This window comes from Strigops habroptila, chromosome W (assembly GCF_004027225.2).
Source record: "Strigops habroptila isolate Jane chromosome W, bStrHab1.2.pri, whole genome shotgun sequence".
In the NCBI taxonomy this organism is placed as follows: domain Eukaryota; kingdom Metazoa; phylum Chordata; class Aves; order Psittaciformes; family Psittacidae; genus Strigops; species Strigops habroptila.
Window position 1 is genome coordinate 4,404,958 of NC_044301.2, and position 72,089 is coordinate 4,477,046.

The following is a 72,089-nucleotide window of genomic DNA, read 5'->3' on the forward strand; positions in this document are numbered from 1 at the left end:
GATAAGGGAGCTAGAGCACCTCCCATACAAAGACAGGCAGAGAAAATTTGGGCTGTTCAGCCCAGAGAAGAGAAGGCTGCATGGAGACCTCATAGCAGCCTTCCATTATCTGTCCTGGGTTAGGCTGTAACAGTTATTTTTCTCCTTCTTAATACTTCATGCAGTGCTGTGTTTTCGACTTTAGTCTGAGAACAGTGATGACAACACAGTGACGTTCTAGTTGTTGCTAAGTAGTGCTTACCCAAGGACTTTTCAATCTCTCATGCTATGCCCGTGAGGAGGGGCACAAGAAGCTGGGAGGAAGTAGAGACAGGACATCTGACCCAAACTAGCCAAAGGGGTATTCCACACCACAGCACGTCACGCCCAGTATACAAACTGGGGGGAGTTACCCGGAAGGCCCAGATCGCTGCTCAGGTCGATCTGGGTATCAGTCGGCTGGTGGTGAGCACTTGTATTGTGCATCACTTGTGTTTATTGTTTTCTTTTCATTTTCCCCTTTTAGTTTTATATTCTCTCCCCTTGATATTTCCCTTATCATTATTGTTTTAGTGGTAATAGTAGTAGTTTTGTATGGTACCTTAGTTATTCGACTGTTCTTATCTCAAGCTGTGGGATTTAGATTCTTATGATTCTCCTCCCCATCCCTCTGGGAGCAGGGGGAGGGACGAAGGCTGGGACTGAGTGAGTGGCTGCATGGTTCTGAGTTACCAGCCAGGCTTAAACCATGAGAGTCCTTTGTGGCACCCAACATGGGGCATGAAGGGTTGAGATAACAACAGATGTGACCAGAGTGTGTCTAATCACGTTTGTGATAAGCATTCATTGTTTTGGATTAATAGTCACTCATCACAATGTTGATTTATTTGCTCTCAGAGTTGTTGCGCTTGGCCTCAGAGTTTCACCATGTCATATCTTACTTGCAGCCAGCATTTGCTGTTTTAGTGTTCATCGGCTTTGGGGCCTGGACTAAGGTTCTCTTTTCGCTGTACTTTATGGTAATGACTTGTAATACAATAGAATCATTGACCATGAAACTGATATGGCATGCGTTCTCAGAGTGGCCATCACCTCTATACTTTGGGAGGCATATAATGGGAATTTTTAGCAATTACACATATTTTTTTCCTTCCCTCAGAGGGTCAACCAATGAAGGAGACATCCTTCATAGGTAGAATGCACATCCCAAATTACAGTCTCATTGTAAGCCCTCTCTATTACGTGACCCGGAAGAAGAATGATTTCAAATGGGGCCCTGAGCAACAACAAGCCTTCGAACAAATTTTGAATAAATTAAGCGAGACATAGGACTTGGGCCAGTCCAGACAGGGCAAGATGTGAAAAATGTGCTCTACACTGCAGCCGGGGAGAATGGTCCTACCTGGAGCCTCTGGCACAAAGCTCCAGGGGAAACTCAAGGTTGACCCCTTGGCTTTTGGAGTCAGGGACACTGAGGATCTGAGGCCAGCTACACTCCCATTGAAAAAGAGATACTGGCAGCCTATGAAGGGGTACAAGCTGCTTCAGAAGTGATTCGAACTGAAGCGTAGCTCCTCCTGGCACCCTGCTTGCCCATGCTGGGCTGGGTGTTCAAAGGCAGGGTCTCCTCTACACATCATGCGACCGATGCTACACGGAGTAAGTGGGCTGTACTAATTACACAATGAGCTTGAAAAGGAAATCCCAGTCCTCCAGGAATTCTAGAAGTCATCATGGACTAGCCAGAGGGCAAAGATTTTGGGATGTCACCAGAAGAGGAGGTATATAATGAACTATCAGAGAGTGAAAAGCAATATGCCTTGTTTACTGATGGGTCCTGCTGTATTTGTGGGAAAGCATCGGAGATGGAAGGCAGCTGTGTGGAGTCCCCTATGACAAGTTGCAGAAACTGCTGAAGGAGGAGGCAAGTCGAGTCAGTTTGCAGAGGTGAAAGCCATCCAGCTGGCCTTGGACATTGCTGAACGAGAAAAATGGACAGTACTTTATCGCTATACTGACTCATGGATGGTGGCAAATGCCCTGTGGGGGTGGTTGCAGCAATGGAAGCAGAGCAACTGGCAACGCAGAAGTAAACCCATCTGGGCTGCTGCATTGTGGCAAGATATTGCTGCCCGGGTGCAGAACATGGTGGTGAAGGTACGCCACCTAGATGCTCATGTACCCAAGAGTCGGGCCACTGAGGAACACCAGAACAACCAACAGGTGGATAAAGCTGCTAAGACTGAAGTGGCTCAGATGGACTTAGATTGGCAACATAAGGGTGAACTATTTTTAGTCTGGTGGGCCCATGACACCTCAGGCCATCAAGGCAGAGATACAACATATAGATGGGCTCATGATCGAGGGGTGGACTTAACAATGGACGCTATTGCCCAGGTTATTCATGAATGTGAAAAGTGCCGGCAGACTGACTATATCACACTTTCACCAACCTGCGAAGACAAGCGCCATGTGCTTACCATGGTGAAAGCAACCACTAGATGGCTGGAAACATACACTGTGCCCCATGCCACTGCCTGGAACAGTATCCTGGGCCTTGAGAAACAAGTCTTGTGGCGACACGGCACCCCAGAGAGAATTGAGTCAGACAATGGGACTCATTTCCGGAACAACCTCATAGACACTTGGGCCAAAGAGCATGGCATTGAGTGGGTATATCACATCCCCTACCATGCACCAGCCTCTGGGAAAATCGAACGGTACAATGGGCTGTTAAAAACTACCCTGAGAGCAATGGGTGGTGGGACTTTCAAACACTGGGATACACATTTACCGAAAGCCACCTGGTTGGTCAACGCTAGGGGATCTGCCAACAGGGCTGGCCCAGCCCAATCAGAACTTCTATGTACTGTAGAGGGGGATAAAGTTCCTGTGGTGCACATAAAGACTTTGTTGGGGAAGACAGTCTGGGTTATTCCTGCTTCAGGTAAAGGCAAACGCACTCATGGGATTGTTTTCACTCAGGGATCTGGATGTACTTGGTGGGTAATGCAGGAAGATGGGGCAATCTGGTGTGTACCTGAAGGGGATTTGATTTTGGGGGAAAATAGCCAATGAACTCAATTATATACTGGTGACTGCTATGTAACACTTCTATAGCAGCTAGATGCCCATCTCTGCCCCTCTGGGCTTTGAAAAGAAAATATGTGCTGTCATGATCATTATCAGAGAATTAAGTTATGGGAAAAGCCAGCAGCAGTCTCCCAGAACTGTCCTCAGGTCACCATTGACTGACCTTAACTTCCCTCCACTCATCGCCCCAACAAAGAATGAACTTTGACGAAACCAGACAAGCTCAGCAGTGACCAGACGAGTTCAGTGGTGGTGGCAGCAGGCAACAACCCAACTCTGCAGACCATCTCTCTTGCCCTGAAAGACTGTTACAAAAGATGGAGCCTGATGTCATGAACTGAATGAACTCAGCGAACACCATAGGGATGCTCCCTAGACTAAGAAATGATATCTGTCTCTTGCAGGTGTCTATGTGTGTGCGTGTATATATATATATATATATATATATGAAGAGACAAAAAGCAATGGTCTATTGAAAAATGTGGGACCTGAGCATGACCTAAATAGTATGGAATAAGAGGTGGATACTGTCCTGGGTTTGGCTCTAACAGTCATTTTTCTCTTTCTTAGTAGCTGGTGCAGTGCTGTGTTTTCGACTTTAGCCTGAGAACAACACTGATAGCAACAACTAAAAACATCAGTGTGTTAAGTAATGTTTACCCCAATTAAGGACTTTTCAGTCTCTCACGTTCTGCTAGTGAGGAGGGGCAGAAGAAGCTGGGAGGAAGCAGAGTCAGGACACCTGACTCAAAGTAGCCAAAAGAGTATTCCATACCATACAGCACATCAGGCCCAGATCGCCGCTCAGGTTAGGCTGGTTATTGGTCAGTGGGTGGTGAGCAGTTTTATTATGCATCACTGTATTTTATGTTCTCTCCCCTTGTTATTTCCCTTATTGTTATTATTATTAATTGGTTTATATTGTACTTTAATTACTAAACTGTTCTCATCTCAACCCGCAGGGTTTATGTTCTTTAGATTCTCCTCCCCATCCCGCCTGGGGGGGGTGTGTGTGTGTGGGTGAGCAAGCGGCTGCATGGTACTGTAGCTGCCATCTGGGTTTAAAACATGATGGTCTTTTTTGGCACCCAATGTGGGGCAACACGTTGAGTTAACGGCAAATTTGACCAGGGTTATGTCAAAAGAGATTTGTTATAAGCATTCATTGTATTGGTTTAATAGTCGCTGGTCACAATGTTGATTTATTTGCTGTCATAGTTAATGCAACTCTGAGACCAAGCGCAACATGTAACAACTTGCAGGCCGCATTCACTGTTTTGGTATTTATCTGTGTTGTGGTTTAAGCCCAGCTGGTAACTCAGAACCATGTGGCCGCTCACTCACTCCCCCCCCTTCCACCCCCCCCCCCCCCATTCTGGGCAGGATGGGGAGGAGAATTAAAAGAATGTAAACCCCACAGGTTAAGAACAGTCCAATAACTAAAGTATAATACAAAACTACTACTACAGGAAGTACCAAGGGGAGAGAATATAAAATGCAGTGATGCATAATACAATTGCTCACCACCCACTGACCGATATCCAGCCCATCCCTGAGCAGCCATCTGGCCCTTCCGGCTAACTCCCCCCAGTTTATGTACCCGGGCATGATGTTTTGTGGTATGGAGTACCCCTTTGGTTAGTTTGGGTCAGCTGTCCTGTCTCTGCTGCCTCCCGGCTGCACATGCCCTTCCTCACTGAAGAGGCTAAGAAACTGAAAATTCCTTGATCAGTTTAAGTGCTACTTCGCAACAACTATAACATTGGTGTGTTATCAGCATTATTATCAGACTAAAGCCAAAACACAGCACTGTACCAAAACCAGGGCAACACCCCAACCAAGCCATCTGATGGTTCATCAAACCTAGAGCAACTGGTTGAGAACACCACAGGAAGCCTGTTGTTCTTCCTCCAAACTTCAGGTTGAAGTTTGTACAAAATCCTATGGAACCCACTACTGTGCAGCCATAATCCTAGCTAGGCATTTAAGAAGAATAATTCTTAGTTGCCTAGCTACTTTTATTTACTCATATGTTTTTATGTTCTTTCTTATGCCCCAACTAACAAGTCCCCATCATTTGATAAAGTCATCAGAGGCACAGCAAAATCTTTCCTTTAACAATATATTTATGTACTAGTTAAAAACATATCAGTTTAACAGCCAAATGTTAAATAAGGACTAGTATCATATTAAGTGATCACATAGCCTTCTTGGAAGATGGGTATATTGTTTGTAAGCATTCGTCACTTTAAATTTAAAGACCAAATGACCAAAATCCTGTGTTCTGCACCTATATTATTTCCCCCCCCCAAGGAAAATATACCACACCCTTTGCACCAAAATTTAAATATCCATTTATCACACTTTGTCAGTACTCACTAAACAGCCTTCCCCCTCTTTGAAAGTTTAACGAGCCTCAACAGAATTAGTTCTCCTGAATGATTATAGACCCTATATTAATTATTAACAGAATAAAACTTAGCTTTGAATACAGGCTTATATCCCACCTGTGGACAATTTACATATGCTACAGTTCATGACTTTATAGAACAATGAGGGATTTCTCATTCTATGCTTTTCTCCTCAGGTCTACTGAGATAAATTACTTAAGCCTTTGTCCAGAATAAAAAAAGCAAATGAATGCAAGAGACCATCAGAGTCATTAAGTACTGGTATCAGCATGGTTATCCTTCCTAAAATACTCTTGCCCTGACAGTATTACAAATCTGGACACATTCTCCTCAAATATCCAGTTCCAAGGTGCATTCGCAAAACAAAAAACACAAACTGAACAAGATTTTTATGATGCAGTTGATTTGATTTTACTTTAACAGAAAAAGGTGGAAACATGTTAATTTTGATGCTTTAAAACAGTTCCACAATTAAAAAAATAAATAAATTCATCCTGGCACATGAAGGCCCAGAACATGCCCTTATTCCCTTATCAGAAGCATATATGGTGGCAGCAGTAATAACCTATCCCTTGAGTGTTAGTACTAGCTGAATGATAGGATGCACATTATACATTTCTGATATAGACAATTTTTTATGCATTATTCAGCAGTGAAGTTCACTTCTTCTAAGCCAATTTGTGCTGTGTGCTCTGTACTTTTGTTTCTCCTTGGGAAGGGCAAGTCTGGCATGTGACATCCGTATTTGGATACAGACCCTGACAACCCTGCCCAGACCCACTGGCAAAAATTTGAACATAACAATGTAGTCAGTATACTGGCTGTATTAAAACAGATCCCCTGGAAATAACTTTTATAGAGAAAAGGGGAAAAAAAACCCACCACACAAAAAACCACCACCAAAACCAAACAAAACCCCACAACCACCCACCCCCAACAAACATTTAAAGTTCACTGCTATTATTTCCTTCATTCCCTTTAAGGACATTGTTTGCAGACATCTTTGGTCATTCCAGCTGTTCATGCTTCTCTGACATCAACAAGCTATCTTAAACAAGTCGGTACGTCAAAATAATAAAGTTAGACAAGTAGGTTTAAGAAAAAAAAAAAAAAAAAACCACACCACACACACCACCAAAAAAAAAACCCCCAACCCAAAAGGCCCCCAAAAATCCAACACCACAAACAAAAAATCCCCCAAACAAAACCACCAACCCCCCCCCCCAAACACGAACAAAAAAAACCCCCCCCACAAAACATCTATACAAACCTAGTACTAGCTTTGTACCCCAACCTCCACAGGGCCACTTTCAAGTTACAGCAATAACTAAAGCTAATGAAGTATCACAAAATGTATTTCCTTCTGTACATGATTTTTATTATTTACATAATAAAGCATAGATGCTGGATAACGTATGTGCAGTACCTCAGTATGTTTGCATATCTGATCAATAAATTGAAAGAACAAGATTAAAGCAAAAGCCTAATGCTTTTAATAGTGAACTAAAAAAAAAAAAAAGACTGAACATTGCAATAAAAGTCAGAAGTAGCATCTTGTGCACATACACAACTATTTAAAGATGAGAAGAGGCATTATTACAACACTAGTCTACACTATACTTGATTATATAAAAAAAAAAAAACCCACAAAGTTTCATACATCAAAAAAAAATCCCTTCCATTATAACAAAGAAGTGATATTACCAGACAAGCATCAGTGAACTATACTGCCCTTTCTAGTTATTATAGAAAGCTGTAGATAGTGGAGGAGCCCATGCAATACACACAAGAACACTACAGTCCTACACCCAAGTACAATTAAGAATTATAAAGCAGCCTCCCAGAATGGTTCTAACTCCCACTTAAGTCTACAGGAGTCATGTTGGGTATGGCTTTCCATACCAAACAATTGTTGCAAGTGCAATTATTTAAATTAAAGAAGTTTTACATGTAAAAAGCTCCTAGTATTCTTTTGACCCCAGAACACACTGAAGTAGTACATGAATAATAAACTGCCCAAATACTTCTGCAACTTACACAGCTGCATGTGTCACTTGATAGAGCTGCTGCGGTATGTCTAAAAAACCCACACATGTAGCTTTTGTCTGTAAGTCAATCTTAGCACAATATTATGCTACACAACATTTATAGCTATGCAAGGAAAAGCAGACAACCATTGCAGGCCAGTTCTTAAGTTTGTAACAGGACATTTCCTTTGGGAAACTCTTTTCATGATTCTAAAGTTAACGTAATCTGTTCCAAAATCATTTTCTTCTCATACATATCTGATTTTTTCCATTTTTCCCACTGCAATTGTTAAATTTTTTTTTTAAATTATATATAGCACCAACACTCATCTTACTGGAAGGTAGAGCCCTCTACAAGGCTTACATTCTGCTGTAAAACAATGGAATGTGGAAACTAAAAGTAGAACAAGATTTTAAATTATAGAAGTAGACCACCAAGCTTTTCTGACATATCCTTCTCCAGAAGACACATACTTTGGCTAGTGTTATACACCTTGAACATCTCAAAAGGCAGACCTGCTGCAAACATGCAGCTAGTATACATCTGTTTGGCATACGTGAATAGAGACTGTCTTCTGTGCATGCATACTCCTGTGCAGGTTCTGATCATCCAATCATATTCCAAGGAGAACACATACATTTTCAAGGACTGTATCTATCCAATTCTGCCTGTAACAAACACCAAAACATTCCAAAATATCATTAAGACAGACAAGGCTAAAATTAAAACTTTTGAGAACAAAGGAAAGCAGCCATGCATCTGTTCTTTAATGCTTTCTGAGGGTATATTAAAAAAAAAAAAAAAAAAGTTAGCCTTTTCACAAGTAGGCTAGGTTATATTCTCTGAATTTTTTCAGCCACCACAACTGGATTCTCTTTCCGGATTTTTTCTGCAGCTTCTGTTTTATAATCATATGGGCAGTTATGCTTGTCAGAATAACGGTGAAGTCCACAAAATAAGTTCCCACATCGGCAATCAAATCCTGTACAAAGAAAAGGAAAAGCAACACCACTAGGAAGCTTCAGACCTAAGCAAGTTATAAATTAAGGGCTTAGTCAGTACCAAGAGGGTATGTGCATCTACTTTAACAAACAGAAAAACTGAAATTGATACTTCCAAATGTCAGCTCTATTAACGGATCAAACATTATGGATTTTGAAAGAGCAAGCAAGCTTAATGGCTACGAATATTTCAACAAATTTAATCTAGGAATAAGCAACTAATCATATAGATCTGTTCAATATTGACAAAGTGCTCTCATACCTGTAAGGCCAACCTTCTTTCTGCACATAAAACATCTGTTCTTCTTTGGTTTAGGCAGTTCAGAAGCTTTCTCCTCACTCTCTGAATTGCTAAGTTGAGAAACTGAGGGGCTTGGTTGAATAACAACTGTTAAAGCAAACAAAAGAAATAAAGGGTGGTTGGTTTTTGGTTTGGGTTTGTTTTTTTTTTTTTGTTTGGGTTTTTTTTTTTTTTTTTTTACTAGCAGAATAGGTATTCTATTAACTCCCCTTTTATCTCTACAGAAAAAGATAGTTCTCCCCACTGTTCCATCATCTAGAAAATACAGGACACCTAGTGTTATCACCAGTATACATCCATATAGGTGTAAAGGCTTGGTAAGCACTCCAGAAGTCAAAAGTCATATGATCTAGTTTAAATTAAGCCAAAGCAATAACAATATTGTCAAAGTTGTTGAACAGAGGGAATACTTGTGGAAAATTGTTAATAGGAACAAATTTTAGAAACAAATAACATTTACAGCAATGCTTTTCTGTCACAGTACCAAGTTACTCTACCACTATATTTGCCAAATCACATGATCTAAAACCTCAGAGTCAACCAGAACAACAACTAACATTCTTGACCTTCAAACCACTGATTCTGTGATACATCAAGCATACTACTACAAACCACACAGCTCAGAAGAACCCTTGTTTCAGACACTTCTTACAGTAATTTAAAGAAAAAAGTATATATTTACAATGGATATCTGTATCCTTGTACTATATTCAACCTTAACAACTGTTGTGGTCTGAGCCCAGCAGGTAACTCGGAACCACGCAGCCACTCGCTCACGCCCCCCGCTCCTGGAGGAATGGGGAGGAGAATCATAAGAATGTAATTCCCACGAGTTGAGATAAGAACAGTCCAGTAACTAAGGTATAATACAAAACCACTACTGCTACCACCAATGATGATAATGATAAGGGAAATAACAAGGGGAGAGGATACAATTGCTCACCACCCGCCGACCGATACCCAGCCCCACCCGAGCAGCGATCTGGGCCTTCCGGGTAACTCTCCCTGGTTTATATACTGGGCATGACATGCCATAGTATGGAATACCCCTTCATCCAGTTTGCGTCAGGTGTCCTGTCTCTGCTTCCTCCCAGCTTCCCCTCCTCCCTGGCAAAGCATGAGACTGAGAAACTCCTTGGTCGGAGTAAACATTACTTAGCAACAACTAAAAACATCGGTGTTATCAGCGTTGTTCCGAGGCTGAAAGTCAAAAACACGGCACTGCACCAGCTACTAAGCAGGAGAAAAAAGAAAAAAAAAAAAAAAAAAAAAAGACTGCTACAGCTGAATCCAGGACAGTATCCACCCCTTATTCCATACCATTCACATCATGCTCAGATCCCACATTTTTCAATATACCATTGCTTTTGTCTCATATATATATATATACACCCACACGCAAAGAGAAAGATATCATTCCTTAGCCCATGGACCAATCCCTATAAAGTTGCTGAATTCATCCAGTCCATGATGTCAGGCTCCACCTCTTGTAACAGTCTTTTAGGGCAGGAGGGACGGTGTGTAGTGTTGCGTTGTTGCATGCTGATGACACCACCGAACTCATCTGGTCACTGCTGAGCTTGTCTGGTTTCTTCACAATTCATTCTTTGTTGGGGTGATGATCAGAGGAAAGTCAGGGTCAGTTGCTGGTGACCTGAAGATATCTAGCTGGTGGGCTATAAAAGTGTTCTATAGACGGCAACAGCATACAATTGAGTTCATTGGCTGTTTTCCCCCAAAATTAAATCCCCTTCAGGTACACATGGGACCTTCCCCATCTTCCCGCATGACCCACCAAGTATATCCAGGTCCCTGAGCAAAAGCAACCCCACGAGGGGGTTTGCCTTTACCTGAAGCAGGAATAACCCAGGCTGTCTTCCCCAACAAAGTCTTTATGTGCACCACAGGAACTTTATCCCCCTCTACAGTACATAGAAGTTCTGATTGGGCTGGGACAGCCCTGTTGGCAGATCCCCTAGCGTTGACCAACCAGGTGGCTTTTGGTAAATGTGTATCCCAGTGTTTGAAAGTCCCACCACCCATTGCTCTCAGGGTAGTTTTTAACAGCCCATTGTACCATTCGATTTTCCCAGAGGCTGGTGCACGGTAGGGGATGTGATATACCCACTCAATGCCATGCTCTTTGGCCCAAGTGTCTATGAGGTTGTTCCGGAAATGAGTCCCATTGTCTGACTCAATTCTCTCTGGGGTGCCGTGTCGCCACAAAACTTGTTTCTCAAGGCCCAGGAGAGTGTTCCGGGCAGTAGCATGGGGCACAGCGTATGTTTCCAGCCAGCCGGTGGTTGCTTCCAGCATGGTAAGCACATGGCGTTTGCCCTGGAGAATCGGTGGGAGTGTGATATAGACAATCTGCCAGGCCTCCCCATACTTGTACTTCAGCCATCGTCCTCCATACCAGAGAGACATTAACTCCTTGGCTTGCTTAATTGCAGCACATTTCACATTCGTCAATAACCTGGGCGATAGTGTCCATTGTGAAGTCCACCCCTCGATCACGAGCCCATCTATATGTTGCATCTCTGCCTTGATGGCCTGAGGTGTCATGGGCCCACCAGACTAAAAATACTTCACTCTTATGTTGCCAATATAAACCATGTGAGCCACTTCAATCTTAGCAGCTTTATCCACTTGCTGGTTGTTCTGGGGTTCCTCAGTGGCCCGACTCTTGGGTACATGAGCATCTACGTGGCGTACCTTCACCACCAGGTTCTGCACCCGAGCAGCAGCGATATCTTGCCACAATGCAGCAGCCCAGATGGGTTTACCTCTGCATTGCCAGTTGCTCTGCTTCCATTGCTGCAACCACCCCCACAGGGCATTTGCCACCATCCATGAGTCAGTAGAGAGAGAAAGTACTGGCCATTTTTCTCGTTCAGCAATGTCCAAGGCCAGCTGGATGGCTTTCACCTCTGCAAACTGACTCGATTCACCCTCTCCTTCAGCAGTTTCTGCAACTTGTTGCAGGGGACTCCACAGAGCTGCCTTCCATCTCTGATGCTTTCCCACAATAGGGCAGGACCCATCAGTAAACAAGGCATATTGCTTTTCACTCTCTGACAGTTCATTATATGGTGGGGCCTCTTCAGCATGCATCACCTCCTCTTCTGGTGACATCCCAAAATCTTGGCCCTCTGGCCAGTCCATGATGACTTCTAGCATTCCTGGACGACTGGGATTTCCTATTCGAGCTCGTTGTGTAATTAGTGCAGCCCACTTACTCCATGTAGCATCAGTTGCATGATGTGTAGAGGAGACCCTGCCTTTGAACATCCAGCCCAGCACAGGCAACCGGGGTGCCAGGAGGAGCTGTGCTTCAGTTCGAATCACTTCTGAGGCAGCTCGAACCCCTTCATAGGCTGCCAGTATCTCTTTTTCAGTGGGAGTACAGCTGGCCTCGGATCCTTTATATCCCCGACTCCAAAAGCCAAGGGGTCGACCTCGAGTCTCCCCTGGAGCTTCCTGCCAGAGGCTCCAGGTAGGACCATTCTCCCCAGCTGTGGTATAGAGCACATTTCTCACATCTGGCCCGGCCCAGACTGGTCCAAGGGCTACTGCATGAACTATTTCTCATTTAATTTGTTCAAAGGCTTGTTGCTGCTCAGGGCCCCATTTGAAATCATTCTTCTTCCGGGTCACGGGGTAGAGAGGGCTTACAATCAGACTGTAATTTGGGATGTGCATTCTCCAGAACCCCACAACACCTAAGAACGCTTGTGTTTCTTTCTTGTTAGTTGGTGGAGACATTGCTGTTATTTTGTTGATCACATCTGTGGCGATCTGGCGACGTCCATCTTGCCATTTTATTCCCAAAAATTGAATCTCCTGTGCAGGTCCCTTGACCTTAATCCATTTTATGGCAAAACTGGCCTTCAGCAGGATTTGGATTATCTTCCTCCCTTTCTCAAAAACTTCTTCCGCTGTATCACCCGACACGATGATGTCATCAATGTATTGCAGGTGTTCTGGAGCTTGCCCCTGTTCCAGTGCAGTCTGGATCAGCCCATGGCAGATGGAAGGGCTGTGTTTCCACCCCTGGGGCAGTCGGTTCCAAGTGTACTGGACGCCCCTCCAAGTGAAAGCAAACTGTGGCCTGCATTCTGCTGCCAAAGGGATTGAGAAAAATGCATTGGCAATATCAATTGTGGCATCCCACTTGGCTGCCTTTGATTCTAGTTCGTATGGAAGTTCTAGCATGTCCGGTACGGCAGCACTCAATGGTGGTGTGACTTCGTTCAGGCCACGATAGTCTACTGTTAATCTCCACTCTCCATTAGACTTTTGCACTGGCCATATGGGGCTATTAAAGGGTCAGCAGGTCCTGCTGATCACTCCTTGGCTCTCCAGTCTACGGATCACCTCGTGGATGGGAATCAAGGAGTATCGGTTGGTGCGATATTGCCGCCGGTGCACTGTTGTGGTCGCAATTGGCACTTGTTGTTCTTCGACCTTCAGCAACCCCACAACAGAAGGATCCTCTGAGAGACCACGCAAGGTGGACAGCTGCTTAATTTCCTCTGTCTCCAAGGCAGCGATACCAAAAGCCCATCTATCCCTTTTGGGTCTTTGAAGTACCCTCTCCTGAGACAGTCTGTGCCAAGGATGCATGGAGCCCCTGGACCAGTCACAATGGGGTGCTCTTGCCACTTCCTCCCAGTCAGGCTGAATTCAGTTTCCAGTATAGTTAACGCTTGGGATCCTCCTGTCACTCCGTCGTGGTTTGAGCCCAGCCGGTAACTCAGAACCACACAGCCGCTCGCTCACTCCCCCCCTTCCTCCCCCTGCTCCCGGAGGGATGGGGAGGAGAATCGGAAGAATGTAACTCCCACGGGTTGAGATAAGAGCAGTCCCGTAACTAAGGTATAATACAAAACCACTACTGCTACCACCAATGATAATAATGATTAGTGAAATAACAAGGGGAGAGGATACAATTGCTCACCACCCGCCGACCGATACCCAGCCCCACCAGAGCAGTGATCTGGGCCTTCCGGATAACTCCCCCTGGTTTATATACTGGGCATGACGTGCTGTGGTATGGAATACCCCTTTGGCTAGTTTGGGTCCGGTGTCCTGTCTCTGCTTCCTCCCGGCTTCCCCTCCTCCCTGGCAAAGCATGAGACTGAGAAAGTCCTTGGTTGGAATAAACATTACTTAGCAACAACTAAAAACATCGGTGTTATCAGCGTTGTTCCCAGGCTGAAAGTTAAAAAACACAGCACTGCACCAGCTACTAAGCAGGAGAAAAATGACTGCTATAGCTGAACCCAGGACAACGATCAAGCAGGTAGAGTCAAAATGACTTTTTTTTCAATTGCCTTTGTCATGAACACTTTTGGAAAAATGTCTTACATTTTACTCAATTTCTCTGCAGGTTTAAATCCTTCTGAACTTATGTGGATCTGTTAGTTTTCTTTGAAAAATTATTTTCCCCATCAGCTTCTAAAATCCTTTTTATACTCAAATTAATGCAGAGGAAAGTCATGGGAGGTGTGTTTGTATACAAACTTTAACATATATAACCACACCCACGAGGAGCCAGCAGCTTCCTCCCCCCCCGCCCCGAAAGGGCAGCCCTAGGGAGTGCAAGCAAACAGAGCAGGCAAACAGGGCATGGTGCATCAGTCAGGATGTGGCATGGCAATTTGCCAAGGCAGGGTGCATTTTTGAAGGAGGGGCATTCCACAGACCATCTGCACAGGTCAGGGCACACATCCTATCTGACCCTCAGGAGAATGGTGCAAACTCATTGGAAAGCAAAGGCTGCAGACTTTAAACCAAAGTTGATGGGGGAGGTGAACCTATATCCATCCCACTCCTACCAATTTGATTCTCGTGCCAGTAAGAGATGCCAGTGAGAAACTGATCTGAAATCAGACTCCACTGTCCATTGTCTCAAAGATTGGTATGAGAAGCTGAGATGGAATTCCACCAGTCCATTGTCTCAGAGATGGGTGGGAGGAGTTGAGATAAGACTACAATGTCCATTGCCTGGGAGAAGGCTGTGAGGAACTGAACTGGGACTCCACTGTCCATTGCCTGAGATGAGTGGGAAGAGCTGAGATAAGACTCTTTGAATTGCTGCAGACAGGTGCAGTTGAAGAGCTGGCTGCAAGACCAGCGAAACTGGTCCACCAGGAATGTGTAATACCTGACATTAAGAACAGAGGTACTCCCCCCCAACTCATTATAAAAGGGGGAAAAAGAGACATAGCCATGAGGACCACTCCATGAGGACACCTCTGTGAGGGTACACCTTCAAAAGGACAACTCCAGAAGGACCCCTCCACGAGGACACCCACCTCTACTACGGACTCTTGGGGACACTCTGCTCCAATACCGACTATGGACCCTGGAGGACTCTCGCCAGCTCTGATACTGACTACGGATCCCTGGGACACTGCTGGATCCACGGTGGTGACATTCTCTCTCTTTCTGCACCCTGAATTCTTGCTTCTTTCTATCTTTTTTCCAATCTGTCCTATCGCTATTCCCTGTTTTATAATAATTTCCCTTTTTATAATAATTGTCTTTTTGTAATAAACCAACTGACAGGTTATGGTGCTTGACCTCATTTGCGTCTTAATTTCACTCTTGGGATCATGAATGAAATGGGTCCGACATGGGGGTCTCCAGTCAGACCCTGACAATGCCCAGAGCCTGGTGCAGGCTCACACCTGAAGGGCTATGACCTCATTGGCATCACAGAGACGTGGTGGGATGACTCCTATGACTGGAGTGTTGGAATGGAGGGATACAGTCTCTTCAGGAAAGACAGGCAGGGAGATGAGGAGGGAGTGTTGCCCTCTAAATCAGTGATCAGCTAGAGTGCACAGAGCTCCGCCTGGGGATGGATGAGGAGCTGTCTGAGCTTATGGATCAGGATTAAAGGGAGGGCAGGGACAGGGGACATTACAGTGGGGATCCACTACAGGCCACCTGACCAGAAAGATTGAGAGGATGAAGCCCTCTATAGACAGATAGGTGCAGCCTCACATTCACAAGGCCTGGTCCTCACAGGGAACTTCAACCACCCTGATATCTGTTGGAGGGACAACACAGCAAGGTACAAGCAATCCACGAGGTTCCTGGAATGCATTGGTGATAACTTCCTTCTTCAATTGATAGAGGAGCTAATGAGGAGAGTGGCTATACTGGACCTTGTTATCACCAACAGGGAAACGTGAACCTGGAGGGCAGCTGTGGCTGCAGTGACCATAAAATGGCGGAGTTTGAGATCCTTAGGGTGGCGAAGAGGGTGCGCAACAAGCTTGCTACTCTGGACTTCAGGAGACCCGACTTCAGCCTCGAGGGATCTGCTTGGTGGAGGTGCCACGGGAGAAAGTCCAGGAAGGAAGAGGGACCCAAAAAGCTGGTTAATATTCAAGGGTCACCTCCTCAAAGCTCAGGAGAAAGGCATCCCAACAAAGAGGAAGTCGGGCAAGAACACCAGGAGGCCTGCGTGGATGAGCAAGGAGCTCCTGAACAAACTCCAGGATAAAAACTCAGCCTACAGAGGGTAGAAACAAGGACAGGTAACCTGGGAAGAATACAGAGAAATAGTCAGAGCAGCCAGAGATCAAGTTAGGAAAGCTAAAGCCCTGACATAACTCAATCTGGCCAAGAATATTAAGGACAACAAAAAAAACCTTCTATAGGGACACTGGGGATAAGGGAACACATGGCCCCCTCCTCCAGAAGGAAATGAAAGACCTGGTTACCCGGGACACAGAGAAGGCTGATGTACCCAGTAACATTTTTGCCTCAGTCTTCACCGGCAAAAGTTCCAACTCCACTGTCCAAGTCACAGAAGGCAAAGACAGGGACTGGGAGAATGAAGAACCGCCTGCTGTAGAAAAAGATCAGGTTTGAGATCATCTAAGGAACCTAAAGGTGCACAAGTCCATGGGAACTGACGAGATGCATCTGCAGGTCCTGAGGGAAGTTGCCAAGGCATTATTCATCATATTTGATAAGTCATGGCAATCTGGTGAAGTTTCTGCTAACTGGGAAAGGTAAAACATAACCCCCATTTTTAAAAAGGGAAAAAAGGAATACCCAGGGAACTACAGGCCAGGCAGTCTCACCTCAGTGCCCGGCAAGATCATGGAGCAGATACTCCTGGAAACTATGATAAGGCACCTGGACAGTAAGGGGGTGATTGATGACAGCCAACAAGGCTTCACGAGAGGTAAATCGTGCCTGACAAATCTGGTGGCCTTCTATGATGGTGCCATGGTATTGGTGGATAAGGAAAGAAAAACTGATATCATCTACCTGGACTGTGCAAGACATTTGACATTGTCCCACACAACATCCTTGCCTCTAAACTGGAGGGGCATGGATTTGATGGATAGACCACTTGGTGGAAAAGGAATTGGCTGGATAGTCACACTCAAAGAGTTGTGGTCAACAGCTATATGTTCAAGTGGAGACCAGTGACCAGTGGGGTTCCTCATAGATCAGTATTGGCACCACCGCTGTTCAAAATCTTTGTCACCAACACGGAGTGGGATTGACTGCACCCTCAGCAAGTTTGCCAAGGACACCAAGCTGTGTGGTGCTGTTGACATGCTGGATGGAAGGGACACCATCCAGAGGGACCTTGACAAGAACAACAACTTCAAATGGGGCCGTGAGCAACAACAAGCCTTTGAACAAATTAAAAAGGAGATAGTTCACCCAGTAGCCCTTGGGCCAGTCCAGACAAGGCAAGATGTGAAAAATGTGCTCTATACCACAGCTGGGGGGAACAGTCCTACATGAAGCCTTGGAGAGAAAGCACCAGGGGAAACTCAAAGTCAACCCCTAGGCTTTTGAAGTCAGGAATACAGAGGATCCGAGGCCAGCTATACTCCCACTGAAAAAGAGATATTGGCAGCCTATGAAGGGGTTCAAGCTGCTTCAGAAATGATTGGTACTGAAGCGCAGCTTCTCCTGGCACCCTGATTGCCCGTGCTGGGCTGGATGTTCAAAGGGAAGGTCTCTTCTACACATCATGCAACTGATGCTACATGGACTAAGTGGGCCGCACTAATTACATAACGAGCTCAAATAGGAAATCCCAGTCGTCCAGGAATTCTAGAAGTCATCATGGACTAGCCAGAGGGCAAAGATTTTGGGATGTCACCAGAAGAGGAGGTGGCACATGCTGAGGAAGCCTCACTGTACAACAAACAACTAGAAAATGAGAAGCAATATGCCTTGTTTACTGATGGGTCCTGCCCTATTGTGGGAAAGCATTGGAGATGGAAGGCAGCTGTGTGGAGTCCCCTATGACAAGTTGCAGAAACTGCTGAAGGAGAGGGTGAATTGAGTCAGTTTGCAGAGGTGAAAACCATCCAGCTGGCCTTGGACATTGCTGAACGAGAAAAATGGACAGTACTTTATCTCTCTACTGACTCATGGATGGTGGCAAATACCCTGTGGGGGTGGTTGCAGCAATGGAAGCAGAGCAACTGGCAATGCAGAGGTAAACCCATCTGGGCTGCTGCATTGTGGCAAGATATCGCTGCTCGGGTGCAGACCCTGGTGGTGAGGGTATGCTACATCATGTACCCAAGAGTTGGGCCACCAAGGAACATCAGAACAACCAACAGGTGGATCAAGCTGCTAAGACTGAGATGGCTCAGATGGATTTAGATTGGCAACATAAGGGTGAATTATTTTTAGCCCAGTGGGCCCATGACACCTCAGGCCATCAAGGCAGAGATGCAACATATAGATGGGCTTGTGATCAAAAGGTGGCCTTGTCCACAAACACTATTGCCCAGGTTATTAATGAATGCAAAACATGTACTGCAATTAAGCAAGCAGAGTATTTAATGTCTCTCTGGTATGAAGCGTAATGGATGAACTATAAATATGGGCAGGTCTGGCCAATTATCACACTCCCACTGACCCGCCAAGGCAAGCGCCATGTGCTTACCATGGTGGAAGCAACCTCTGGATGGCTGGAAACATACGCTGTGCCCCATGCCACTACTCAGAACACCATACTGGGCCTTGAGAAACAAGTCTTATGGTGACATGGCACCCCAGAAAGTCACCTGGTTAGTCAACACCAGAGGATCTGCCAATTGAGCTGGCCTAGCCCAATGAGAACTTCTACATACCATAGAGGAGGATAAAGCTCCTGTGGTGCACATAAAGAATATGCTGGGGTTATTCCTCCTTCAGGTAAAGGCAAACCCACTCATAGGATTGCTTTTGCTCGAGGACTGGGGTGTACTTGGTGGGTAATATGGGAAGGATGGGGAAGTCAGTTGTGTACCTCAAGGAGATTTGACTTTAGGTGAATATAGCTAGTGAGTTGAACTGTATGATGCTGCATAACATTTGATATTATCGCTTCCACGGAAGCTATACACCCAACACTGCTAGATGCCTCATGGCACCCATCTCCACTGCTCCAGATATGAGGATCTGAACCTGACTCCAGGTTCATTATTAATGTGATTACCACATTAATGTGATTACCACATTAATGAAGAATGAACTTTGATAAAACTGGACAAGTACAGTGGTGATAGAATCAGAATGAACTTCAGCATGCAACAATCCAACACCACACACCATCCATCTTTCCTGCCCAGAGAGACTGTTATGACAGATGGAGCCCCAAGTAATTAACTGAATGAGGAAAACTAACTTTTCTAGGGATGGTTGACAGACTAAGGGTATGATATCTGTGTGTACATATATATATAACCTATCAAAAGACAGGAAAGGTGATAATGGGAAGTGCGAGACCAGGCATGACATGAATGGTATGGAATAAGGGGTGGATACTGTCCTGGTTTCAGCTGAGAGAGAGTTAATTTTCTTCCTAGTAGCTGGTACAATGCTGTGCTTTGGCTTTAGTCTGTGAATGCTTGACAGCTATCTGAACATGAGCCAGCAGAGTGCCCAGGCAGCCAAGAAGGCCAATGGAATCCTAGCCTGTATCAGAAATAGTGTGGCCAGCAAGACTAGGGAAGTAGTAATTTTGTCTTAGACTCATAGAATCAACTAGGTTGGAAAAGACCTTTAAGATCATCAAGTCTAACCTTTGCCCCAGGACTGCCAAGACCACCACTAAACCATGTCACTGAGGGCCTCATCTACACAGTTTTTGAACACTTCCAGGGACAGCGATTCCACCACTTCCCTGGGGAGCCTGTTCCAATGCCTGATCACCCTTTCAGTGAAGAAATTTTTCCTAATAGCCAATCTAAACCTCCCCGGCACCGCTTGAGGCCATTACCTCCTTGTCCTATCACTCATTACTTGGGAGAAGAGACCAGCCACCTCCTCTCTCCATCCTCCTTTCAGGTAGTTGTAGAGAGCAATAAGGTCCCCTCTGAGCCTTCTCTTCTCCAGACTAAACAACCCCAGTTCCCTCAGCCCTTCCTCTTAAGACTTGTGCTCTAGGCCCTTCACCAGCTTCGTTGCCCTTCTCTGGACCTGCTCCACCAAATCAATATCTCTCTTATAGTGAGGGGCCCAGAACTGAACACAGTATTCAAGGTGTGGCCTCACCAGTGCTGAGTACAGGAGAATGATCACTTCCCTGGCCCTGCTGGCCACACTATTTCTGATACAGACCAGGATGCCATTGCCCACCTTGGTTGGGCACTGCTGGCTCATGTTCAGCTGGCCATCAGTCAGCACCCCCAGGCCCTTTTCTGCCGAGCAGCTTTCCAGCCACTCTTCCCCAAGCCTGTAGCATGGGGTTATTGTGGCCCAAGTGAAGGACCTGGCACTTTGCCTTGTTGAACCTCATACCATTGGCTATAGCCCATCGATCCAGCCTGTACCTTCTGGATACAGCCTGTACCTTCTGGATACAGCCTGTACCTTCTGGATACAGCCTGTACCTGGAGTGGTACCTTCTGAAATTTTCAACTCAAGATTTTTAAAACAAAAATCATTTTATCTTTGATTGTAGTGAACAGATTTTCCTATTAAACATCAGCTTTTGATGTTTTAATACTGTTTCAGAACTGTTAAAATTAACAAGTGTCAATACCTATAGATATCAAACAAATACATTAAGATATCCATTTTAATAAACTGCTAAATAATAAAACATGAATTCAAATCTCTCACTAGTAGGTAGGGAAGCAGTCCCCCCCCACCTCCTGTGAAGAAATACTTTACACTCTGAAGTTTAAATACTGCAGCTACAACCTTACTTAACAGAAGTAAAACTTTTAAATTAAACATTACTACTAAGCAATTAATGCCTTAAGTATTCTATATCCACAGAACAATGCTTTGGTTTAATCTACTTATTACCCAAAACCTTTAACAGTCTTTGTTAGTATTTTAACTCAAATATTCCCTTATCCCCCACTCTCATCCTTCTGTAGAACAGAATTTATTAAAAACTGTTCTTCAAATATAACAAACCATTTTGATTACCACAAATCAGCAGGAACTGTACTGACAGATTTAATACAGAAATCAACACTGATTTCAAAATTGAACATCTTGCAGCCGGATACAATTTAAGTGTCTTACTTTTAAAAAAATGACGGTTTGATAGCCAAAATGCTCCTCAAGTGTTAAATTATCTACTAAAATTGAACATGTGTTTAAAAAATATATTCTGGCACTAGTCGTTTTTCACAATTCTGAGGGCACTAATACTGAAGAAGCATCTTTAACAGTTCCTCAAGACCATCACTACAAAGGGATATACCTACTTAAGGGAAAGTAAATAAATTGTCAGCTTCTGTTAAGTCATTTGTACCCAGTGTTACTCTGCAAACATACCTGGCTCGGTCTCTGTTTTTGATGATAGTTTTTCCTCTCTCGAAATGATCATTTCTGTCATTTGTTGCATTACAGGCAAAGCAGCAACAGGCACATTTCTGTTTACATACAGTGAAATGGATTACATTAGTTTGAGTTCATAATAAGAGCTTAAACTGTCAAAATAAGAGCTTAAACTGTCAAAATCTATCAATAGACTACCTGATCAGTTATTACTGATACACATTCCTGACCTGTACTTCTATCTCTCTTCCCTAGAAGAAACTAGGCAATCTGTAGCAAATATTTCCCCAGATAAACCAGAAATTTCCTTGTAAATGCACTAGTCCAACACCAAACACTAACTAGTTCTCATTTGTAAAGATTCATAAAGCACTATCCTTTCCTCTGCAGAAACTCACTGTAACAGGGCAAGGTTACTACAATAACTTGCCATACACTCAGAGTTCATTCAAACCTCAAAATACCACCTTCATCTGGTGAAGGAAGGGTCTAGAGAACAAGTCTTATGAGGAGCAGCTAAGGGAAGTGGGGTTGTTTACTCTGGAGAAAAGGAGACTTATCACTTTCTACAGCTACCTGAAAAGAGTTTGTAGCAAGGTGGGCATTGGTCTCTTCTCCCAAGAAGCGATAGGACAAGAGGAAACTATCTCAAGTTGCCCCAGGGGAGGTTTAGACTGGTTATCAGGAAAAATTTTCTTCACTGAAATGATCATCAACCATTGGAACAGGCTGCCCAGGGAAGTGATTGAGTCACCATCCTTGGAGATATTCAAAAGACTGTGTAGATAGACATGGCACTTAAGTACATGGTTTAGTGGTGAACTTATTAGTGTTCAGTTTATGGCTGACTCAATGATCCTAAGGATCTTCTCTAACCCAAATGATTCTATAATCTTACCTTGATTTATCAGATGTGCTATTAGCAGTACCTTCACAGTTGTTTAAGCTAGTGTCTGCTCTCTGTACAGATGCAGAATCTGAGGTAGGACTGTCTGAGCCACTAGCTGTCCCTATATAACAGAAATTGAATTATAAGCAAAATAGAGAATACAAGTTAGTCAAGTAGTTTTGCATACAGTTATGAACCATTTCAAATCATTCCTCATTATATTGCATTTTGTTAAAGACAGACTATATTGTTAATGACCAAAATATAAGTGTGTTCTTATACAAACCCTGTAGCAGAGGGGAAGTAGAAATGCAAATTAAGGCTCAACACTAACTGGGCCAGAATATATTATAGAAAAAAAAGCACATTTTTATTTCTACTGCGATTTAAAGTATTATTCCCTTTGACATTCATAGTTTCAGTATGCAGCTACTGGAATATCTTCCAAAATACATTCTGTGATTCTTCTCATTGCCTATACATTATATTTTCCAAGACAAAAAAACCAACCAACCAACCAAAAAAAACCGAAACAAAACTAAACACCACAACCCACCAAAACAAAACCACACAACTCAAACCTTTACCCATTGGGCTGATCCTACCACTAATCTGCCGTCGTTGAAGGTGCTCTTTGTAGCAAACAGAACACATCCCATTTGTCCTAGGATTTCCATAAAATCCACATCCTGTACTACACAGCATGGGCCCTGGGGTCTGGTTTGTCTCCTGAGCCATTTCAATGCTGTAAATAAAATCAAGAACTGTATTAGGAACCAGGATTTCACCAAAATCGATTACAGGGTTATAATATTAAAGTAGGCCTGCTTACCTTGAACATAAATATCAGCATTTTTAAAGATGGCTACATGGATGTTAACATATAATTTAATACTTATTGATACTTTATTAATAACAACATTATGAACCTTTAACAGAGGTAAAAAGTGTTAGCACAGTATAGTGGGTTGACCATAGCTGGATGCCAAATGCCCACCAAAGCCACTCTACCACTCCCCATCCTCAATTGGACAGGGAAAGAAAAATACAACAAAATGCTCATGGGTCAAGACCACTCACCAATTACCATCATGGGCAAAACAGACTTGACTTTGGGTAAAAATTAATTTATTGCAAATTAAATCAGAGTAGGATAATGAGAAATATAATCAAATCTCAAAATACCTTCTTCCTGGGCTTAACTTTACTCCCAAATTATCTACTTCCTCTCCTCTCTTGCTGCTGCCCACCCATCCACCCCACCCCCCATCCCCAGAGCAGCACAGGGAATGGAGGTTGCGGTCAGTTCATCACACATTGTCTCTGCCACTCCTTCCTCCTCATACTCTTCCCCTGCTCCAGCATGAGGTCCATCCCATGGGAGACAGCCCTCCAGCATGGGTCCTTCCCACAGGCTGCAGTTCTTCATTGTGAGACCAAGCCATTAGGCCTTAGTTGAAATAACTTTACTTTTTAGCATGAGTATGACTCAGCACTTAAACATGACTGCACTCATTTATCAGGGGGTCCCTCTAGGGGTGGGGACCTGCCCTTCTGGTGAGCTTGCACCTGCTTCTGTAAATTGCTTCTAAGCAGGGACATCCCTAATGGCAAGATATGATAACAATTTGAACCAAGAACTAAGCACATAGCTCGCATGTATTAGCAGCTGATCAATAATACTAAAAGGTAAACAGCTGTAAGAATCCTGATTAATACTAACCAATAGATTGTCATTGTAGCCCTAAAGTGTGCAGTGGGATAAGAGAACTACAGTTATATAACTTACCGAATTGTGTGGATGTTTTAGATAAAATTATATCAAGATGGAAAGTATAAAAAAAACCCTGAAATTTACTGCGCTTTGGACATGTGTATGGAGGTTTGAACCCCCACGTGCTCCCTGCGCCAATAAAGGTCTGTGCTTTACAGTGCATACTGTGGAGTGATTTCTTTGAATCAATAGACCTCTCCAGCATGGGTCCCTTCCACTTGTCCTTTCCAGGTTGCAGCCTTCTCTAGGCATCCAACTGCTCCAGCATGGGTTGCAGGTGGATATCTGCTCCACAGGCTCTACAGGGGAATCTCTGCTCCAGCACCTGGAGTACCTCCTCCCTCTCCTTCACTGACCTTTGCGTCTGCAGAGTTGTTTCTCCCACATATTCTCACTCCTCAATTTTGGCTGCTGTTGTGCAGCAGTTTCCCCTCCCCCCCTTCTTAAATATGATATCACAAAGGCGCTACTACCATCGCCAATTGACTCAGACACAGGGGAAGATTCTAGCAAATTCTCACAGAAGCCACCCTATGCCCCCCAGCTACCAAAACTTTGCCATGCAAACCAAATACAAATAGTAATACTGAGAAGCAATATACTTGTCAGACACTGAGCTGTGTGCAGGTTACGACCAAATTGAATTCAATGGCCAACAAAAACTTTATTACCAACCTCTGAGCACTTATAGGGTGCAAAATAAAAATAAAATAAACAAACCCCTGAACCCCCAAAACAACAACATACCACAAAAACTACAGCTAGATAGGTAGAATAAGCAAGACCAAGTTTGGGTCTACTAAACAACTCTGGTAATTAGCATATTTTATCTTTACAGACTCCAAAAGAACTACTCCACTTTTTCCAATAACATTGAACTTGCATCATTCTGATGCTAATTCTAATATTAGCAGTTTATACTTCCACAACACATTTGTTAAACAGAAAAAAAAAAATAAATCACTGAACTATGGGCAACAGTCACTTTAAAACTGTATTTTATATCATTATACAAACTTCTCCTAAAAAGATCTTTAACTCTGCTTAAATTACACATGAAGCCCAATGCTGAATATTAACTGCCATCAACATGTGTACAACGAGCCCTCAAACCAGATGATCAAAAAGCATTTCTGAAATAAGCTTAGACCAGATCTTACTCAAGAGAAATAAAACAATTTTACTTTTTAATACATTCATTTACACATCCTACATATTTTCAAAAAGCCAGTTAAATCTTTTGTTTTAAAGATATAGACAGACTTCTGCACCTCCCAAAGACAGATGTTAACCCTCATCTCTGCCATCAACTGCAAGAGTTCAAAATAAAAATAGTTCACCTTCACTGATAGTTAACCTCTGCAAAACAAGGCTAGTAGAAAAAAAACTAGGTATAGTAACCAAATCCTTAGTTCCCAATGGCAATAAAACTGAAATATAGCTATCAAGCTACTACAAATTGAGGACACTCAAGAATATTGAGCTTGTTCTCCAAAAATTTAAATTTAGTGAAGTACTGCCTATGGCACTTGGAGACATTTTAGTGAAAACTCTAGATTACTGCCCTCCTCTTTAAGGGCAGCCACAATAATGGATATTTGTCTACTGATGCTCATGAGAACTCAAACATACCAAATGCTAATTAATTCTAGTGTATAAAGAAATATTTGTTATAACTTAAAGCCACACTATAAGCTGTAAACATATATTTCAACATTATGACAACTGTAGTTAACAGCAGCATTTGTCTGCTTTATATAAACTCCTGGGATCAAAGTAAATCAATAGCAGGAGAAAAGAGTAAAATTAATCTGCTTGCCTGCTGGTGCTCACAGGACTTCAACAATTTATATTTTTGTTTCAGTTCTACAAAGCAAACTTGCACTTATTCCAGTATACCTCTCAACAAATTGCAGTTTTGCAGCCATACACCAGTCAATAGATGCAACAGAAAATTTAAGATTAAAAAAAAAAAAAAAAATTATCATCTTTATTGTAGCTCTATGTTATAATACAAATAAAGACTCTACTTCTGCCATTATTATTACGCAGGTATGCTCAAAGTGCTATCACATACCATCAATCTCAATTGACCTGCTCTGCTTTCAAATTAGCATGTTTCACCACTTACTAAGTTTAGCTTTAGGTATTAAAACTACCATTAACATATTACAAACAAAAATCATCATGGCTCCTTTATCAGCACAGTCTTTCACTACACAAAATACATGCCCCTAACTGAAAGATCAAGTTGTTATCCAATGCTTAAGAAACTGTGCTTTTTCATACTTTTTAAGGTCCAGGTACCACCTGACTAGGTTATAATACACTTGACAATTTAAGCTAACCAGGACACTAAAATATGCCATTTAATCTTTTGAACCAACAGTGAAAGTATATTTTTCAGAAAAGACAGATTACAGACTACTCCAAATATTCCATACCAGCTTTTCTACCAAGATCCATTCAATTTCCCTGGAAAACTACCTGCTTTCCTGAACTTGTCTCAGAAACTTTGGCACATGGGTGAGCACATTAGCTTCTGCATGTCACAAGGCTGCAGTGTGACAGGCTAAACTAAAGGCTCAGACAAAACCTTATCAATAGAGACCTCTGAAATCAGCTTCTATTTATATATCTCTGAAGGCTGCCAACTCCAACAGCCCACAGAACTGAAGCAGCCAAGCACACATCCACTGCAAGAGGAAAACATGAAATTCAATTAACATGACTGCAGCTTCTTTTCTAGCAGAAAAGGGAGTGCAGATACTTAAATTCAATCAAGAAAACACAGCATCACAAGGCAGGCAGTCAATCTCAGACATTTTCATCACAATTTCAGAGCGGGAACATAAAACAACTGGTTATGATCAGAGACCTAAGAGATGATTACTCCCTCACAGCCTTACAAAGACATTCCCAACCTTTTGGTTGGGTTGTTAGAACCAAGCCTTTGTAAAAAAAAAAAAAAAAAAAACAAAAAAAAAAAAAAAAAACAAAAAAAAAAAACCACAAACCAAAACAAAAAAACCCAAAAAAACAAAAAAAAACAAACCAAAAAACCCACCACATAAACAAAAAACCACCACAACATAAACAAAAACCCCAAAACAAACCACACACAAAACACTCTTCAACCCCCAGAAGAAGAAAGTCTTAACCCTCGTAGATGTTCCTATTTAGCCCTGACCTCACAATACAAAAAGGAGCTATTTTATTCAGCGTCTTAAACAGTAATTTACATCACTGACCTCCACAATTCCTGACAAATTTACCCAGCTAAACTAAAAGGGGAACATAAATACTGTTATTATTAAAAGTCCCATAACCAAGACATCTTTTTAGTTCCAATTAACAACTGAGGCACAGGCAACTTCAATAACGACAGACATTTAGATTATTTGAATGATCAATATAACCAGGGCAATCCAGGCACAGCTACAAGTTGGGTGAAGAAGAGATTCAGAGCAGCCCTGCAGAGAAGGACTTGGGGGTGTTGGTTGACAAGAAACTGAACATGAGCCAGTAGCGTGCACTCGCAGCCCAGAAAGCCAACTGTATCCTGGGCTGCATCAAAAGAAGCATGACCAGCAGGTCAAAGGAGGTGATCCTGCCCCTCTACTCTGCTCTCGTGAGACCTCACTTGGAGTACTGTGTACAGTTCTGGTGTCCTCAAAATAAGAAGGACATGGAGCTGTTGGAGCAAGTCCAGAGGAGGGCCACAAGGATGATCAGGGGGCTGGAGCACCTCGCATATGAAGACAGGCTAAGAGAGTTGGGGCTGTTCAGCCTGGAGAAGAGAAGGCTGCGTGGAGACCTCTCAGCAGCCTTCCAGTGTCTGAAGGGAGCCCACAAGGACGCTGGAGAGGGACTCTTAGTTATGGACTGTAGCAATAGGACAAGGAGTAATGGGTTCAAACTAAAACGGGTGAAACTCAGGTTAGATATAAGGTAGAAGTTCTTTACTGTGAGGGTGGTGAGGCACTGGAACAAGCTGCCCAAGGAAGTTGTGAATGCTCCAACCCTAGCAGTGTTCAAGGCCAGATTGGACAGGGCCTTGGGCAACCTGGTCTAGTGTGAGACGTCCCTGCCCATAGCAGGGGGGTTGGAACTAGATGATCTTAAGGTCCTTTTCAACCCTAACCATTCTATGATAACTAAGCTCTTTCTGCACACCAAGTACGCTTCCAATAAACTACAACTGAATCCTAACTTGTGCACTGTGTAAAATGCATAATAAATGCACTTAAAGTTATCCTACTAATTTAATATAATAAAGGGAATACAAATACAAACTAATTTTAAAATCAATAATAAAACCTTGGAATTGAGTCAGCGATGAAGCTAAACTGGTGGGTTAAATAAATATCTGAATATCCTCAGCTAGGAAATGGACCACAAAAAAAAGCAAACCAACCACACACACACACACACAAATAAAAAGTAAAATAAAAAAACCCAAAAAAAACCCACACCGAAAAACACCCCCCCCCCCCAAAAAAAATATCCACCACCACAACAAAACAAACATCCCCCCCAAAAAACAAACAGCAAGGATATTTTAGGTATACGCCCCTCTAACACTGTTCTAGGTAAAGCAAAAAGAGGAAGTAAATGCGAAGAACACGGATCAGAAACGGGCATCTCCCAATGACAATTAAATCCAGCACAACGAGTCAGACAAAAGGGAAGGCACCGCCAAGTACTCAAAGCGTGGTATGTTTCAGTCGCTTTCCCCGCCCCAGGACACCGGAACACAAAAAACCCGGAGGCTGCCGGGATAAAGGGGGGGGAGGGGGGGAGGGGGGGACGGGACGACGACGGGGGTACGATGACACACAACACGGACGACCAAAACAACCACCACAACCCACACTGGCAAAAAAAAAAAAAAAAAAACCCCACAAAAAAAAAAAAAAAAACCAAAAAACAACAAAAGGACGGGGTGACAAGTCAGAAGTGTGGAGCTCAGGGCATTTCCCGCCGCGCCGGGGCCTCTCTCAAACCCTGAATCATGTTCAGCACCGGCCTCCGCACTACTCCCCTCTCCCCCAGCGAGGGCTAAGGAAGCCTCATTGTCTCGCTCCCTTTGTCCGCCCCACTATGAAGTGAATAGCGTGTGCGCCAGCCCGACCCGCGGCCTCCCTCCGCAGCACCCACCACGTCAGAGTGAGAGGAAGAACACCAGTGTAGACGAGAGAGACGCCCTGCCACCCCCCGCCTCGCGGAAAGCAGCAGAAACGCCGCGGGGAGGCCTAGGCGCCCCCCACCATCCCCGCCGCTGCTCCGCGCGTGCAGCCACCGCGCTAACAGCTCTCAGAAACGGAGCCGACATCCCCTCCAGCTTCTCCTCAGCACCCGCGTACCTGCTCCTAGGGGAAGGGGGGGGGGGGGGGGGGGGGCGGAGCAAGAAACCCCACGGCCGATGTCGGCGGCGCTGCAGGTGGTTCCCGACTGTTTCTGGGAGAACGATAGGCAAGATGGTGTGAGGCACGCAGCTGACGGCGCTACCACCGCTTCCTTTCTGCAGCGGCAGCAGGGAACAAGACGCGCGACGTGCAGAAGGATGAAAGGAAAACGCAAGAAAGAGAACAAACTGAGGAAGAAGAGACCCGAACCCGCCGGTCCGCTCGCGTCAGCCCCGCCTCCTCCTGGCTGTTTCTGAGACCTGCACGCCCGCGCGCTCACATGCGGAAGCGGTTAGGGAGGTGGAAGAGATGACAAGGGACACGCGAGGTGGCTCACGGTACCGCCGCCATCGCTTGCAGAGTCACCAACCTCCCCCTTCCCGAGACTAGGCACTATACAGGAATGAACAGAGACTCCGCGCGTAGTTAGAGAACGTCGTCTACCCTCCAAAGGGAGGGGAAGCGGAAGAAGCCGTATCCCAGAGCAGCAGTAACTGTCTCGCGCAGCTTCACCCCTCCTACAGGAATAGAACGTAGTTACGCGCGTGGAGATATAGGAAACAAAACCTTACCCCACCCACTTGTCCTATTAACAGATACCTTAGCCCCTAATTAACGGTTCCGTTTAAACTCGCACGTGCAGCAGTGTCACAGGTGAATTAAGTCATCGTTGTGGGGTTAACTAAAAGAGAGTTTTATTAATGATTAAACTATCATCAAATGATAGTTAATCGATGATTGAATTAAAATTAAATAGTAATCAAGCAATACTTGAATGGTAGTTAAACAGTTATTTTGACAATTATTTAAATGATGATTTAAACTATAATTTAGACCAGTGGTCAAGCACTACTACTTACTACCCTTCTAATAATTAAGCTATACCTGGATATATAAATGATGCTAGCATACAGTATAATTTTAGGCTTAATGTAAAATGTTGCTTACCTCATTATAGACATCAGATGCTAGGTAAGTGGTCTCAACCTTGAGGAGTAACCTTAAGAAGCATCCCTGCTCAAGGGGGAGATCATCGCCATGCAGCCTTGCTGTCATACAGGAGAGCTCAATGCGCTATGGGGGGCTACAGATATTTAGAATATGAAGTGATTGACTTTTAGTCAAACCCCTCTTTGGTGTCTGTGCAGGAGTACAGCTGTAGCAGTTTTAGTTTTGTCTAGTCCCAGCTCAGGCTGGTGCTGTTAGCTCCTGATAAGACATGGCCTAGACTCGCAGAATCACAGAATTGTTAAGGTTGGAAGGGACCTCTGGAGGTCATCTAGTCCAACCCTCCTGTCAAGGCAGGGCCACCTAGAGCAGGTTATACAGGAACACATTCAGGCGGGTTTTGAATGTCTCCAGAGAGGGAGAATCCACGGCCCCCCTGGGCAGCCTGTTCCAGTGCTCTGCCACCCTCAATGTAAAGAAGTTCTTCCTCATGTTGAGGTGAAACTTCTTGTGTTTTAGTTTATGGCCATTGCTCCTCATCCTGTCACAGGACACCACTGTAAAGAGTCTGGCATCATTCTCTTGGCACTCACCTTTGAGATATTTATAAGCATTAATGAGATCCCCTCTCAGACGTCTCTTCTCTAAACTCCTTAGTTCTTGAGAAGATATGGCCTATCACAATTGTCAAGGTTTGCGCATCAAGGATGATTTCAGTCAGGCCTACTTGTTGGCGATGCCTGAACCAAAGTACTGTTCACTCAGAGTGGGTACATCCATCAAAAGCAGCCATTCGTTGGTTTTTTTAACCTCACACTCCCTTTTTAGCTATCTTCTTAGAAACATAGACTCATAGAATCAACTAGGTTGGAAAAGACCTTTAAGATCATCAAGTCTAACCTTTGCCCCAGGACTGCCAAGACCACCACTAAACCATGTCACTGAGGGCCTCATTTTTTGAACACTTCCAGGGACAGTGATTCCACCACTTCCCTGGGGAGCCTGTTCAAATACTTGATCACCCTTTCAGTGAAGAAATTTTTCCTAATATCCAATCTAAACCTCCCCTGGCACCGCTTGAGGCCGTTACCTCTTGTCCTATCACTCATTACTTGGGAGAAGAGACCAGCCACCTCCTCTCTCCATCCTCCTTTCAGGTAGTTGTAGAGAGCAATAAGGTCCCCTCTGAGCCTTCTCTTCTCCCGACTAAACAACCCCAGTTCCCTCAGCCCTTCCTCCTAAGACTTGTGCTCTAGGCCCTTCACCAGCTTCGTTGCCCTTCTCTGGACCTGCTCCACCAAATCAATATCTCTCTTATAGTGAGGGGCCCAGAACTGTTTTCGAGGTGCGACCTCAGCAGTGCTGAGTACAGGGGGATTATTACTTCCCTAGTCCTGCTGGCCATACTGTTTCTGATACAGGCTAGGATGCCGTTGGCCTTCTTGGTTGTCTGGGCACATTGCTGGCTCATGTTCAGCTGGCCGTCAATCGGCACTCCCAGGCCCTTTTCTGCCGAGCAGCTTTCCAGCCACTCTTCCCCAAGCCTGTAGCGTTGCATGGGGTTGTTGTGGCCCAAATGCAGGACCCGGCACTTTGCCTTGTTGAACCTCATACCATTGGCCACAGCCCATGGATCCATCCTGTCCAGATCCCTCTGCAGAGCCTTCCCATCCTTCATCAGATCAACACTCCCAGCCAACTTGGTGTCATCTGCAAATTTACTGAGGGTGCACTCAACCTCCTCATCCAGATTATCAATGAAGATATTAACCAACACTGGCATTAATTGAGTCCTGAGGGACACCACTAGTGACCGGTTGCCAATTAGATGTAATACCATTTACCACCACTCTTTGGGCTCTGCCATCCAGCCAGTTTCTAACCCAGTGAAGAATACACCTATCCAGGCCACGAGAAACCAGTTTCTCCAGGAGGACACTGTGGGAGACAGCGTCAAATGCTTCACTTAAGTCCAAATAGACAGTGTCCACAGCCTTTTCCTCATCAATCAGGTGGGTCAACTTATCATAGAAGGAGATCAGGTTGGTCAAGCAGGACCTATCCTTCATGAACCCATGCTGACTGGGACTGATCCCTCCATTTTCCCGCACATGCTTTATCATCTCGCTTAGGATCATCTACTCCATGACCTTCCCCGACACTGAGGTCAGGATGATAGGCCTGTAATTTCCGGGGTCCTCCTTCCTGCCCTTTTTGTGGAGAGGTGTCACATTGTCCAACCTCTAATCCCCTGGGACCTGCCCACTAGACCAGGACTGCTGATAAATGGTAGAGAGTGGCTTAGCAATCTCCTCTGCCAGCTCCATCAGCACTCTTGGGTGGAACCCATCTGGCCCCATAGACTTGTGCACATCTAAGCGGAGCAGGAGGTCTCCAACTATTTCTTCCTGAATTATGGGGACTTCAATCAGCTCCTCATATCTGACATCCAACTCAGGGAACTGAGTACCCCGAGGATGGCTGGCGTGACTATTAAAGACTGAGGCAAAGGCAGCATTAAGTACCTCAGTCTTTTCCTCATCCTCAGTCACTAGGTTTCCCCTAGTATCCAGTAAAGGATATATTGCTAATATATTTGTAAAAGTATTTTTTATTATCTTTTATGGCAGTGGCCAGATTTAGTTCCAGCTGTGCCTTCACCTTTCTAACTTTATCTCTACATAACCTAAAACAACATCCTTGTACTTTTCATGGGGTGACTGTCCCTTCTTCCACAGGTGATAAATTCTCTTTTTTTTCCTGAGTTTGAGCAATATCTCCCTGTTCAGCCAGGCTGGTCTTCTTTCCTGACAGTTTGATTTTTGGCACATAGGGACCACCTGCTCCTGGGCCTTAAGGATTGCATTCTTGAAGTGTGTCCAGCCTTCCTGGACCCCTTTGTCCTTTAGTAATGTTTCCCAAGGAATTCTGCCAACCAGTGTCCTAAACAGGCCAAAGTCAGCCCTCTGGAAGTCTAAGGTGGAAGGTTTGCTGACCTTCTTCCTGACTTCCCCAAGGAATAATAATAACAACAACAACAATAATAATAATAATGGAGATAACAAAAAGAGAGAGAAAACGCAAAAAAAGCCTCCAAAAGAACAAACAGCAGTGATTCACAATACAATTTCTCACCACCTGCTGACCGATGCCCAGCCTGGAATCAAGCAGCGATTGGCCCCTTCCAGCTAACTCCCCCAGTTTATATACTGAGCATGATTCTCTATGGTACAGAATATCCCTTTGGCTAGTTCGAGTCAGTTGTCCTGTCTCTGCTTCCTTCCAGCTTCCTGTGCCCCTCCTCACTGGCAGAGCACGGGAGACAGAAAACTCCTTGATCAGAGTAAGCATTACTTAGCAACAACTAAAAACATCGGTGCGTTATCAGCATTGTTCTCAGACTAAAGTCGAAAACACAGCACTGCACCAGCTACTAAGAAGGAAAAAAATAACTGTTACAACTGAACCCAGGACATGTACTTATTGCCAATCCTAACTGGGACCCTAATCGGGTCTGTGAGAACAAGCATAAAAATAACATATAAGGCCAGACAAAAATCAATCATTAAATGCACATAGAGTATAGCTCTTTTACCCAATAGGCATCACCACGGAGGGGAGAAGACAGGTTCAGCCTGATGACTGATCCCAGCAGTTACAATGTAGCCTTCCCCAATTTTTCCCCCTTAATTTTGCATATTGGTATGATCTAATCTGAATTAGTAACTCCTCTTAACCCTCCCACCTTTTACCTAATTTGCATAAGGTTTATATAGCTAACAACGCATACTCAGGGGAGGGTCTCCTGACCTGAGCAGGGGTCTTTTGATGTGTGGTTGTGATTTTTACTATTAAAATGAGATTATGAGGAAAGTTCACAAAAAGGACACCTAATCATGTTTTTCTCACTCATTAAAAACATATTTTGACAACTGTCCAGGTGTTGTCAGGATATTGCAGACTTCGAGGATAGTCTTTCCTCAATTCTGCTTTTCTCAGTCCTGTTTTTCATCAGTCTTGTTTTTCTCAGTCTCCCTACAAGGCCAAAACCTCTCTGGCTATCTGTTCTCATTGTAAATCACTGTTGTTTCTCAGGTCTCCTGACCCTTTAAGAGGCCCTTGTATCTGTTCAGGCTCTTTTGTAGTAATACAAGTTTTAATTTCTTAACTAAATACCTATGGAATTTTAACTATATATGATTATACAGCTTAAATATATTATTAGGGAGCTTTAACTAAATGCTTGTGGAGCTTGAGCATGTGTCTATGGAGCTTGAGTGGCTGTAGTCATACATACTTTTTGGTGTAAAATTCTCTCACTTTACAATCCTTGTTTCTCAGCTGCTAGGCAGTTTATCAGTACATGGCATCTTCAGGTTCCTGCACCTGTGGGGAGTATAACAGAGCCTGGCTGCAGTATCTTCATTCTGCTCCACTCTCCGTTAATTTTATCTCAGCATATGCCAAGGTTGCAGGGTTGCCTAGGGAACTATCATAGGGTAGATTCTGTGCATGTTAACCGCATTCCATCCCAGAAGTAGCAGCTGCATTTTACCCTAAAATTTCTTTAATACTGTAACATAACTTTAAGGATTTGGGGAGGGGGTGGTCTCTAATTACTCCCCGTTGTTCCACATCAACTCATTTGCAGTAATGGGCTAGAGAAACAAAAAGACAAGGTGGATGAAGTGATACACAAACTCCAGGAGAATATCTCTTCCTCGCTTGTCTCGGCTGTGGAGAAACTGTCCCATGAGTTCCAGCAATTCAAACAGGATATGTCCTTGTCATCGTTTAAGCCCAGCCGGTGACTCAGAACCATGCAGCCACTTGCTCAACCCCCCCCCCCCTTCTTCCTCCCCCTGCTTGCAGAGGGATGGGGAGGAGAATCTAAAGAATGTAACTCTCAGTACAGTCCAGTAACTAAAGTACAATGCAAAACTACTACTAACACCACTAATAGTGATAATGATAAGGGAAATAACAAGGGGAGAGAATATAAAACTAAGAGGGGAAAAGGAAAAAACCCAATAAACAGAAGTGATGCACAATGCAATTGCTCACCACCCACTGATTGATACCCAGCCCGACCTGAGCAGCGATCTGGGCCTTCCGGATAACTCCCCCCAGTTTCTATATTGGGCATAACGTGCTGTGGGACGGAATACCCCTTTGGCTAGTTTGGGTCAGGTGTCCTGTCTCTGCTTCCTCCCAGTTGATATTGAAGTTTTAGCATGTCTGGTACAGCAGCACTCAGTGGACTGTTACTGGACTGGGGTTTACATTGTTTCAATTATAATCCCAATCCCCCCGGGAGTGGGGGGGGGGAAGAAGTGGGGGAGTGAGTGAGTGGCTGCGTGGTTCTGAGTTACTGGCTGGGTTTAAACAACGACAGTACTTTACTTTATACTAACTCATGTATGGTGGCAAATGCTCTGTGGGGGTGGTTGCAGCAATGGAAGAAAAGTAACTGGCAAAGCAGAGGTAAACCCATCTGGGCTGCTGCACTGTGGCAAGACATTCTTGACAGGGTTCAGAAACATGGCTGCGAAGGAGTCCTGGGTTCAGCTATAGCAGTCATTTTTTCTCCTTTTTAGTAGCTGGTACAGTGCTGTGGTTTTGACTTTCAGCCTGATAACACCGATGTTTTTAGTTGTTCCTAAGTAATGTTTACTCTGACCAAGGACTTTCTCAGTCTCATGCTCTGCCAGGGAGGAGGGGAAGCTGGGAGGAAGTAGAGGTGGGACACCTGACCCAAACTAGCCAAAGGGGTATTCCATACCATAGCACGTCATGCCCAGTATATAAACCAGGGGGAGTTACCCGGAAGGCCCAGATCACTGCTCGGGTCGGGCTGGGTATTGGTTGGCAGGTGGTGAGCGATTGTATCCTCTCCCCTTGTTATTTCACTAATCATTATTATTATTGGTGGCAGCAGTAGTGGTTTTGTATTATACCTTAGCTACCGGACTGCTCTTATCTCAACCTGTGGGATTTACATTCTTCCGATTCTCCTCCCCATCCCTCCGGGAGTGGGGGGAGAAAGAAGGGAGGGAGTGAGCGAGCAGCTGTGTGGTTCTGAGTTACCGGCTGGGCTCAAACCATGACAGAAGGTATGCCACATAGATGTTCATATATCCAAAAGTTGAGCCACTGGGGAACATCAGAACAACCAACAGGTGCCTCAAGTGGATTTAGTTTTGCAACATAAGGGTGAATTATTTTTAGCCTGGTGAGACAATCTCACCCCTTCCATCATTTCAGCTGTGGAAAAACTGTCCCAGGAGTTCAAACAATCGAGAGATGATCTATCCGATCTATCCAGCTCCCCACATGTACCAACCTGTATCTTGGCTACTAACAGAAGGCGCCCTACTGCTCGAGAGAGAAAATATAGGAGATACACGCCATGGGCCACCCTATGGTTTTACCTGCAGGATCACAGATAAGACACAAGAAAGTGGGATGGAAAACCTACCTTAGTTCTGGAGGAACGTGTGCGTGAATTGAAGAGGAGAACAATGGTCAAGGACGATCCTCCCAGGAAAGCTGCTGCTCCAGCCTCTGCTGAGCAGTTTCCCAGATGGAGTGGAAGAGCTGATTTTATTCCAGCTCCTGTGATAAAGAATACTAATCCCTTTCTACAAGACATAAGTGGACAATCTTGTGATCACTATTAGAGGGGCCCTGCCTCCAGCCAGGTGGAGGAGAGGGATAATCGGGTTTACTGGACTGTGTGGATCAGATGGCCTGGCACATCAGTCCCACAGAAGTATAAGGCTCTAGTAGATACCAGCGCATAGTGTACTCTGATGCCATCAAGGTATCAAGGGGTGGAACCCATTTATATTACCGGAGTGACAGGAGGATCCCAAGAGTTGACTGTGCCAGAGGGTGAATTCGGCCTGACTGGGAGGAAGTGGCAAAAGCACCCCATTGTGACTGGTCCAGGGGCTCCATGCATCCTTGGCATAGACTGTCTCAGGAGAGGGTACTTCAAAGACCCAAAAGGGTATAGATGGGCTTTTGGTATTGCTGCCTTGGAAACAGAGGAAATTATGCAGCTGTCCACCTTGCCCAGTCTCTCAGAGGATCCTTCTGTTGTGGGGTTGCTGATGGTCGAAGAACAACAAGTGCCACTCGTGACCACAACAGTGCACCAGTGGCAGTATCGCACCAACTGAGACTCCCTGATTCCCATCCACGAGGTGATCCGTAGACTGGAGAGCCAAGGAGTGATCAGCAGGACCCGCTCACCCTTTAATAGCCCCATATGGCCAGTGTGAAAGTCTAATGGAGAGTGGAGGCTAACAGTACACTATCGTGGCCCGAATGAAGTCACACCACCATTGAGTGCTGCTGTGCTGGAGATGCTAGAACTTCAATATGAACTGGAGTCAAAGGCAGCCAAGTGGGATGCTGCAACTGATATTGCCAATGCATTGTTCTCAATCCCTTTGGCAGCAGAGTGCAGGCCACAGTTTGCTTTCACTTGGAGGGGCGTCCAGTACACTTGGAACCGACTGCCCCAGGGGTGGAAACACAGCCCTACCATCTGCCATGGATTGATCCAGACTGCACTGGAACAGGGGCAAGCTCCAGAACACCTGCAATACATTGATGACATCATCGTGTGGGGTGATACAGTGGCAGAAGTTTTTGAGAAAGGGAGGAAGATAATCCAAATCCTGCTGAAGGCCAGTTTTGCCATAAAATGGATTAAGGTCAAGGGACCTGCACAGGAGATTCAGTTTTTGCGAATAAAATGGCAAGATGGATGTCACCAGATCCCCATAGACGTGATCAACAAGATAACAGCAATGTCTCCACCAACTAACAAGAAAGAAACACAAGCTTTCTTAGGTGTTGTGGGGTTCTGGAGAATGCACATCCCAAATTACAGTCTGATTGTAAGCCCTCTCTGTCAAGTCACTGGGAAGAAGAATGATTTCAAATGGGGCCCCGAGCAACTACAAGCCTTTGAACAAATTAAATGAGAAATAGTTCATGCAGTAGCCCTTGGACCAGTCCGGGCCGGGCCAGATGTGAAAAATGTGCTCTATACCGCAGCTGGGGAGAATGGTCCTACCTGGAGCCTCTGGCAGAAAGCTCCAGGGGAGACATGAGATTGACCCCTCAGGTTTTGGAGTTGGGGATACAGACGATGCGAGGCCAGCTACACTCCCACTGAAAAAGAGATACTGGCAGCCTATGAAGGGGTTCAAGCTGCTTCAGAAGTGATTGGAGCTGAAGCACAGCTTCTCCTGGCATCCTGATTGCCCGTGCTGGGCTGGATGTTCAAAGGCAGGGTCTCCTCTACACATCATGCGACCGATGCTACATGGAGTAAGTGGGCCGCACTAATTACACAACGAGCTCGAATAGGAAATCCCAGTCGTCCAGGAATTCTAGAAGTCATCATGGACTGGCCAGAGGGCAAAGATTTTGGGATGTCACCAGAAGAGGAGGTGATGCGTGCTGAAGAGGCCCCACCATATAATCATCTGTTAGAAGTGAGAAGCAATATGCCTTGTTTACTGATGGGTCCTGCCATATTGTGGGAAAGCATCGGAAATGGAAGGCAGCTGTGTGGAGTCCCCTGTGACAAGTTGCAGAAACTGCTGAAGGAGAGGGTGAATGGAGTCAGTTTGCAGAGGTGAAAGCCATCCAGCTGGCCTTGGACATTGCTGAACGAGAAAAATGGCCAGTGCTTTCTCTCTCTACTGACTCCTGGATGGTGGCAAATGCCCTGTGGGGGTGGTTGCAGCAATGGAAGCAGAGCAACTGGCAACACAGAGGTAAACCCATCTGGGCTGCTGCACTGTGGCAAGATATCACTGCCCAGGTGCAGAACCTGGTGGTGAAGGTACGCCACGTAGATGCTCATCTACCCAAGAGTCAGACAACGGGACTCATTTCTGGAACAACCTTATAGACACTTGGGCCAAAGAGCATGGCATTGAGTGGGTATATCACATCCCCTACCATGCACCAGCCTCTGGGAAAATTGAATGGTACAATGGGCTGTTAAAAACTACCCTGAGAGCAATGGGTGGTGGGACTTTCAAACATTGGCATACACATTTACCGAAAGCCACCTGGTTGGTCAACACTAGGGGATCTGCCAACAGGGCTGTCCCAGCCCAATCAGAACTTCTATGTACTGTAGAGGGGGATAAAGTTCCTGTGGTGCACATAAAGAATTTGTTGGGGAAGACAGTCTGGGTTATTCCTGCTTCAGGTAAAGGCAAACCCACTCGTGGGGTTGCTTTTGCTCAGGGACCTGCATATACTTGGTGGGTCATGTGGGAAGATGGGGAAGTCTGATGTGTACCTCAAGGGGATTTAATTTTGGGGGAAAACAGCCAATGAACTCAATTGCATGCTGTTGCCTTCTATAGAACACATTTATAGCCCACCAGCTAGATATCTTCAGGTCACCAGCAACTGACCCTGACTTCCCTCCAATCATCACCCCAACAAAGACTGAATTTTGACAAAACCAGACGAGCTCAGCAGTGACCAGATGAGTTCGGTGGTGTCATCAGCAGGCAATAACCCAACACTACACACCGTCCCTCCTGCCCTGAAAGACTATTACAAGAGATGGAGCCTGACATCATGAACTGGATGAATTCAGCAACTTTATAGGGATTGGTTCATGGACTAAGGAATGATATCTTTCTCTTTGTGTGGGTGTGTGGGGGTGTGTATATATATATATGAGACAAAAGCAATGGTATATTGAAAAATGTGGGATCTGAGCATGACGTGAATTGTATGGAATAAGGGGTGGATACTGTCCTGGGTTCAGCTACAGGAGTCATTTTTTCTCCTTAGTAGCTGGTGCAGTGCTATGTTTTTGACTTTCAGCCTGGGAACAATGCTGATAACACAGATGATTTGAGTTGTTGCTAAGTAATGTTTACTCTGACCAAGGACTTTCTCAGTCTCATGCTTTGCCAGGGAGGAGGGGAAGCTGGAAGGAAGTAGAGGTGGGACACCTGACCCAAACTAGCCAAAGGGGTATTCCATACCACAGCACGTCATGCCCAGTATATAAACTGGGGGGAGTTACCTGGAAGGCCCAGATCACTGCTCGGGTCAGGCTGGGTATCATTTGGTGGGTGGTGAGCAATTGTATTCTCTCCCCTTGTTATTTCCCTTATCATTATTATTATTGTTGGTAGCAGTAGTAGTTTTGTATTATACCTTAGTTACTAGACTGTTCTTATCTCAACTTGTGGGAGTTACATTCTTCCCATTCTCCTCCCCATCCCTCTGGGGTGGGGGGGGTGGACGAAGTTGGGGAGTAAGTGAGCAGCTGTCTGTTTCTGATTTACCAGCTGGGCTTAAACTACTGCAAGTGGTTATATCACATTCCCTATCATGCACCAGCCTCCGGGAAAATCGAACCGTTTAATGGACTGTGGAAGACTACCCAATCAAAACTTTTACATACTGTAGAAGGTGATTAAATTCCTGTAGTGCACATAAAGAATATGTTAGGGAAACAGTCTCTGTAGTCTGTCTTAATATTCTCCAGGCTACTGCTATCTATATCACTAGCACCCACATGGACCACTAGAAGGGGGTAATAGTCAGCAGGACTTACTAGACCAGGCAGCCTCTCAGCCACATCCCTGATCCGAGCCCCTGGTAGGCAACACACCTCCCTTGAGACTGGGTCAGGCTGACAGATGGGTGCCTCCGTGCCTTTCAAAGTAGAGTCCCCTACTACTATGACCCACTGCTTTTTCCTGGAGGCACTAGTAGTAATCCTCTTTACAGGTGCATTAGCTGGTTGCTCATTTGGTGTGGCCTGTGTTTCCTCGTTAGCTCCTTGCGGAACTGCGAAGCTGTTCTGGGTGGGGACATTGGCTTTTGGAGGAAGCCCCTTGCTTTTAATTGTCCTCTTCCTCCTTTTTTTTTTTTGTTGTTGTTATGAGTTCCCAGCTTCCTGGGTTAATGCCCTCCTTCTTTTCTGTATGAGCTTTGATGGATGCTTGTGGCCCCTTCACAGTTTGGGCCTGGGGCAAGCAGTCCAGCTCCCTCTCAGCTTCCCTGTCATCTTTTAGCTTACCAACAGTCTCCCACAGCTCAGCCACCTGCTGCAGGAGGACCTCCACCAGGGCGCAACGAGTGCAGCCCTGCCCATTTTGTACCTTTGCCTCAAGAGAGAAGTGGAAGTACCTACTACACTCTGAGGTCTGCACTGCAGCCTCCCCTCTCATCAGCTCTGTCTGGGTGCTGACGCTGGCCGCCGCCGGGGCAGCCAGAGCAGAGCTCCCAGACCGGGCCCTAGTCCTGAGGCGAGTGCTCACCATCCCGCTCGCCTGCCCACACAAACTGCCGCCCCACGCCCTGTTTGCCCGCCCTGGTCGCCGCACTCCCTGGGGCGTGTTTTTACCTGCTAAGGGCTGGTGCCATCACTCCTGGCACTGCCCCCTGTGAGTCAGCTGCTTGCGTCAGCTGAGCTGCTGGTTCTTGGCCAAGTCCTGTTGAGGACTTGAGGCTCCCTCGGTGGCTCTTGTTACTCAGAATTGAGGCTCCTGGACGCTGTGTTTCCCCTCGCTCCAGTGCTGAAGGCATCCTCTCTGGAGCTATTCACCTAGGCAAAAATCATTTTATTTAGTTAAAGTTCAACTTGGTGGTTCGTTTCAGCTAACAAGCAGTAAAACGAGGCCTCTCCTATCAGGCCATTTAATACAAGGTCAATCCACGGAAGATATAATGAAAAAGGTACAAAAGCTTAAGGGAGAGGACCAATATGATAACAGGAAAGGATTCTATAGATATGTAGCAAATAAAAGACAGTTCACTAGGGACAATGTAGGCCCTCTCCAGAAGCTATCAGGAGAACTGGCTACCATGGATTTGGAGAAGGCTGAGGTTCTTAATGACTTCTTTGCCTCAGTCTTCACCAGCAAATGCTCTGACCACACAACCCAAGTCTTGGAAAGCAAATGCAGGGACTGTGAGAACGAAGACCTTAGGCCCACTGTAGGAGAAGACCAGGTTCGAGACCATCTTAAGAACCTGAATGTGCACAAGTCCATGGGACCTGATGAAATCCATCCACGGGTCCTGAAGGAGCTGGCGAATGAAGTTGCTAAGCCACTGTCCATCATATTCGAAAAATCCTGGCAGTCAGGTGAAGTTCCCGATGACTGGAAGAAGGGTAATATAACCCCCATTTTCAAGAAGGGGAAGGTGGAAGACCCGGGGAACTACAGACCAGTCAGTCTCACCTCTGTGCCTGGCAAAATCTTGGAACAGTTTCTCCTGGAAAACATGCTAAGGCACATGAAAAACAATGAGGTGGTTGGTGACAGCCAACATGGCTTCACTAAGGGGAAATCCTGCCTGACCAATTTGGTGGCCTTCTATGATGGAGCCACGGAACTGATGGACAGGGGCAGAGCAGTTGATGTCATCTACCTGGACTTGTGCAAAGCATTCGACACTGTCCCACATGACATCCTTGTCTCTAAATTGGAGAGACATCAATTTGATAGATGGACCACTCGGTGGATAAAAAACTGGCTGGATGGCCGCACGCAAAGAGTTGTGGTAAATGGCTCGATGTCCAGTTGGAAACCTGTAACGAGTGGTGTCCCTCAGGGATCGGTGTTGGGACCGGTCCTGTTCAACATCTTTGTCGGTGACATGGACAGTGAGATTGAGTGCACCCTCAGCAAGTTTGCCGATGACACCAAGCTGTGTGGTTCGGTTGATACGCTGGAGGGAAGGGATGCCATCCAGAGGGACCTTGACACGCTTGTGAGGTGGGCCAATGCCAACCTTATGAAGTTTAACCAAGCCAAGTGCAAGGTCCAACACCTGGGTCAGGGCAACCCCAGGCACTGCTACAGGCTGGGCAGAGAAGAGATTCAGAGCAGCCCTGCAGAAAAGGACTTGGGGGTGTTGGTTGACGAGAAGCTTAACATGAGCCGGCTTCAGTGTGCGCTTGCAGCCCAGAAAGCCAACCACATCCTGGGCTGCATCAAAAGAAGCGTGACCAGCAGGTCGAAGGAGGTGATCCTGCCCCTCTACTCTGCTCTTGTGAGACCCCACTTGGAGTACTGCATACAGTTCTGGTGTCCTCAACATAAAAAGGACATGGAGCTGTTGGAGCGAGTCCAGAGGAGGGCCACGAGGATGATAAGAGGGCTGGAGCACCTCCCATATGAAGACAGGCTGAGAAAGTTGGGGCTGTTCAGCCTGGAGAAGAGAAGGCTGCGTGGTGACCTCATAGCAGCCTTCCAGTATCTGAAGGGGGTCTACAAGGATGCTGGGGAGGGACTCTTCCTTAGGGACTGTAGTGGTAGGACAAGGGGTAATGGGTTCAAACTTAAACAGAGGAAGTTTAGATTAGATATAAGGAAGAAGTTCTTTACAGTGAGGGTGGTGAGGCACTGGAATGGGTTGCCCAGGGAGGTTGTGGATGCTCCATCCCTGGCGGTGTTCAAGGCCAGGTTGGACAGAGCCTTGAGCCACGTGGTTTAGGGCAAGGTGTCCCTGCCCATGGCAGGGGGGTTGGAACTAGATGATCTTAAGGTCCTTTCCAACCCTTACGATTCTATGATTCTATGATTCTATGATTTGGGAAAAATAATGAATGTGGCCTGGGAGACCTATTGCAATCGGACCACCAGTGCTCTGGTGCAAGTTCCCCAAAACGGTTCAAATGGTGGTGGTAGGGTTTGAGAATTTGGAAAAAGAGGAACCGGGAGGGTAGGTCCAAGATAATGTGCTTATTGTCAGCAGGAGGGTCACTGGAAGAGAGAATGCGCTCAAGGTAGGTCTCGAGGTTCCTCCTAAGCCCCTCTCATAAATGTGGAAACAGCATGAAGGGGACCGGAGACTTCCTCCCCAGAAGAGCTTCTGGTTACAGTACAGCTGGGAAAGAAAGAGGTGGAATTTTTAATTGATACTGGAGCATCTTGTTCTGTGTTAAATACTTTAGAAGGGCCACTTAGCCAAGAAATTATAACAGTTATTGGTGCTACAGGGGTAGAGGAGAGTCACCCTTTCTTTAAAATGATCAAGTTTAAATTAGGGAAGCACTGGGTAGCCCATCAATTTTTGTATTTGCCAAACTCACCTAAAGCATTACTGGGAAGAGATTTATTGGAAAAATTGGAAGCTGAAATTAAGTTTGAAAAAGGGGAAAGATCTATTAAAGTAACTCCGACAAAACTAGAAGAAGCTGCAATCTATTTTATAGATAACACAATATCTAGTCTTCCAGGTGAAGTGGAAAACACTGATACCTATTGCATGAGCAAGTGGAATACCTGGACGATCAAAAGCAGTGGAACTGGTAACAATCCGACTGAGACAAGGGGCCAGACTGGTAAGATTGAAACAATACCCTATTAAGATCAAGGCAAGAAGGGGATTGGAACCTTTAATAAATCAGTTCAGTGCATTTGGGTTGTTAGTTGAATGCAAATCAAAATTTAATACCCCAATATTGCTGGTAAAGTAGGCTAATGGGAAAGGTTATAGATTGGTACAAGACTTGAGAGCCATTAACAAAATAGTAGAAGATAGATATACACCCCATGGTGGCAAACCCATATACTCTATTAACAACATTACATGAGAAATTGAGGTGGTTTACAGTAGTTGATCTAAAAGATGCTTTCTGGGAAAGCCCAGAAACTGGCCGTAAAACACAGTTAACTTGGACAGTCCTCCCACAAGGGTTTAAAAATAGCCCCACTATCTTTGGAAAACAATTAGCAAAAGAACTGACCCAGTGGAAAAAGGCCAACACAGAAGGGGCATTGTTACAGTGTGCTGATGACATATTGAGTGCCACCGAAACTCGAGAGGAATGTGTTAAAATGACAATCAGTTTACTGAATTTCCTCAGGCTGAGCAGCTATCAAGTTTCAAAGGAGAAGGCACAGATAGTTAAAGAAACTGTTCTGTATCTTAGATTTGAAATTTATCAAGGACATCGGAGCCTGAGCCAGGAAAGAAAAGAGGCTATCTGTAAACTCCCTGAACCTAAAACTCCACATGAACCGCGTGCCTTTCTAGGAATGGTCGGATGATGCCGCCTTTGGATTTCTAATTACGGACTGTTAGTAAAACCTCTACTAATTATTGAAAACTGCAGAAAGGAATGTTTTACAATGGGATGATTCAAGCAGAGCAGCATTTAAGTGGCTTAAGGTATTTTTAATGAAGGCTCCAGCCTTGGGCTTGCCTGACCCCACCAAGACATTTGAACTGTTTACACATGAAAGACAGGGAGTAGCCTTTGGAGTCCTAGCCCAATTTTTAGGCTTAAATTATAGGTTTAAACTAACAATAGTGTGTGTGACTTTAACATAGTAAAATACAGCAAACTATTCTAACTTGCTAACACATAGGGAGTAAGGAATGTTCGGCTGATGGGGGAAGGAACATCACGGGACTGATAACAACTAAGGAGACAGTAAATAAGACCAAGGATGCTAACCTTCAAGATAACAGAGGCTGGAACAGAACAAAAGCAAGGGCATACTGCTGCTAACTCAGCACTAGGACCTTGCAAGCATGAGCAAGCATTGAGGTCACTCAGTAAACACAGTGAGGAAGACTATCAGCTACCACCAGAGACCCTCACTCAGCAAGAAAGCGCATGCGTAATTAGAATGCAGATATTATAATTAGTTCCTGAAAATACCATGAATATGTAAACAATTTCCTGGAAAAGTTGTAAATATGCATGAGTATGCTAAATATATAGCCGCTGCCGGCAAGTAACAGGTGCGCTCACCTTTGTGAAACTATTCGTGTGTGCGCCCAGTGCTGCCATAAAGAATGCCTGCTTTCTAAAACTCCAAATTGAGCCTTAGAGAGTTTTTCCAACTGACTTTTGCAGTAACAGTATAACATGCTCAGTTTATTAAACAAGCACGCTAAAGCGAATAAGCATGTACAAATAATCAATCCTTTGCTGTGTATGTTGGCAGACAGGGCACTGGGCTATCACTGTTTTAATGATATCCAAATTTATAACAATTCCGTGGTCCTGGGCCCACCTGTAAGTGGCTTTCTCTCCGAGATGATGGTGTTCCCATTTGGCCAAACCCATCTGTTGTTCGTGATGAGGGTCTTCCAACACGACTTGGGAGATTTTTGCTTTTCCATCTGCAACAGAATTGTACCATCATTCTTGGGTGTTGGTTCCACAGTGGGCACCTACATGAAACACTGTGACTCGAGTTTGTTGGACAAATGCCCACAATCTTGCCACAATTCCTTCCCCCATACTTCTTTGGAATGAATTTTCCAGTCATGTTTGGCCCAAGTTGGGAGCCAGGTAGCTAAACCATTGACAACTGACCATGAATCCGTAAAAACATGACATTGTCCTAGTTCTTCTTGTTTAATTGCCACATATACGGCATATAAGTAGGCATACTGACTACTTTTAACTTCACCCGTAATGACTTGGAACTTATTCTGGGACAGGTTATAGGCTACGGCTTTCCAAAAAACTTTTCCCGCTAATATATATAGCTGACCCATCAGTAAACCAGGCATGCTTCCTTTCTTCTGTCAGTTGGTCTAGGGGTTTTCCCATTTTACCAGTGATTCTTGTTTGCTATCCAGGTGATCTACGTTTGCTGGTTCACTTGCAGGGGCGTTGGCAACTTTCTCATGAGGCGCTGCCACTCCCCCAACCCCTACTTTAGCTCTATCTTGGATATACCATTTCCATTTAATTACGCTAGCTTCCTAAGCATGTCCTATCCTGTGCATCTTGGGTGAACTGTTTACCCACTGCATTAATGGAATTTCAGGCCTTAGTGCCACGCCATGCCCGATTGTCATTTGTTCCGTTTCCACTAAGGCCCAGCAACATGCCAATAACTGCTTCTCGAATGGTGTATACCTTTGTCCACCTTCAGGTAAGTTTCAGTTACAAAATCCTAATGGCACTTTCTTCCTACCCTGCTTCTGCCAAAGGCTCCAGCTGGCATAAATTATTATATCATTTGCAGACATTCAATTCCACCTCTCTGGCCTGTATTGGCCAGAGGTCCAGAGCCTGTTGAATTGCTTGTTTAGCTGTTTCAAATGCTTGCTGCTGCTCATTTCCTCACTCAAATTCATATTTCTTTCACATTACTTTATATAATGGGGCAAATATTTGCCCCAAGTGAGGGATGTGTTGTCACCAAAAGCCAAACAAACCAATAAGTAGTTGAGCTTCCACTTTACTTCATGGGGTAACAAAATCTAAAACCTTCTGGGCAATATTTCCTGATGACCACAGTACCACTGAATTCCTCAAAATTTTATGGTTTGGGCAGGTTCTTGAATTTCGTCTGGATTAATTTCCCATCCTTTATTTTTCATATGCTACAATGCTAATTCTAATTGTTCTTGTACTTCTTGCTCAGTTTCTCCCTGAATCATTATGTCATAAATATAATGTATCATTTATACTGTCTTTGGCAATGACAACTCATCCAAGTGTTCTGCCACAATTCAGTGGCAGAGGGTGGGACTATGGAGCCACCCTTGAGGTAAGTGGGTAAACGTATACTGCCTACCTTGCCAAGAAAAAGCGAACTGATTCCAATGTTCCTCCGCAATGGGTATTGTAAAAAAAGCATTAGCTATATCAATCACTGCATACCAAGTTCCAGGGTGCTATCGTATTTTTTCAATTAAAGTAACTGTGTCTGGTACCACAGCTGTTAGTGGTGGGGTGTGCTTGTTAAGTTCCCTATAGTTCACTGTCATGCGCCATGTTCCATCACTCTTCTTAACAGGGCATATAGGATTTTTAAAGGCAGTGATTCTTGGTTTTAATACTCCCATATCTAATAAATCTTTAATAGTCTGTGAAATGTCTTCATGTCCTCTGGTATACGATACTGTTTCATTGTTATTAACTTGGTGGCAGATGGGATTTGTACTGGTGACATTTTAACTTTCTCAACTAAAACTGGCCGAGCTGATACATATGTCCTGGTTCTGAACTGATACTTACCATCAGGTAAGCATAAAATCAATCCTTTTAAAATGGCAATTCCAATTATATATTCAAGGACAGGAACAATCATCACTGAATAAGTTCATTTTGGCAGAGTGCCAATTTTAATCTCAAATTTTTGTCTGTACTGCTTCAATTTGTTTGCCATCTAATCCTGTAATTAAAACCTTTTGCCCTTTAAATTTTTTAAGATTACCATAAATTAAAGAGGCCTCCACTCCAGTATCAATGAGGGCCTTAACCATTTGACAAGATCTATTTTTCCAGTAAATTTGAAGCTCTCTCAATGATGGTCTGTCCTCAGCCATCCTTGTGCTGGAGCTTGGCCCTCATCTCAGTCCATCTTTAGTTCTCTCAATTGTTTTAACATTTTAATATCTGGCCACAGATAAAGAGATAAAGATTGGTGTACTGATACCATTCCTTTTTGTTCCCTGGAACCGTTGACTCGCCAGTGGGGGGCCCTCCACTGGTAAGTGTACCATCCTGTTGAGGCTCAAAGCGGGGAGCAGAAGGTCAAATTGCTTCATCTGTCATGTCATCACCTTTGTTCGAGCTTGAATTTTTTACCCTTTTCAAAGATTTATGCAACCCACTTTGCTTGTACAATCTCCACATTTCATTAGTAGGGATCCTGTCTGTCCTGGGTTCAGCTATAGCAGTCATTTTTCTCCTTCTTAGTAGCTGGTGCAGTGCTGTGTTTTTTAACTTTCAGCCTGGGAACAATGCTGATAACACTGATGTTTTTAGTTGTTGCTAAGTAATGTTTACTCCGACCAAGGACTTTCTCAGTCTCGTGCTTTGCCAGGGAGGAGGGGAAGCCGGGAGGAAGCAGAGACAGGACACCTGACCCAAACTAGCCAAAGGGGTATTCCATACCACGGCACATCATGCCCAGTATATAAACTGGGGGCAGTTACCCGGAAGGCCCAGATCGCTGCTCGGGTGGGGCTGGGTATCGGTCGGCGGGTGGTGAGCAATTGTATCCTCTCCCCTTGTTATTTCACTAATCATTATTATTATTGGTGGTAGCAGCAGTAGTTTTGTATGGTACTTTAGTTACTGGACTGCTCTTATCTCAACCTGTGGGAGTTGCATTCTTCCCATTCTCCTCCCCATCCCTCCGGGAGTGGGGGGAGGAAGAAGTGGGGGGAGTGAGCCAGTGGCTGCGTGGTTCCGAGTTACCGGCTGGGCTCAAACCACAACACTGTCAGTCTTATCTTGGTCTGTCCCATCTTCCAACAAGGCAGTAAATATATCTTTCTGAGAGAGTCTATTCTCTTTCACCTCACCCCTCCTGTTATCGCCTCTCATGCTTTGTTTGGGGCCCCATTCCCCCAAATCTCCTAACTGCTGGATCTTTTCTATAACTTCTCCTTAATGGGGTGTCCTGTTTCATTTATCAATAAAGTCGTCATAATACTTTTATATGCATGTGGTGCAGTCTTAATAATCCTGTTCTGAATTGCATAGCATCTGCATCTCTGATAAAAACAGCAGTCTTCATTCCTTCTTCCTTAACACGCTGAACTCGATCCTGTAAAGTATACCAAGGTTGATCTGCACTGAGCCATTCCTTTTCCATGGGGTATGTTTTTGTTACAGCCTTAATAAATTAGTTTCCTCATTAGTGCCTCAGAAGGCGTCCTGAACAAATGAGTCGGAGCTTAACATTACAAATTTTTACTAGCTTCTGAATCCAATATAATTCCTGAAGCCCCTAAATCATGCCAGCGAACACTTCACCCTCTGAACTACTAAGTCAGTTGAATTCCACACCTTCCATTCCCATTTCTCAGGGTCCCAATTTATTCCTGTCTCTGTGATCACTTGCATGCACTTTTTTCCTGTTTACTCAACCTGTTCGCTTTCAGTATTTATATTGGGCTACCCAAACAGCCGATTTTTCTGCTACTGTTTGATAAGTGTCCAATTTATCTGTTAATAGTCAATTCTGGCACTGCAACATAACTATTTTTCCCTGCAATTCACATACTTGCTTCTCCAAATCAATCTTATCCTTATACACTTGCTATCACTGCTGACGCTGCTTTTGATATGCAGCCAGCAGAATCCACCCTCATCTCCCTATAGCATTCACTTAAACCTTTTGTAAACATTTCACTACATCAAGGGGTTCTGCCTTCATAAAACAGGAGTCCCAGTTCTCACATAAACCATGACATGACCACTCAGCAGCCAAAATACAATAAGGTAATTATTCCCAGCCGGGAATATCCAGCTCTACTGTCTTAGCAACAGTTTTCTTTATCTTAAAAAAATAAAATCCATTTTGTTTTGTATCCTGCCGACTATGCCAAATTGTTCTGCTGACAGGCAGGGTATGCAACAAAACAACCATACACTAGCTGTATAACAATCACAGTTTATTAAACAAGCACACTAAAGCAAATAAGCACACTGAAGCAAACAAGCACACTAACACGAATCGGGTATATATGTCTATATATATAGTAAATAAGTACAATAAAGCAAATCAGATATATATAAAAAAGTAAAGTACAGAGGAAAATTAGCAATGCATCAAATCATTACTGCATAGACAGAACAGTGATTAAGAAGAAAAACATCACCAATTACCATCAAATCACCATCCAGGCCCACACTTCAAGATGGGAAGCCCTATTGCAGCTGATGCCTGGAGTCTCAAGTAACTGGGAAAACTCCTACGTGGTGCATCCACCCATAGGTGAGGCTTTAGATTTGGCTACAAGAGGGTCCTGCTTTTATACCCTTAGAAAAACAATCACTTTATTCCAGATCTGTAATTGTTTACTCATGGGGCCATGCAGTTTCTCATGATCTCACTGTTGTCCACGCCAAGAGCGTTGGCCAGGCCATGGAACAGCTTCACACCTATGTTTTCCCGCCTCTTTCTGACAAACAGTCATGATGAATGTAAACACATATACTCTACTGAATACACTTTGACAAAAAACATGCTTTGTTATGTCTCTCAGTCTTGAGAGGGAATCAACTCTCAGCTAGGTTCCCATCCCGTGAACTTCAGGTAGTGAATAAAAATATAGTTCCCTTGCATGGTAGTAGCTGGGCCTCTATGTTTTATTAACAGTAATCAAGTGATAAAAATATTAACTCATGTCTGTTTTCTCGACACTTCCACAGAGAGTATAAATTCACTAGAACTGTGGCTGTATGTTTGCATAATGCCTGGGGACAACACTTATAAAATAATAAAAGCAAGAGTGCTGTAAATCAGTGTCAGTAGTAATAATTCAGGATGATAAGATCTACCTTGCAGTGTCAGATCAAAGGTCTATCTAGCCTAATAGTCTGTTGATGACAGTGCTCAAAGACAAATACTTAAGGAAAAAAAAATGGCAACCAGGCAAATATGCAGTGGTGGTTCCCCTGGTTTAATCTTTCAGATTCTGGGAAATCTTTTGTTTAGAGGCTGATAACTCAAATCATTATATTCATGGTTAATATGGTTCAATTTATATCTGGAAGGAAGCACTAAGAATTTACAAGAGTTACTGACAGCTTTAAAAATTGCTGAAGGTGGGAGACAGTTGCTCTCAAGTTGCATATGGCTTTCTCGAGCCATCCATGATAGCATGATAGGTCTCTTTTCAGTCTTTCAAGCTGGCATATGCACAGATTTCCTGCTAATGCAATAGGAATAACAAAAACAAAACCAAAAACAAACAAAAAAAAAGAACCTGAGAAGACAGATTTGAAAACTTATAAATGGTTACTTGAGTATTCTGAATGATGGATTTCTCCTGATGGTACTTGCTGAGAGAGTACATCTGAACATGAAGCAGGGAAGGAATTGCTGAAGTCCCCCCAGAAGAGCTGAATGGCGTTTGTGTGTCTGCATTGATGATGCCATTGTTAAAGAGTAGGCTATACACCACTGAACCAGGCAGGACTCTGACCTAAAAAACCCTGCTGCATTCAGTGTTCCTGTGTGCTGTACACTGGTGGTGGAGGAGACAGTATTTTTCCACTGGTGTTTTCATTTAATAAATACATAAGACACAAATCTAAAATACTTATTCAAGGAAAAACAATATTTTGCTTGGCTGAGAAAGTAGTTTGGCAGGCACTTCTTAAGACAAAGACTTTGGGACCTACAAAAGCTCATGTCTGATGTCCATGGGAAGAACCACTAGATTCAATAATTGTTTCCTTCTCAAAAAAGCAAAACAAAGACCTAAAACAGAGCAATCTCACCCTGAGGGTGCAGTTTGGGTTGGAAAATATGAGAGTATACTGTCCTGGTTTCAGCTGGGATAGAGTTAATTTTCTTCCTAGTAGTTGGTGCAGTGCTGTGTTTTGGCTTCAGTCTGAGAACAGTGCTGATGACACACTGATGTTTGTAGTTGTTGCTAAGTAATGCTTACTCCGATCAAGGACTTTTCAGTCTCTCATGCTCTGCCAGTGAAGAGGGGCACGGGAAGCTGGGAGGAAGCAGAGACAGGACACCTGACCCAAACTAGCCAAAGGGGTATTCCATACCACAGCATGTCATGCCCAGTATATAAACAGGAGGAGTTACCCATAAGAGACTGATCACTGCTCAGGGATGGGCTGGGCATGGGTCAGCAGGTGGTGAGCAATTGTATTGCACATCAGTTGTGTTTTCTGAGTTTTTCATTCTCTTTTTTGTTGTTGTTCCCTATCATTATTATGACTGTTCTCAGGCTGAAGCCAAAACACAGCACTGCACCAGCTACTAGGACAGAGAAAAATAACTGCTACAGCTGAACCCGGGACAGTATCCACCCTTTATTCCATACCATTCACGTCATGCTCAGATCCCACATTTTTCGATAGACCATCACTTTTTGTCTCATATATATATAGACACACACAAGGCAACAGATATCATTCTTTAGTCCAGGGACCAATCCCTATAAAGTTGCTGAATTCATCCAGTCCATGATGTCAGGTTCCATCTCTTGTAACAGTCTTTCAGGGCAGGAGAGATGGTGTCTAGTGTTGGGTTGTTGCCTGCTGACAACACTGCTGAACTTGTCTGGTCACTGCTGAGCTCGTCTGGTTTCCTCAAAGTTCATTCTTTGTTGAGGTGATGATCGGAGGGAAGTCAGGGTCAGTCAATGGTGACCTGAGGACAGTTCTGCTGCTGCTGCTGGCTTTCCCATGACTTTATTCTCTGCTGATGATCATGACAGCACCTATCTTCTCTTCAAAGCCCAGAGTGGTGGAGACGGGCATCTAGCTGATGGGCTATAAAAGTGTTATAGAGCAGGCAACATCATAAAACTGAGTTCATTGGCTGTTTCCCCCCAAAATTAAATCCCCTTGAGGTACACATCGGACTTCCCCATCTTCCCGCATTACCCACCAAGTATATCCAGGTCCCTGAGCAAAAGCAACCCCACGAGTGGGTTTCCCTTTACCTGAAGCAGGAATAACCCAGACTGTCTTCCCCAACAAATTCTTTATGTGCACCACAGGAACTTCATGCTCCTCTACAGTACGTAAATGTTCTGATTGGGCTGGGCCAGCCCTGTTGGCAGATCCCCTACTGTTGAGCAACCAGGTGGCTTTTGATTAATGTGTATCCCAGTGTTTGAAAGTCCCACCACCCATTGCTCTTGGTGTAGTTTTTAACAGCTGGTATAGGGAATGGAATAAAATAAAATGGAATATATTGTGGTTTGAATCCTTTCATCAAGGATCTTGATAGTAGAAAAACACTAAAGCAGAGAAGCTTTTTTTTCTTACCGTTTACCTCTAGAAAATATTATCAGAGATTTCTAGAGAAAATTAGAAGAATCTGGATATGGCTGAGGACATTCATTACTTCATGCAGCACGCTGTGTTAAGGACAGTCACTATTTCAGAACCTTTTCAGATTACAACCATAATGTCTGCCTGCATGTCTGAAGTGCATGTTCCTGAGGAAATGACTGATCAGGACTATTCTTTTTTTACTTGAAAGAAATAGGGCAAATTCTTCTCACATTGCCTTGTTTTACCCTGGCTTCATCTGAATTACTCTTGATTTACATGTGTTCCAGGGATCAAAGGATTCAGGGTGGAGAAGGATGTAAGCCACACACACACCCACCCCCCAAACTGCTAGAAAGTTTATTACAAGATCCAGGATAGATATAAAATCCAGAGATATAACCAGCTAGAAAGAGAGATACCTAAAGGCTACCAAAAACTAGGTTAGGCACAGATTCTTACTGACCCACACACTTATACAATGACCAAGAGGCCAGCTCCGAGGTGCATCGTGAAGAGATGGGGTGGCAGGCACTACTTTTAGCGGGCATCCCTGCGGAGGTAATGTCGACCATAAAAGGTAGTTGGATCCGCCTCCTTCTCAATCTCTCTTGAACCCCAGGCTTTTTATATGCCAAAAGTGCAGACTCATCCTGTCGCAGGCGGCCAACCTGTGTCAGGAGGAGTGGCCTTGCTGGCTCTTTTTTCCCACGCACACTCGTTCTAATGCAGGGGGCCAGTCTGCGCCAGGAGGAGCGGCCTTGCTGGCCCTTTGCCATACACACTCATTCTAGATGATCGGGGTGGTCCACTACGGACCAGTTCCACAGTGTTAGACCCATCTAACACAACACGGATGGAAGAAAAGACTAAACTTCCATGGTTTTTAGAATTTCTTCCTCTGGTAGTTTTACTTCTTAAGTAACTCAAGTTGTGTGCTGTGACTTACTGTTTTAAAAATCCCTGCAATTTCCCACAAACATTACTCAGACCTCAACACATACTATACTGGAGCAAGATGCTAACAGCAGGTCTTTAATAAAGCTGTCAATTTCTCAGAGTAAAATAGTTTTCTGCCTGAAAAGTCCTGCAATTTCCTCTTAGTAACAACAAGCCTGCTTTCCCCTTCTCCCTCCTTACATGTACTCTGATATTTTTCTTCTCTTTCTTGCAGTTTCCAACTCTGAAATATAGACAATTTTTTTCTTCCCCCCCCCCTTGCTGAGGAGCTTTATGAGTATGCAGGCTGCTCACTGCTATTCCATCCTCCTGTACTTAGCCTCTGCAAAGGCTACACACTAATTTTCACACCAGAGCCTGCCAGTTTGTAAAATTGTCTTATGCCATTAATTTAAGGAACCTTCCAATGTCTTTCAATGGGAAATTAGCAGTCAAATGTGTTTAGTTTGCGGAAACAGCAGCCATGCCACTGACAAGAGTGACAACTCATACAACTGTAAGTCATTAAGAACAGAATTTCTTTAGTTACATATGCATGCATTGTCAATGGTGAGTGAAAGAAAGTGGCAAAAGGGAGAAGTAGGGGGGTAGAAAGTAAAAGAGATACAAAGTGCCACAATAGGCTTAAAAACTTTCTGCATTACCAACACCCACAGGTAGCTTACACCTGATTTGGAGAACCCAGACCATTTTGAAAGCCCAAATATAGATAATTTTATTTCCAAAGTTGACTCTTTATAGTCTTGAAGCCTTGAAGTCTCCTTATAGTCTTGAAGACTGCACTTGCAGTCTTTGTCTGGGTCAAATAAAAGTTTCTGGGTTTACTCAATCAAATCCTGAATGCATTACAACCCTGTTATTTGAGTGACCTTTCCTCTGTAAGTGAAAAATTGGGGTCAAGTGAGTTCCTCTCATATGTAAACATCTTGGTTAATCAGGGATAGGACCACCAAAGTTTTTCAGTGAGATTCTCAGGTCATTCCTGTGGGACCTGAATTTCACCTCCTCCACAGTGCACCACAATGCTCATCTGTCCCCTCAGGGTGACAGTAAGAAGTCAATGATAGAAGCTGTTACAACTGATACTTGTTGCTATGGGAGGTGGGGACTTGGTCTGTAAAGTTTGTAAGTTAGGGGAAGTATTTTGTGCTTAATTAAGATAGGTTTGGGGTTTTTTTACTAGAAGATGCCTTGAGTTTAACATTGGCAGTTACCAGTTTGAAGAGAAATAAAAGGAATAAATGTTTCTCAGCTGCACTGTGAAGGCAAGAAAAGAATTTGACCCATTAACATTGTTGCACTGTGTCCATTAAGTATTATTTTAATGTCTCACTTATCAGTAGGGCTAATTATGAAGCATTCTTTGTGGAGTGCCATCAGTGCTCTTAGTGTTGTAATCAAGCAATCAAGCCTGCACTGGGGAAGGATATTCTCAAGTTGGAAAAACTAGCTGAAAAACAGAATGGAAATTTGGAGCTGCCTATTCCCCTGTTCTAAAGCTTCAGACAGAACTTCCACCAGAGACCAAAAAGGAACCATTGCAGGGAGCCTCATTAAGATCTCAAGTCAGCAAAACACTTAAGCATGTGATAGAGTCAAAAGTATTTAATAACTCAGTTGAAGTGCCAAGTCAGGGTCTAAATCAGGAAGAATATACTTTATGATCTATTTCTTTGGAATACTGTCTTTTCTGAAGTGAAGGAAGGGAAGAGTTCAAGCTTGGAAGAGTTCAGGCTTTCTCTAAAGTCAATTGTGCTAAGCATATTATCCCAAGTCTAGAAAATCTGCCAATAAAGATAACCAAGATGATTTGTTAAGCTACAAGAACCATGTGAAAATCACTTCTTTTCTTTCTCCTGACAAAATGCAAATATTCTTTTAAAAAAGATGATAATTTTCCCATTATTTAAAAATATAACTGTTGCAGCCCATTGCACAAAGTGATATTTTTACACTACTTGTTTTCTTTCTTCGGCATAGTTTGAACTTCACTTTTATGCCAACTCATACTTTACAATTGCTCCTAGTTACATCTTCTCTCCCTGTGCCTCAGTTTTCCCACCATTTAAATGGAGGAGACTGATGTCAGTGTTCCTTGCAATATAGTGTGAAATACAGAGTTCAACAGGGACTCATGTTATGAAATAAACAATGTGCCTGAAATTAAATAAATAAGAATAAAGATAAATTGATAGATAAATAAAAATAATATAAAAAAAAATCAGGATAGATTGATTGGAGGGAAAAAGGACCTTAATTTAAATCTTAGTAAGCCAGGTGTTATTTTTTTCCTTAGGCAATTTAATCGCTTCTCAATAACAAAACTACTTAGCCACAGACAGTTCTGATAATAGTAGTCACTTTTATTAATAAGATCCAGTGTGATCTGGTTAGAAAAAAAACTTCAGGAATTTCTCCTATTAGCTTCCATTCATCTCAGCAGCAATTTCAAGTGCAGCCGATACCTCATAAGGAAAAAAGAAACAAGAACAAAAAACTAAAACCCCACAGTGGAACATTTTACAAGCACTCACACTAAAATATTAGCTATTTATTTTTGCCTTTCTTCCTCCTTACTCACAGTTACTTGAAAGATAAACATTTGTAGATGACAAGGCTGTCAATGTTGCATCAAAACAAAGAGATGAGCAGCTGCCTGGAAAAGATGAGGAATTTGCAATATGAAGGAGGCATGTAAATCTTACATAAAGATTTAAATGAAAATGATGTATAAACATCATTTATCATGGAGGTCCTGACCAATACAGGTTGCACAAGGAAGTTGTGAATACTCCATCCCTGGCAGTGTCCAAGGCCAGGTTGGACAGGGCCTTGGGCGACATGGTCTAGTGGGAGGTGTCCCTGCCCATGGCAGGGGGGTTGGAACTAGATGACCTTAAGGTCCTTTCCAACCATAACTATTCTTTGATTCTATGAATACAGTCTCAAAGCAGGTACATTCCTTCTTTTCTTGCAAAAACTGCCATTTTAAAATCAAGCAGTTTACCAGGGAAACAAAAGCAAGGGTCTGTAGCTGGTGGAGCACCAAAAACACTGTCACAGTTCTTGCTGCTGCCTTACTGATGACAGCGTTGCTTTCACCTCAGAGTGTACAGTTTGGAAAGATACCTTCGGGCCTCCTGCCTGTAATATTTACTTTGTATTTTCTCTGTAGATTTCAACTACAGGGGCCTCCTGAGCATGGTGAAGTTGTGTTAGCTGATGGGCATTTTGCATAGACAGCAAGGAATAAAGGGAAAGAAGATTTCATGGAGTTGACAAAGTAAATAAAAAGTGGGAAGGGGGGAACAGGATAGAGAAATTAAGCCATTCCCTCTTCTCCTGTCACTACATGCCCTTATGAAAAGTCCCTCTCCAGCTTTCTTGTAGGCCCCCTTTAGGTACTGGAAGCTTGCTCTAAGGTTTTCCTGGAGCCTTCTCTTCTCCAGGCTGAACAAGCCCAACTGTCTCAGCTTGTCTTCATAGAAGTACTCCACCCCTCAGATCATCTTCATGGCCCTTCTATGGACTTGCTGGAGCAGGTCCACATCCCTCTTGTGTTGGGGCCCCAGAGCTGAATGCAGTACTCCAGGGGAGGTCTCATGAGAGCGGAGTAGAGGGGGAGAATCTCCTCCTTCGAACTGGTGGCCACACTCCTTTTGATGTGGCCCAGCATACAGTTGGCTTCCCGGGCTGCAAGCACACGCTGCTTGGTCACACTGAGCTTTTTGTCAACCAACGCCCCTAAGTCCTTCTCCTCAGGACTGCTCTCAATCCGTTCTTTGTCCAGCCTGTATTTGTGATTAGGATTGCCCTGACTCAGGTGCAGGACCTTGCACTTGGCCTTGTTGAACTTCATGGGTTTTGCACTGGCCCACCTCTGCAGCCTGTCAAGGTTCCTCTGGATAGCATCCCTTCACTCCAGCATGTTGACCACACCACACAACTTGGTGTCATCAGCAAACTTGCTGAGGGTGCACTCAATCCCACTGTCCATGTTGATGACAAAGATGTTGAACAGTGCCGGTCCCAATATCAATCCCTGAGGAAGGCTACTCATCACTGATCTCCACTTAGACATTGTCCCATTGACCACAACTCTTTGAATGCGACCACCCAGCTAATTCCTTATCCACCAAGTGGTCCATCCATCAAATCTATTCCTCTCCAATTTAGTGACACACAAAAAGTGTATCCCAGCTTTAATCCACTCACAGGCAGTCAGTGATCCCATGCCTCTTTAATTCAGAAATTCCCTCATTTTTATATCTTTTCCTTGTCCCTTGTGCTTTTTGTTTAGTTGGTTTTGGGGTGGGGATTGTTATAGTATAAATTTTTAGTAGAAAAATTAAAGACTGGCTGTATCACATTATATAATTTTTCATCAGAAAATACAACTCAAGTTATGGCTCAGAAGTCCAATGTGGTTTACTATATAGTCCTGTTAAACTGAAAATGAGAATTGACATTACTATAATGGTGTTGTGGTTTAAACAATTGCCTTTCATGATCCTCTTTGATGTCTTGCATAATATTTACCAGTATATGATTTAAGTGCTGGAGTGACATGGTGGGATGGGTTGATGAGGGGAGAGCAAGGCTTTTGACACTGTCTCCCTTAAGCTTAGGAAGTGTGGGTTAGATGAATGGACAGTGAGGTGGATTGAGAACTGGCTGAATGGCAGAGTTCAGAGGGTTGTGATCAGCGGAGTAGAATCCAGTTGGAGGCCTACAGTCGGTGGTGTTCCCCAGGGATCAATACTGGGTCCAGTGTTATTCAACATGCTTATCAATGGCCTGGATGAAGGGATAGAGACTACCCTCAGCAAGTTTGCTGATGATATGAAGCTGGGGGGAGTGGCTGATACACCTGAAGGCTGTGCTGCCATTCAATGGGACCTTGATAGGCTGGAGAATTGGGTGGAGAGAAACCTAATGAGGTTCAACAAGGGCAAGTGTAGGGTACTGCACCTGGGGAGGAAGAACTCCAAGTACCAGTACAGGTTGGGGGCTGAGTTCACCTGAGAAGGACATGGGAGTACTGGTGGATAAGTTGAGTATGAGCCAGCAGTGTGCCCTTGTGGCCAGGAGGGCCAATAGTATCCTGGGGTACATTGGGAAGAGTGTGGCCAGCAGGTCAAGGGAGGTGATCCTCCCCCTCTATTCAACCCTGGTGAGGCCACATCTGGAGTTCCGTGTCCAGTTCTGGGCTCCTAGGTACAAGAAAGACAAGGAGCTATTGGAAAGGGTCCAGTGGAGGGCCACAAAGATGATCAGGGGTCTGAAGCATCTCTCTTATGAGGAGAGATTTCAGGAGCTGGACCTGTTTAGTCTAGAGAAGACTGAGAGGGGATCTCATTAATGCATATAAATATCTCAAAGGCAGGTGCCAAGAGGATGGTGCCAGACTCTTTTCAGTGGTGCCCAGCGACAGGACAAGGAGCAATAGCCATAAACTAAAACACAGGAAGTTTCACCTCAACATGAGGAAGAACTTTACGTTGAGGGTGGCAGCGCACTGGAACAGGCTGCCCAGGAGGGTTGTGGAGTGTCCCTCTCTGGAGACATTCAAAACCCACCTGGATGTGTTCTTGCGTAACCTGCTCTAGGTGGCCCTGCTTTGTCAGGGAGGTTGGATTAGGTGGTGAGAGGTCCCTTCCAGCCTTAACAATTCTGTGGTTCCGTGATCCTGTGACAAGGGAATTTTGCATGGACAGTCAAAACAAAAGCTTTTCCAAAGTAAGCAAGCAATTTTCCCATCTACCATTGATCACAGCAGCGCCCTTGTGTGTCTTTAAGGATTCAGACATGGTTTCTCATAGCTGTGAACAGCTACAATCGAAGCAGTCCTCTTGTTATCAGTGAGGATACTGAGCAAGTAGCAGTTCCCTGGTATGAATAAGCAGTGCACAGCTGGTTCTACATCCCCTCAGTATGCAATAAAATAGAAGTCAAAACCTGCAGCTATGAAGACCTTGTGCTCTACTCCAGCAATAAACAAGGAAATTTTAAAGCAACAAGCTGAATGGATTCTTCATCCCTGCATTTGTGCCAAGAGACCGAGTTGAACTCGGTTCAGGTAGCAGACCCAGTTAAGTGAAACAATGCTTTGGGGCTTATATTAGAGGGCAAAATAAAACATAATACTTTCCTATCTCCAGCTTCAGAAGCAACTCTTGCTGTGTTTTTCAACCTCCTTTAGAGGTTTCTATTGGCAGAACATCAGTCACTCTTTCTACAGCACCACTCTTGATAGCTCTAAAAGTGTTTCATAGAAGCCAGTAACATCTCAATTTTGAGCACCAGCTGCCAAATTATGTGTTCAGAAAACATGCCTCAGTTCTTTATTTCAAAACCTAGTTAATCTAGTTTAGTTTAAAGCAGGGTGGTTGGTTTGTTTGTTTGTTTTTAGTAAGTCCTTGTAGGTTGCATGATTAATTTACAAATAATGTTCATGTAGCAGCAAATAGTATTACATGTAAAAATATGCTGCTTTGGGCTTTTGCCGTCCCTCATACAAACATATGATAAATACAAATATTTTTACAATGCATGCATATTCTGAATCCTACATTCAGATATTAAAATCAAGACCTGAATACAATGAATGTCAGATACAGCTTATTAGTGATTTTCCTTTGCACTGTTTTCCTTAGCAATCTGCTTGCACAATGCTCTTATTTAAATAAGTGGTATAATTTGTAGTTTGAGGTATTATTCTGTATAAATTGTCTTTTAACTCTAAAAAACAATCTTGCTGCCATTTTTTCCAGAGATAATCTGTTTCTCACTTAAGAAAACTTCAGTGGAAGTGGTTTCGTATTTGAACCAGGGCATTCATTTTAGTATAGTTTTCTAATTCTTGCGTCTGTCACTAGTACAGATATCTCCCATACAATTAGAAGAGAAAGTACATGTCTTCCAAATGTGATTCAGAGGAACTAAGTGCCAATGATTATATAGATAACTTACGTATCTCCATGGGACTAACAGCTGAGACTGGAGGATGCTTAAAGGTGTAATATGGGAGAAACAGAAAATAAATTCAAGCTGAACAGAGAATACCTCTCTCCACTTGAAGCCAACAGTCTTCTCAGAGAAGACTCTTTGAAAGAGGGTGAAGTCTCCAGTTTATCCTGGCGGTAAGAATACTTCCTTGAGAAATGGGGAGAAATATCCTCAAAAGCCCCCATCAGAATGAGTTTGAGCTGAGATTGAGCTTCCACATCCCAAATAAGCTTCATTATCCCTTGCCTAAATGGGAACATCTCTCTAGACTATGTGCTGCAGTTAGATTATTTAATCTACCAGAAAGGCATATATCTCATGTTGGACTAAAACACAAATGAACAAGAGTGAGTTAATCTTATGGAGATATCTTGTTGGATTTTGGAGTCTATTTTTAATTATGTTTACATGTTTTATCTAGGGGAGAGTATCCCTTAGCAGTGGGCAATTAAATACAAATTCTACTTGATTATTCTGCCTCTGGTTTGCACATTTTATGTAGCTTTACTGCACAGTGACCCAGATTTAGCAGCAGTGATGGAATATGTACTGGCTCCTGGCTGTTCCATAATATGGTTCATAAAGCACACTTTTAGAAGTGAAAGCCATGGCCTCCTTCACCCACATCTGAAGACAGCTAAAACCAGTTTTAGCATATCCTAGGATAGCACACCAACTATGGGCCAGTGATGTAAAGTCATAGCTTTGAACCAACACCAAAAATTTTTGAACCAAAACCTTTGCAGGGCAGCTGTATATGACAGACCATCAAGACTAGGGAGTCAAAGACAACACAATGGGGTAGTAAGTATATTTGATGTGACCAGCTACAGCATCATGACCACTGGGCCAACAACAATTCCTCATGCCTTTGATGTTGAGTTATAATAAGCTATCTGGAGTGTTCTGCTGACAGGCACGGTATGCAACAAAATGACCACACAGTAGCTGTATAACATGCACAGTTTATTAAACAAGCACACTAAAGCGAATAAGCACATTAAAGCAAACAAGCACACTAATGTGAATCAGGTATATTTCTCTATACAGTGAATAAGTACAATAAATCAAATCAGATATAAATAAGTACAGAGGAAAATTTGCAATGCATCAAATCATTACTGTATAGAGAGAACAGAGATTAAGAAGAAATACATCACCAATCACCACCAAATCATCAATCCAGGCCCACACTTCAAGCTGGAAAGACTGTTGCAGCTGATGCCAGGAGTCTCAGGCCATTGGGAAAGTTCCTACGCAGTGCATCCACCCATAGGTGAGGCTTTGGATTTGGCTACAAGAGTCATGCTTTTATACCCTTAGAAAAACAACCGGCTTTATGCCAGATCTGTAAATGTTTACTCGTGGGGCTGTGCAGTTTCTCATGATCTCACTGTTGTCTGCACCGAGAGCGTTGGCCAGGTGCCCTGGTGCGGCCAAATATGAAGGTCAGAGAACAGCTGCACACCTATTTTCCTGGATAAAGAATTGGCTGGATGGCCACACACATAGAGTTGCAGTCAAAGGCTCGACGTCCAGCTGGAGATGGGTAATGAGTGGTGTCCCTCAGGGGCCAGTGTTGGGACCGATCGTATTCAACATCTTTGTTGGCGACATGGACAGTGGGGTTGAGTGTACCCTCAGCAAGTTTGCCGATGATGCTAATCTATGTGGTGCAGTTGACACACTGGAGGGAAGGGATGCCATCCAGAGGGACCTTGACACACTTGAGAGGTGGGCCAATGCCAACCTCATGAAGTTCAACAAAGCCAAGTGTAAGGTCCTACACCTGGGTCAGGGTGATCCCAGGCACAGCTACAGGTTGGGGAGAGAAGGGATTCAGAGCAGCCCTGTGGAGAAGGACTTGGGGGTGTTGGTCAATGAGAAACTGAACATGAGCCGGCAGTGTGCGCTCACAGCCCAGAAAGTCAACTGTATTCTGGGCTGCATCAAAAGGAGTGTGACCAGCTGTCCTGGGTTCAGCTATAGCAGTCATTTTTCTCCTGCTTAGTAGCTGGTGCAGTGCTGTGTTTTTTAACTTTCAGCCTGGGAACAACGCTGATAACACCGATGTTTTTAGTTGTTGCTAAGTAATGTGTATTCCAACCAAGGACTTTCTCAGTCTCATGCTTTTCCAGGGAGGAGGGGAAGCCGGGAGGAAACAGAGACAGGACACCTGACCCAAACTAGCCAAAGGGGTATTCCATACCACAGCACATCATGCCCAGTATATAAACCTGGGGGAGTTACCCGGAAGGCCCAGATCACTGCTCAGGTGGGGCTGGGTATCGGTCGGCGGGTGGTGAGCAATTGTATCCTCTCCCCTTGTTATTTCACTAATCATTATTATCATTGGTGGTAGCAGTAGTGGTTTTGTATTATACCTTAGTTGCGGGACTGCTCTTATCTCAACCCGTGGGAGTTACATTCTTCCCATTCTCCTCCCCATCCCTCCGGGAGCAGGGGGAGGAAGAAGGGGGGGAGTCAGCGAGCGGCTCTGTGGTTCTGAGTTACCGGCTGGGCTCAAACCACGACACCAGCAGGTCAAAGGAGGTGATCCTGCCCCTCTACTCTGCTCTCGTGAGACCCCACTTGGAGTACTATGTGCAGTTCTGGTGTTCTCAACATAAGAAGGACATGGAGCTGTTGGAGCAAGTCCAGAGGAGGGCCATGAGGATGATAAGGGGGCTGGAGCACCTCCCATATGAAGACAGGCTAAGAAAGTTGGGGCCATTCAGCCTGGAGAAGAGAAGGCTGCATGGAGACCTCATAGCAGCCTTCCAATATCTGAAGGGGGCCTACAAGGATGCTGGAGAGGGACTCTTCATCAGGGAGTGCAGCGGTAGGACAAGGGGTAATGGGATTAAACTTAAACAGGGGAAGTTCAGGTTAGCTATAAGGAAGAAGTTCTTTACTGTTGTCACCAAAAGTTGGGAGAATAAAACTCCTTAACACCAATGTAACATTAAGAAGCAGGCATTATTTATTACAGCATTGGATGCACTGGGAATAGCTCCGCCTAATGTGCATCCTGGTTCTTACAGGTTTCTTGCTTATAAACATTCATCTCATACATATACATTATAATGAGGAGAGATGACAATGGACCCTACACGATTCAATGTGAATCAAGCAGAAGCCACTTTATTGTTCCCACGATCCCTTTATATACAGAGTTTTCTATCTCTACATGTGGTCACGCGCCTTTTGATTGGTAAAAGCCCTCTTGCATGAGGCAATCACACGTCTTGGTAAGTGTCCTTATTGGATCACCTAATTCCTGGTGTTCTTCCCATGTATCCGACTGCAGATGTTTTCTTCCTCTTATCTTCTTCTTGGTATGTAGCTACGTGTTTAGAAGAAGCTCTCTGATGGCTGGTTCACATCCTCTTATCTTCTTCTTGGTATGCAGCTGCATGCTTAGAAGAGGCCCTCATATGGCTGGCTCATCACATGTCCACTGTCCTCCAAATACAACCCCACAATTCCCCCTTTTTCTCTTTGAACCAGCCAAACTTTCTTCAAGGAATTAGTAATCATGTTAGACACTCCCTTTAAGATACAGGGAACAATTAACAATACAATCACAGTTATACTTAAAATTACAATGCCTTGTTTACAAAGATCTAAAAGCCATCCCATTATGCCCCAACCCCTTAACCACTTATCTAAACCTGAATTGACCACCATTAGTTTGTTCATGTTGTCTTTTATCTCCTTGAGACTTCATGAATTGACTTCGAATGATCAAACTCATACAACACATCCCTTCAAAATCCTCACACCTGTGACCCTGTGCTAAAAGCAAAAATCAATTGCAGCTCTATTTTGCAAAACAGCGTGTCTTGTGCTATCTACATCATTAAGCATTTGTGTAAGTACTTCTGACGTTAAATTTATCTGCTTTGCAGCCCAACACCCTAACTCAGTCATGTCTTCTAATGCTTTTGCTGCAGCTACTCCAGGTGCAAACAAGGAGGCAATAACTCAAGATGGCACATCCCAAAATTGTACCTGATCATTACAATCGGGCCTCAGTTGTATCCTCGTTGACAAGTAATATGGAGCTCTAACTTAAACAATATGTCATTTGACACATATCCCTTGAACCATTGTGACTGATAACTTTCTACCCTGCGCGTGCCCTAGAACTTCGACAATACCATCTGACTCCACAATACTCGCAAACACACAAACCCCAAGGCTCCCAAGTTCCACAGTTATGGCACGGAGTCCTTAGGTGCTGGGCTGTTTTCGGGTGGGTCATGCAACTTTTCTTGCCATGGCTTTACCCACTTGGCTGGTGTCCATCTGGTTCCTGTATCTGTAACAACACATGCATATCCTCTTCCCCATGTGATTAACTTAAATGGTCCTTCCCAGGCCCCTGTTATCCTGTTTTTAATCATTACCTTACATTGTCTGCTCTTAACTTCTTCCAACCCTCCTTGTAGACCAGCCCTGTGTTTTACCATTGGTGGCACCAAGCTATCTTGTGGCAATCGTAAGAAATTTAACACATATAGGACTTTGTTTAATCTATCTGTTGGTGATATAGCACTTTCTCCCCCTTTTTGTTTTTGAAGCAAACGCTTCAATGTCTGATTCATACGTTTGACCATAGCCTGACCAGTAGGTGAATGGGGCGTACCCGTCATGTGAGTAATGCCCCAGAGCTGGAAAAACGCTTGCATGGAATGAGCTACAAAGCCAAGGCCATTGTCAGTTTTGATTTCTCGAGGCACGCCAAGGGCCGCTATAGCCTTGTGACGCATGTGACGCTGCACATGTTTGCTAGATTTGCCAGTCTGAGCTGTAGCCCAAACTGCAAGAGAAAAACAATCCAGGCAGACATGCACATATTTTTGTTTACCGAATTCTGGGACATGCATAACATCCATTTGCCAAATTTCTAAAGGTCCAGTACCACGAGGATTGACTCCAGGAGCCAAGCCTCCAGTATACTGTTGACAATCGGGGCACGACTGGACAATGCCTCAGGCATCTGATTCAGACAGCCCGAATTGGCAGCACAGTACTTTGGCTGACTGGTGGAAAAAGTCATGAGACCGTCTGGCTTGCGCGAACCGGTCCGTTGAGGGAGCCGCCCATAGCGGCACTACCAGCTTGTCGGCTCTCCGGTTGCCTTCCGCTAAGCCTTCAATTATTCCTGTGTGACTCCGAATATGGGTGATAAAATATTCACATTGTCTTTCTGACAGCAATAGCCACAACCTCCAAAATAGTTTGTACAATACCTCATCGTTTCTCTCTTTCAGCAATGCTCATTCTATACTTGATACAACTCCTACTACATACAGTGAATCACAAACAGCATTGACTGGTGTTGTCTTCCATCTAGCAAACACTTCTACCACGGCTTGCAACTCCAAATGTTGTGTGGAGCCTTGACAGTCTGTTAAAACTACATCATGCCATTGCCCATTGGCCTGCCACGTGATGGCAGCCTTTTGAGATCTTCCTCCTGCATCTGTAAAGACTGTAGCACCGTCTACCGGACGTGCAGAGCGTCTAGGTCACTCTTCTATTTGACAGGAATGTAGTACACTAAAAAACTTGTGTGGTGGATAGTGCACCTTTACTTCACCTGAATAATCCAGCAACGCCACTTGCAATAAAATACACTGGCACAAAGCCCAAGCTAAATATTCTGCCACTAAAGGTGTTATGATAAAAGATGGTTCTTTCCCTGCTATTTCAACAATTCGATTTCGCCCCCTCATGATTAATTGTGCTAGCGCCTCCATTCGTGTTGTAACGGTCCGCTTTGACTGTGCCGATAAAACCACCCACTCTAATAACCACAAGGGATCTCTTCCAGGAATCCATTGCAGTATTACAGCAAAAGGGTGCTGCTCACTATTGATTATTGCTAAACCTATCCCATAATCAGGGTTCCAGCAATGGGTGTAGGCTTTATTAACTTTTACACTAATCTGCTGTAAAGCCTCTTTGGCCTCATTTGTCAATGTCCGGGGTGCGTTTGCACCACCTCCTCCCCTGAGTAACCTCATCAGAGGTGCCAACTCCTCATTGGTAATACCACATAGGTCCTCACCCAGTTTAAATCTCCTAACAATTTTTGTACATCATTCAAGGTGTGGATCTCCATCCGGAGTTCCACCTTTTGAAGTCAAATAACTGCTTTGTCGATTTCCCAGCCAAGATACTTCCATACTTCTGTTTTTTGTATTTTTTCAGGGGCCAATTGTAGCCCGTTTGACTGCAACACATTTTGTAATTCAACAATCAATTGGTCTCCATTCAGCTGTTTTCCGGCTATCAAAATGTCATCCATGTAATGATAAATAAGCAAGTCTGGATGCGCTTCACGTACTGGAGTAAGTGCCCAGGCCATGTAAACCTGGCACATGGTTGGTGAATTTTTCATGCCCTGCGGTAACACTACCCAGTGGTACCTTTCATAGGTTCACTTTTGTTTACACTCAGTAGAGAAAAAGCAAATTTCTGATAATCTTCTGGATGCAGGGGAATGGTAAAAAAGCAATCTTTTAAATCGATAATTAAAATGTCCCAATTTTTCGGAATCATATTTGGGGAGGGTAATCCAGGCTGTAACGCCCCCATATCCTCCATGACCTCATTAATTTTCCTCAGATCATGCAACAGGCACCATTTGCCACTTCTCTTTGGAATTGTAAAAATTGGGGTATTCCAAGGGCTTGTGGTCGGTTTAATGTGACCTTTCTCTAATTGCTCCTGTCCCTTTCCAAAGCTAAAATTAAGGGATCTGGCAGAGCTCTCTTACTTCCACATTCCTTCTGCCACTCCTGCTGGTTTCTTAATGTGAAAAACATATCTGCATACATTACTTCGCTCTGTTGATATCCCATTATTAATTTTACACACACACACACGGGATCCCACAAACACACTCCACACAACTACAATACCTAAAACACAAACAAAATCCAATTAGACAAACAACTATTAAGGACACAATCACAACATACAGTGCAGCCTTAACCATATTATATCATCAACACCAAAATCGTTACTGTGATAATCCACAAAACTAGGTCAAATACCAGCAAGTCACAAACAGAAACAAATCCAAATGTATACCAATCGAGCGCTAGCAGCTGGGTATACGCCTTTACCTACGAGATTTCTATATCTCGATTTACGGAAGGCTCCAAACAAAAGGTTAACCCACCAAAATCCAAACTTCAAACAGACTCCCGCGCAGGACGTCTCCTACGACTTACGGAATGTTAACCAAAACAAAACAGTATTTACAAAAGAATACTTTCTTAAAGATGGTCCTTGGCTGATCCCACAGTGATCCACGTGAGTCGAGGGGTCCCTCCGGGAAAATTCCCCAAGGCCCTAGGGAGCCCTGTTCTCAGCGGGTCCTGCAGCCGAGCAGAGAGTGTCCCATCTGGGGTGCCAAATTGATTCGTAGAACTTTTTAAGAACATGCCAAGTTAATTAGTTCGGTAACACTGCTGGCATAAATGAGTGATTTCTCCTTGTCCTTCTACTTATCAGTTAACTTTGCTACATCACCTCCTGAACATCTGCTTAGTTTCAGCTACTCCTTAGCTACAATCCTGTTTTGGCTACAATAAATTTTATGTGAAGGTCATAAGGTTCCACAACTATGTCCGCTACAACAATTCATCTTAGACAAGGACCCTTACTGTGTTCTTTTGGTCGGGCCTTTTTTAGGTTTGGAAAGTTTTGTTGTTATATACAAAGCCACCAAGCTTAAAGTTACTTAGAACTAAATTTTCTTATTTACAAAAGATTATATTTCATTTTGTACTTCCTTGTCTCAAATCCCCCTTTTTTCTATCCTTTTGTAAATTCTTTTGCAAATTTTTTTTCTTTTTTTTTTCTTTTTTTTTCTTTTTTTTATTTTCACTAATGCATTCTGAATAATCCCTCTCCATCATCGTGTTGGGTCCCGGTCAGTTTTAGCAGTTTCATCTCTCGCCTCCCCCCACCCCCTGGAGCTTCCCGCAGCTTCGCCTCTCACCTCCCCCCACCCCCCTGTGTTCTTCTTGAGCGATCTTATCTCTTTCCAAATCCTCCAACTTTCAAAGCAGTTTCTGCACCCAGTCCGCTTCCCTGTGGGGCTCGAGTGTGGATGATTTTCACAGTGACGTTGGTGGGGGAGGCGTGGACAGAGGGAGAGGTGGAAAAAGCGATGGCTGGCTCTTGGAGTGAGACGGGTCAGGTGGGATGGGCGGCGGCTCTCCCCTGGGTGGCTTTTCTACGCAGGGGTCAGGAGGCAGCAGTACGGACCAGGATACATTCACTTCCATCCCCTCGTTTTTCCGGGGATCCACCTCGTCCTCTATCGGAGGTGCCGACGGGGCAGCGGGGAAAGGGACAGGGAGCCGATCGAAAACTTTGATCTTAGACGATGGGGGCTGTAAAGCTATAAAAGCTCCGGCAGCAGCTGATCGCACTGCCCTCATCGCTTGAAGGGTCATTAGAATCAGCTTCCAAGTTGTTGCTAGTCCCTTAGCTTCTTTGTTGCCGTCGCTTACGGCATCCCATAACCATTCCCCAACCTTTTCCCAATTTTCTACCTTAAAAGCAGCCTGTGGATCTGGGAGTAACCAGTTCTCTTGGCACCATATTAATAATTTTCGGAGCACAAGCTCGTCGTGTTTAATTCCTCTCTTAGAGAGTATATGTAGGAGCAGTTTCACAGTTGCGCTTTCTTCCTTTGTTACACTCTGCCCCATCTCTTATTACCGGCTGCTCACCTCTAAGGGTGTCCCGTTGCAACGTACATTCTTTTTCTTCACGGACCATCCTCCAATCCGTCCCGACTCCAGTCCCGCTGGCTCGGCTCTCCAGCCGGTCCTCTCCTTCGGGGTTGCTCCCGGTACTATCGTATGACGATCACGTCGGGGTCACCAACTGAGGAGAGACGACAATGGACCCTACACGATTCAATGTGAATCAAGCAGAAGCCACTTGATTGTTCCCACGATCCCTTTATATACAGAGTTTTCTATCTCTACATGCGGTCACGCACCTTTTGATTGGTAAAAGCCCTCTTGCACGAGGCAATCACGCGGCTCAGTAAGTGTCCTTATTGGATCACCTAATTCCTGGTGTTCTTCCCATGTATCTGACTGCAGATGTTTTCTTCCTCTTATCTTCTTCTTGGTATGTAGCTACGTGTTTAGAAGAAGCTCTCTGATGGCTGGTTCACATCTTCTTATCTTCTTCTTGGTATGCAGCTGCATGCTTAGAAGAGGTCCTCATATGGCTGGCTCATCACATGTCCACTGTCCTCCAAATACAACCCCACATTATAATTTTCAGAAATCTCATACATATTATAATTTCTTCCCAGAACTAATTAACATAGGTTACTACCCACTAGAGCATGCACAGTTTATTTTGGGTGAGGGTCCCATGGGTCTTTGGAACCCCTGGTGGTCGTTTCTTTGTTGGCCTTCGGTTGAACTTCTTTTGTTATCTTCCTTTTATGGTCTTAGGGTGGCCTCTCCTCTGACTTTGTGAGGAATGGTTCCCAGTTCGCTGGAAACTGGTGAGGCACTTTGTGAACAATGGTTCCTAGTTCAGTGGGCTGGATAGGTAAAGAATGTTCTTTACCCATTGTCTTGTTCCTTCTAGATATATGTATGGTATTGTTTAGTTAAAGTTCAACTTGGTGGTTTGCTTCAGCTAACAATCAGTAAAACGAGTCCTCTCCTATCATTTCCCCCCTTCTGAAACTTTTCAA

General features: G+C 44.2%; 1 protein-coding gene across 1 annotated transcript; it reads right to left on the reverse strand.

Moving 5' to 3' along the window:
* Positions 1–8,344: 8,344 nt before the first annotated feature.
* Positions 8,345–23,220, reverse strand: LOC115618978 (AN1-type zinc finger protein 5-like). The gene is made up of 5 exons (XM_030510995.1): positions 23,070–23,220; positions 22,492–22,603; positions 21,591–21,688; positions 8,775–8,900; positions 8,345–8,493 (listed from the first exon to the last, which is right to left on the reverse strand). Exons 1-5 carry the CDS (start codon positions 23,218–23,220, stop codon positions 8,345–8,347), a joined length of 636 nt encoding a protein of 211 aa, XP_030366855.1.
* Between the last annotated feature and the right edge of the window lie 48,869 nt (positions 23,221–72,089).

What these genes read in the sequence shown, in the direction of transcription:
- LOC115618978 (XM_030510995.1), bottom strand. Translation starts at nt 23,220, where the DNA reads ATGGCTCAGGAGACAAACCAGACCCCAGGGCCCATGCTGTGTAGTACA. An exon ending in TGGTAGGATCAGCCCAATGG is followed by an intron (nt 22,604 to 23,069) that starts GTAAAGGTTTGA and finishes TCTGTTATATAG; the next exon opens with GGACAGCTAGTGGCTCAGAC. An exon ending in AGCACATCTGATAAATCAAG is followed by an intron (nt 21,689 to 22,491) that starts GTAAGATTATAG and finishes GTATGTAAACAG; the next exon opens with AAATGTGCCTGTTGCTGCTT.